The sequence below is a fragment of the Alnus glutinosa genome, chromosome 11, assembly GCF_958979055.1.
Source record: "Alnus glutinosa chromosome 11, dhAlnGlut1.1, whole genome shotgun sequence".
NCBI lineage: Eukaryota > Viridiplantae > Streptophyta > Magnoliopsida > Fagales > Betulaceae > Alnus > Alnus glutinosa.
Window position 1 is genome coordinate 3,022,242 of NC_084896.1, and position 72,089 is coordinate 3,094,330.

The 72,089-nt window shown below is 34.6% G+C and overlaps 2 protein-coding genes across 2 annotated transcripts; both read left to right on the forward strand.

Moving 5' to 3' along the window:
* The first annotated feature begins 10,904 nt into the window (after positions 1-10,904).
* Positions 10,905-15,999, forward strand: LOC133880964 (subtilisin-like protease SBT3.9). The gene is made up of 11 exons (XM_062319934.1): positions 10,905-11,223; positions 11,327-11,418; positions 12,097-12,194; positions 12,299-12,454; positions 12,530-12,641; positions 13,072-13,615; positions 14,375-14,472; positions 14,574-14,813; positions 14,951-15,065; positions 15,137-15,332; positions 15,414-15,999. The coding sequence occupies exons 1-11, from the start codon at positions 11,137-11,139 to the stop codon at positions 15,980-15,982; spliced, it is 2,307 nt and encodes a 768-aa protein (XP_062175918.1). The 5' UTR covers positions 10,905-11,136; the 3' UTR covers positions 15,983-15,999.
* Positions 16,000-22,937: 6,938 nt separating this feature from the next.
* Positions 22,938-24,489, forward strand: LOC133882344 (GATA transcription factor 5-like). Its single transcript, XM_062321488.1, has 3 exons — positions 22,938-23,106; positions 23,237-23,574; positions 23,705-24,489. The coding sequence occupies exons 2-3, from the start codon at positions 23,239-23,241 to the stop codon at positions 24,374-24,376; spliced, it is 1,008 nt and encodes a 335-aa protein (XP_062177472.1). The 5' UTR covers positions 22,938-23,106; positions 23,237-23,238; the 3' UTR covers positions 24,377-24,489.
* The last annotated feature ends 47,600 nt before the right edge of the window (positions 24,490-72,089 follow it).

A 72,089-nucleotide genomic window follows, 5' to 3' on the forward strand; every position in this document is an offset into this window, starting at 1 on the left:
TGCAATAGCTTCAGCTACCTTGGACTCCACTTCAATCTGTTGGGTGAAGCTGCGTGCTCCCAAAAAATAGTCTACACTGTCCCGAATAATAATTCCAATACCAGTGTAGTCTTTCTTTTTGTTGTAAACCAATTATAGGGTTAGCATCACTCATGAAATTAACTTTCTCTGAGGCATCATCCCTATTAAAAACAAAAATCACCATAAGAGTTACATTTCATAATTAACAATATTACAACTAGATTATTGAAAATCAGGGGCGGAGCCGCCCCAACCCCAAGTTGGGGGGTCAAATTGAAAAAAAAAAGTTTTAGAGGGGTCAAAATTAGAAAAAATAACAAAATTGTGATAAAATTTTAATTTGTTTGGAAGAACTTTGGGGATTGGGGGGGGGCTCTTAGTGGCTCCGCCACTGTTGAAAATGTTTTTTGAGGTGGCACATATCCAAATTTACAATTTTATTGGCAATGCCATAACATTTTCTTTAAGCAACTCATTTATCATGCGGGCATTAACAAAAGTGCCACATAGGCTATTTGTCGAGATAATGTTATTCTTTAAGTTGGGTTAGAAAAAATTAATCTTATTTGGTTTATTTAATTAACATGTGTCTTAAAAGCATGATTTTCACACTCTCTAAGAACACATATAAGTTTAATAAGTTGAATTTAAATAATTTTTCAAACCCAATTTTATCTTAAAACACAAAACTTTGTCCCTTTTAAAGTACAGGCTATCGCCACAACATCTACTCTTGAATTTTTAGATATTTTAAAAGTTTTCTAGTGGATGATCACTATTCGTTTCTACAAGTTGACACCTTTCTTTTTTATATTCCACAAAATGATTTGTTGTACTTTTTCATCCAAGAATATTGAACCTTTTGTCTTCCTAAAATGGTATAAAATTTTAGGGTAATTACTTTTTCCCCATCAACTACCAACCATTGTTAACATGCCCACATGAACTGACACCTCGACAAAAAGAGAGTATCCAACTACCAACTTTACATATTTTACCCCATTCCATCAGTCTAATTCGTGAAAAGACTTAAATACTCTAACTCAAAATAAAAAATGACATAAATGCCCTCAACTTTTTTAAATATATTAATTTTAATATTTTTTATTAAATATTGTTGGAGGGTATTTTGGTCTTTAAACCAAAATTAACGCCCAAAAATTGAATATTCCGTCAAAGTTAACGGAATTCCCTGACGGAATGGGGCAAAGTATGTAAAGTTGGTAGTTGGATACTCTCTTTTGGTCGAGGTGTCAGTTCATGGAGCCATGTTAACAATGACTGTTAGTTGATGGGGGGAAAATGTAATTACCCCAAAATTTTAAATACTCCAAATTGAGCTCTCTTTACAAGCTTTTTTATTTCTAAATTTAATTGGCACAAGTTGGTTATGTAACACCCTCACATTTGGTGATATATATGTCTAATTGCAATCCAAATGTCAAATTTAATATCAAAATTTAAAGGAGACCATAGGAGCTAATGAATTTCATAATTACATGGTCTAATTTATTACATAATTTAAACCCTAATGATACATCTAATTTAATGGTTTAGTTCAAATTAAAAAAAAAAAAAAATAGCGTAGTTCATGACACATGACACATAGGGCAATATGATTTAAAATCTTAATGAAGTGATTTACATATCCTTAACCCTAATTAACTAAGTCAAACCTTAGTAATTATTTAGGAATCACAAACCTTTTGATGCTATGAACCACCTAGTGTTTTGAGAGAAGTTTCTTTATATTGAAAAGCCTAAACAATAGGAGATGAGCCATACGACCTCCTCATCTCTTATATCCCATTTCCCTCATTTATCTCCTATTCTCCCAACTCCTCTCAAGCTCCCTCACACCTCCCTTCAAACACCAACTCTTTAGAGGCCCAAAATACCTTCTAACCATCACTAACCATAGAAACACCACAAAATTTGACAAGGGAAAAGCTCATGAAGTCTTCTTCTTATTCATAACCACGCCATTGTAAGTAGTCTATCCTTCCCAATTTCAAAGTTATCGTTTGTGTTATACTTGAACCTATGCGTGATAGTTTTACTTCAATATTGAAAAACATATTATTTTATGCTTAAACCTATATGTGATAGTTTTGCTTAAGCATTGAAAAATCTGTTTAAGCCATGCATGGAAATGTGACTATATATGTACGTTGCTTTATAATGGCCAAGTTCATATAGCGTTAAATCTTTTCATATCCATAAGAACACGTACATGCATGTCAAGCAATTTCATAAAAAACATTTATAATATATAGTCAAACCTATGTATCTTGTGCATCATCTTCTTAAATCATTTTTTTAGTTTATCTTATATGATCATATGTTTTGTAAATAGCCAAGTGAATGAGTATATGAACATTACTATGTTTTAATGAAAACTTGTAACTTATATAGTAGCTAAAATGCATGATTTTATAATATGGTACTTCTATAACTTGGATATAATTTAGATTAAAGTTTAATTACCAAGCATGTTTTCGTAAAAAGATTTGTATTTTAAAAAGAATAACATCATTGTGGTCCATTTTTAGTGGTGGTCTTTAGTCAATACTTTTTAAATGATGCAAAAAAAAAAGTTTTTGAAATTAGTCATGAACATGAAGTTTGGGTCAAAAAAAAATTTATAGCCAAAAGTAACATGTTAAGAGGTTCTTTTGACCGTAAAAGCAATTTTAAATAATAACCCTTTTGTATGATAAAACTATTTCAAGAGATGAAGTGATTTTTGATAGATTGCATCAAGAACAAGTTCTAATTAGATTTGGAAACTTTTACTTACAAAAAAAAAAAAAAAAAATTTGGAAAGTTTTTGTCCAGAACTTGTTCAGGAGGTTATTTGGTCCAAATTTTATTAAGGGTTTGTTTCAGTTTGTGATTTTAAAATAGTGATTTTAAAATGTGCAATTTGAAAATGTGATTTTTAAAAATATAGTTAAGTGTCTGGTAAAATTGCAGTCTGTCCTTTAAAATCGCAGTTTATTTTTTAAAATTGTGTTTTTTTTTTAAAAAAAAAAAAATCCCCTTACCTGCAATTTGAAAAGACAAATTTTTTGCGTTTTCAAATTGTAATTTTTTAATAACTCAATTCCCAAAGATTGAGCCAAGTGGGCCTTGTGCGGTAGGCTAGTTTAGGGACTTTAAGCCCATTAAATGAGTTAAGGGCCTTAGATGGTTAACCTAATTAAAAGAAGGTCCAAATTGACCATTTATGACCCAAGTTTTCATAAAATAAATTTTTGGAATAAAAACTCAACACATAAAAATGTTTAGAATGTTTTATTATCAAGAGATATGAAATTACATATATATATATAGTACGTTGCATTTTTTTTTTTTTTTTTTGAACACTGAATAAACTTCATTAACTGAAAGAACCATTACAACTTAGAGACCAAGAAGTCTCTAAGAGAAGCAGACGAGATGAACAAAGGCAGAACCTCAATCCAACAATAGGAAAAACACATAGAGGCAGCCTTTCTAGCTAACAAATGGGCACCTACATTGGCTTCTCTACAACAGTGAGACCAATTACAAACAGAGAAACAAGAAGCTCTTTGTTTAATTTCCAGCAGAAAATGCCCAATGCGATCTTGCTGCCCATCTCCATTGCAAATCCCTTTAATGACCTGCAGAGAGTCCCCTTCACAAACAATATTAGCAAGGCCCAACTCAAGGCAAAAATCAAGAGCAAAGAGAGCAGCCATGACCTCTGCTAATAAAGAGTCTGCCAGAATTTTCTGAACACAACATTTAGCCCCCATTACAAGACCTTCCTCATTCCTTATCACACAACCCAGGCCAATCACCCCCTCCTTTACATTTACTGAAGCATCCCAATTCACCTTCCAAAAACCCATATCAGGAAGTTTCCAAACTTTTCCTCCAGTTAAGTCTTGACCAACAGGGGTCCTTAACACAGATTCCTTCCTGTTAAAAGTGCTAAAATCATCAATCAACCTAAAGGCTTCCTTAAACACCACCATAGGAGCAGAAAACTGCTCCTCAAAGATAAGCCGGTTTCTTCTCAGCCAAATTTTATGAAACACAGCCACTGCAAGGCTCAACAAGTCATCATTAAGTTTATCAAATAAATATGAAACAAGTTCAAACATATCAGAAAAAACAGAAGGGCATTTCTGAAATAAAATAGGGCCACAACTCCATACATCTTGAGCCCCAGGACAGTTCCATAAAGCATGGACAATAGACTCTTCTACTAAATTACAGCAAGGGCAAAGAGAGTTATCAACCACACTTTTTTTCAATAAATTCTGCCTGGAAGGTAAACAATTTTGACAAGCTCTCCACATAAAAATTTTCAAAGAATTAGGAGCTTTAATAGCCCAAAGACTCTTTCAGAAGACACTTCTATTAGAACTGGATGAGCATTCCCCTTTTTTACTTTGCAACAGATCCCAACCCAAGTGATAAGCACTCCTAACTGAAAACACACCATTTGAAGTACCATCCCAAATAATTTTATCTGGAGGCAAAGAAGGGCACAAAGGGATATTCTTAATCATATTAGCAATATAAGCAGGAAAAGAACTGTCAATAAGAGAACACTTCCACCCCTTACTAGAAACATCAATAAGATCCGACACCTTAGCATCAGGAGATAAAACAGAGCCAAAAGAATAACACATCGGACCCATTTTTGGCAACCATCTATCCCCCCATATTTTAATAGAATTACCATCTCCAATTCTCCAAGTAATACCATGGGAAAGAAGGTCTCTTGCAGCTAAAAAACTTCTCCATATAAAAGAAGGTCTTTTTCCAAGAATACCATGTGTACATGGAGCAAAGAAGCAAACCCCATAAAGAGAATGAAATAGTTTTAGCGTAGATACGTGAGTTTTGTTGCTACATGCAAGATCTAGTGGTTTCATTTGTCCATTTCTTTAGAAAAATGATAAAGAAATATAGTTTTCTTCTTTCTTTCTTTTTTATGTTTTTTTTTTTTTTTTTTTTTTTTTTTTTTTTTTTTTCTGACTCAATCTATTAATTTGAAATTTGTCATTAAAGCACGTAATTCTCATATACATGTTCTAATTATAAATATTAGTTTATATTAAAAATATATATGTAAAAATCACACATTCTAAAACCATATGTCAATTTAATATATTGAGTTAAATGAATTTTCTCCAGCCTAATTGAAAGGAGAAAATTTTTGTCAATTTACAAATATAAAAAATAGTTACGTATATAAATAGGTAGATAGGCAAATAGAGGACTACACAAGTACACATATTTATGCTGTTTTTTTAACAATTGCCTTTTGGTATTAAGTCTCATTTGATGACAAAAAAAAAAAAAAATTAAAGGGAAATTTTATTTGTTGACATATGATTCAATACTTCTCGACTCCAAAGGAACACTTCTTTATCAGTATATAGTGATATACAACTAGTTGCAATTATTTATTTTCTCATAACCGTAACTGCAACTGGTCTCATAACCGCAATTGCAATCAGGGTGCCTGCTGGTTATTCGCTTATTAAAAAACATTATTAACCGAGTAACTGATTTTCGTACATTGTTAATTTTATTTCTTTTTGAAATTCATTAAAATAATAATAATAATCTATCTATATGGTGAAAAGATATCTGGAGTGGACTCACGGAGTCTATATTATGGACGTCTGCTGGACTAGTGCACCAACGTCCCATTCAATATTCAATGCAATTTGGAAGGGTATATATATATAACCAAAATAACCACTCTCTCTCTGTTCACCCATGTGTGAGAGGGACAAGTTTTGAGCCTACGCCCACACAAGATGCCTATAATCTGCCAAAAAAAATATAGAAGAAAAAAAGAACTCAGTTCTCTTCTGCTGGAACAGCTGGCTCCTTGGTTCCTGAGAAAAGAATATATATATATATATAATGGACATCATATGTTGGAACTGTTACTGGTTCCAACAATGTCTTAAATGACATCTGTGGTGCTTTAATAATAACAGATCAATAATGTTTTTATGAACTCTTGATATTAAGTTGTTGTTTCACGAGCCATTGCCTTATTTGCATAAGATCGATCTGTATTTGGGATTTCACGGGGCAGTTGATTGTCACAGAAAAAAAATATATAAAAGAAACGAGTATGAACTCTAAATGGTTCTACCTTATCTTGTACGTGCAGGATTACATAGACATCTTGAAGTCTAGTACAAGTTCATTTATTTTTTAGTACCAAGAAACCACCAAAAATTTGTGGAGAGCAATTGGTGGCTAGCACAGGAGTACGTATGTTCATCATTGTATGTAATATCACGAAATTATTTATATTTTTAATTTATTTTATATAGACATATATATTATAATATAATAAACCGGTTACCCGATTATTAACTGAATTTTTAAATCTTTAGAACCGGTAACTGTAACCGGCTTAGGCGGTTGTCCGGTTATCCAGTTGCGGTTATATATATGCGATTAGCGGTCGTTGACTCGTTAGTGATTAAAAACCATCCCGCTTGTACACCTCTAATCAATAACACGACATATATGTTAGTGAAATCGTTTCGCTTCTTTATCTTTTTCTTCTTCTTTTTTAATCAAGAGAAGCTCTCAACTTTCTTTTTAAAAAATCCTCCTTTCCGTGAGGCTTTTTCCCCGCTTTCAATTTGTGCAATGGCCGGGGATGAGGGATGCGCTTTGTCTCTTCATATCTTCCCTCCTTCCAACCCTCGGTATTTCTTTCTCGTCTTTTTCCTTTGCTTTTCACAGTTTTTTTTTCTACTATTTTTTTTTGGATAACTTAACAAAAAGGCATCGAATTATACATTAACGTCTCAAATTGGAATATTCATATTTTCAAATGTCTCATTTAAGGATATTCCGTCAGAATTTACTGTTAAATCCTAACGGAGTACCCAAAATACCCCTTTTTTTTTTAGGAAAAAATAAATTTGCTAAAATTTAGATGTTACTCAGAATTTAACGGAATTTGCAAAAATACTCATGCCTGAATTTTTGAATTTTTTTTTGAATTTTATTATTTTTTTTTTTTAAAAAAAAACAAGGTATTTTAGAAATTTTGGCAGGATTTAACAACAAATCTTAACGGAGTACCCTTAAATGAGACGTTTGGAAACGTGGATACCCCAATTTGATATAAGGATAACTAACAAACGTCTCAAAACAGCGTATAATTCATACCCTTTTACGAAGTTATCTTTTTTCTCTTTCTTTTTTTTTTTTATTATTTTTTTGGGTCTTCCTACCTAAACTACAGCTCAACCTCCTCCACCACAACAAGCTTGGTTTGTATCCACCCTTTTCGGCCTCCTGTCCATTTTCCTCTTGGTGTAAGACCCACGCACCATCCATGGAAAACATATTTGGATTTTTTTCAACCTAGATCTATCTTCCACCGTTAGTCTCAACTTCTAACGTGTTGCCCTCTCACCATCTCCGACCTTCTTGTACGTTGCACCGCTCGCCCCTCTCTCCCTGTGTATGAATCTCACACTGCACGTCTCCTCTCTCCAACAGAGCTGCAATTTTTTTTTTTGGTTTTGTTGCTGGTTTAGTGGTTTTGCTTTGCTAGTTTTGTTCGTTTTGTTACGTGGGTTGTAGTATTTCTATATCTATATGCATTTCTCTTGATGTGGAGACATTTTTAACCATATATCATATATGATATATCCTCATCAATGGCTCTAGATTGTCAACAGTGCTTCTCCTCATTAAGTGGTCTCTAGTTGCTTGCCATTCAGTTCAGTGGCAGACCTACATGGGGGCCCTGGCCCAACCCCAAAATTTTCTCCCAAATTTTTTTTTTTTTTTTTTAGTTTTGCCCCTCTAATATATATATATATATTATTTTTTTCAATTTGGGCCCCCATATTCACAAGGCTGAGTCCGCCACTGTTGCCATTGCATACAATTTCAAGCAGGCCTGCCTTTTGGCCTGCTTTAGAAACCACCCTGTGTGGCCCAATTATTGGCTGTTAACCCAAGATACAAAGGACCGTACTATTTTTTGCTAATTCTTAATTGTACTTATTTCAAATATTGTATTTATGTTTGGACCGGTTGTTGCGGAGCCCACATCTTTTTAGTTTTTGCTTCTTCCTTGTAACCATTGTTGCTCATATATATTGGATATATATTTCAATTCAGAATATTTTACATCATTGTGCAGACAATCCTGGATTGAGCGGACATATAGTGGACCATTATGGTCTATTTCTGCTTAATCCTGGCTCGAGCCAATGTCGAACAGATCATCAAATTTGCAGATTTGACGTAGGGAAATTTTCCAAAGCAATATATATATATATATGGCTGGATTGATATTCTCTACAATTGGCTGAACATCAAATTACAGGATCCTTATCCCACAATGTTTTTAGTGCAATCATGTCATTAACGACACAACGATATATGTCCTTTTGTGTAAGCTTAGCCAAAGGCCCCTTGAATCAATTAACATCTAAATCTTGCACTTTACGTCTATTTCCATGTTGCTTAATGGAAATTGGAGGGTCGGCAAGACATAATGCATCTTACTTTTTCTGCTTTTCGTATTTTGGATTGATAGGGATAGGCAGAGTTATTAACATAGGCCATAAAAACACAGATAAATACGTAATGTTGTTTTAGACTCACCATTAAATTCCGCTTAGCCTCTAGCCTTGTTGCTAAACATATATATCCCTTTGTATATGAACACAAAATCTGATCTTCATCGACCGCCTCATCAAGTACAATGAACCCTTTTTTCAGATTGCATTATATACCGTCATCCATAGTATCTACTGTCTACGTACATTTTAGAAATAATTGGTTAATTATATATAAAGAGAAGATTTCATATGCTTTTGGTAACAATTGCCATAGTGTTAATTACTTAATAGGTTCGATCATGGTGCGCATATAACTTGTTCTAAGCTTAACATAATTCCTTTGTGCGACCCCAGTGTCATTTCTCAGCTACCCGCCAGCACTTGCCAACCTACCTTCTATCTGAAACAAGTCAAACAACCCCCCTCTCTCTCTCTCTCTCTCTCTCTCTCTCTCTCTCTCTCTCTCTCTCTCTCTGTGTGTGTGTGTGCCTAGAGAAAGGGAAAGATATATGCCAGCTTTAAATGCACTGATGATTCCACAGTATCTGTACACCATTGTCCTCGCAAAAAAACTAATTATAATAATATAAACTTCAACATCACAAAGTCCACTATATATGCAATCTTGGGAGCTTCTTTTTTTTTTTTTTTGAGAGGATTGGGATCAGTTTTGAGCGATTCAACTTAAACGGGGAAGATATCCTTTTCTTTTTATAACTAAAAGTTTTTGAAAAATATGAGTGTTTAATGAATAATTATTTATTAAAGGCTTTCAATTACTGCAGTTTAAGATTCACGTTCTGAGGTTTTAGATTGAACTTTTTTTCTTTCTTAATGGTTTCCCGCGGATGATTGGGCTCGTTTGATAATTTTTTTTTTTAAAGAGTGCTTTTCATTTTTTAGTTGTAATATGACATAAAGTTAAAAGTATCGTGTATTTAAAATTATTTGTTAATACTTTTTATTTTATTTTATTTTGCTAAAAAACAAAATACAGTCCTAAAAAGTGTTGCCGAGCCCATGTAATGGGTTGAAAGTTCATGTCTGCATCACCATCCTTCACTACTCTTAATAGTGAGATCCACTTATGACTTATGGATTCCAATGGTTTTTTTTTTTTTTAATCGATATTGTGAAAGGAGAAAGGCACCCAAGGTTTACTAATACTAATAACAATAATAAAAGAGAGATCATAAGTATAATTTTTTTAAATATTTATTAATTGATTGAGAGGCTCAAGATTTCTCGAATTACCTTACAATGAAGTCTATAATTTCTCGAATTATCTTACTATCTTAATTTTTTTTTTTTTTTTTAATTTTCTTATTTCATTGTTATGCTTTTAAAGAAAGGAATGATTTTTATGGACCAACGTGAATGTGAAAGAAATATCAGCTACTTTTTTCTTTTCTTTTTTTGAAAAATGGCATTAAATGCCTTTAATTTCATTATATAATCAAGAACTCTGAGCAAATTTGCTCAAACAAAATCACATCTTGCTTCCGACCAAACCTGATTTATGATGGACTTAAACTTGAGAAGTTGTCAACGTGAGGATGAAAAAAAGAAACAATTCCTTCTTTTTTTAAAAAAATTTTTTGTAATAAAATGATGTGGCAAGAATTGGGGTATAACCATGACGTGTTTATTCCATCATCATATATAGGAATGCGTAGCTTCTAAATTAAAACAATATTAATACTACATTAACGTATTAACGTATGTAAATTAATCGTAGACAAGTTACACGTACAACGAGGTGCGGACTAGGCGTAAGGGTGGGGGCTCCCGCTCTCCCCAAAGATTCTCAAATACCGCTTAAATTTTTTTTTTTTTTTAATCGATTGAACCCCTCAAAATTAATTTTTTGCTCCCCCAAAGTTTTGCTTTTTGTTTTTTTTTTTTAAATTTTTTGGCCCCCCCATATCACATATTCTTGTTCCCGCCCCTGCCTACAAGTTTTTTTCTTTGAAGATTGTGGGATTTTATAATTGCAAACACTTCACTTTTATAGATTTTACCAAAGGATTAATTATATTTTTATAAATTGCGTTATTATGCTATTTGGACAAAATAGTGTAAAAATTAAGTGGTATCTATATGTACTGGACGGAGATTATGAGCAGCCGCACGTGATGAAAACCAGTTCATGAATCCGACATTTCTTTTTTTATTTTAGGAAATTACAGTCAACCCCTCGGGTATGCTCCCAACGACAGGACACCCAATCAGGCAAACGATCCTCTTACACACACACTCTCTCTCCCACTCAATAATCCACTACCTCTACATTTCAGTTTCACCAAACAGTAAACAGAGAGTACAAAAGCTAAATATATAACTATCATCTGTGGCGCAACGATCCATTACTGGTGTAAATGGTAGAAGGCTAGTAGCAGTAGTGGAGCAAAGTAAATCACTGGGGTCCCCACCCACAAAGGTAGGAAGAATCAACAATATAAGGGTGACAATCCAACAGTCTTTTTCAGTTCAGGTAGAGCTCTCATGAGACATGGCTTCTTCTTGGATTTATGGTATCTTTTTTCTTCTTCTTGCCAAGCAACAGTCTTTGTTCCTTCTAGCACTTGCTTCAAGCAATGTGAGTATGGGTTTTCTTATGTGGGTAATGTGTTCTGTTCTGTTCTGTTTCTTCCTCGACTTGAATTGTTTGGTGGGTTTGTGTTTTTCTTTGGTCTTGGCAGGTTCACATTGTGTATATGGGAGAGAGGCAGCATGAAGAGCCTGAACTCGTTCAAGACTCGCACCATGAGATCCTATCAAATATACTTGGAAGGTTTCAGTTCTAACTTCTTTTTGTCAGTGTTCTTATTTGTTCTATTTGTTTATGTTTCCAAACGTTCTTATGTGAAAGGAGAGAAGATTTGATTGCTGTAGTCCATGAAGCATACCATTGTCGTTACTAGTTTCGTTTAGATGCGTTTTAAGTCAAGTTTCCTACTTCTTGCTCTGGAAAGATTGCACCCGTCCGTTAATTAAATGATTAAAATTAACTATGAGCTTAAACTTTTTGGATAAGTGGTGATATAACATTGGATCAGAGTTAAGGTTCTGAATTCAAACCGTCTTTGTCATTTACTTCTCATTTCAGTTAAATATTCAACGTGTTGGACCTCACTTATTAAGAGAGAATAACATATTTGGTGATGTCCTTGGTGGTGATGGTGGTAGAGGTTGTAATTGAATTTGAGAAACATGGGTGACCATGGCGGTGGTGTTGCTAAAATGGTAGTGGTGGTGACAAAGGCAGAGGTTTTGTGGCATACCCCTAAATAGCAAAAACAAACCGTGTGAGGACATGTGAATTATGTTAGCCCTCTTTTTAATTGCTGTTTCCTACAAATTTGTGTGCATCAAATGCATTTTCACCATCTTGTTGCTTGTAAAGTTATGTGACTGGAACCTAATTATGATCATAACAACGAAGTAAGAGCTTGTTATATCAATTTGACAGCAAGGAAGCAGCCAAGGAGTCGATTTTGTACAGCTACAAGCATGGCTTTTCGGGGTTTGCTGCAGCCTTAACTGAGTCTCAAGCCGAACTTATTGCAGGTGCTACAATGTTGGTGAACTGTAAATTCTGTATTCGTATCAGACTTGTGCTTTGCTTACAAGTAATTGTAGTTGGTATTCTCCTTTCTCGTACTACAATGCAGATTTCCCAGGAGTTGTTCGTGTAGTTCCAAACCGAATTCTTAGTCTGCAGACGACTAGAAGTTGGGATTTCCTCCAAGTAAAGCCTCAAATTGTACAGGGAATTCTTTCAAGGGGTCATTCCGGACTTGGGACTATTATTGGTGTCATGGACACTGGTTGGTGTGGAAATGCCTTATATGGTTGTATATTATACGGGATCAGGCTTTAATTGTGCTCACTTTGTTGAACAGGAATCTGGCCCGAGTCTGAAAGCTTCAAAGATGAGGGAATGGGAGAGATTCCATCTCGGTGGAAAGGCATATGTCAAGAAGGAGAGAAGTTCAATAGCTCCCACTGTAATAGGTTAATTTGCTTTATTTTCCCCGTTTCATTTTTAATTATCTTTCCTGATCAAATTGTTATCATATTACCAGAATCAATATATCGTTTTAACACTACTGTTTGATAAGAAAACTCAAAATTGGCTACTTAACTGTAAGATTATTCCAATCAAGGAGAATGGATAATGCAGTTTGGAGCAATGACTTTGTATATTTTAGTTGAAGAAAATGTGCCACAACTTTCTCAGCATCCAATTAAATTGTGTACTTTGAATTCCAGACTTAAGGTAGTTTTTACCATGAAATTCCCATGTTTGAGTCCAAGAATCTGCCTTGCTACAAAGAAGTACTAATCTGTTTCCATACTTCCTTTCCTATATTCTTGTAAGATTGAGGCGTGTTAAATTTGATTATAGCCTCAAACACTTACTGTTATGATATACTTTGGGCAGAAAAATTATTGGCGCGCGTTGGTATGTCAAAGGATATGAAGCTGAATTCGGAAAGTTAAATACAAGTGATGGCGTTGAGTACTTATCTCCCCGAGATGCTGCAGGCCATGGCACTCACACATCATCTACTGCAGCTGGTCTTCCCATAGAAAATGCGAATTTTATGGGATTAGCTCAAGGAGTTGCGAGAGGGGGTGCTCCATCAGCTTGGTTAGCTGTCTACAAAGTTTGCTGGGCTACTGGCGGCTGCAGCGCAGCTGACCTTCTTGCCGCGTTTGATGACGCAATATTTGATGGCGTGGATTTGCTTTCAGTGTCCCTTGGCTCACCACCACCACTTGATACTTATGTGGATGATGTTTTGTCCATTGGTTCCTTACACGCTGTAACTAAAGGAATTTCTGTAGTATGCTCTGCCGGGAATTCTGGTCCTTATCCTCAGACTGTCATAAATACAGCTCCATGGCTTATAACCGTTGCCGCAAGTACCATAGATAGAGCTTTCCCCACTTTGATTACCTTGGGAAACAATCAAACTCTTGTGGTAACTTCTTAACTTCCTATCCAGCCAAGAAAGAATGTGTTTATTTCTGTTGGGATGGGGATATACAGTTTGCATAATGAAATGTAACTGAAAAATTATAACTATCAGTAACCAATCATACAAAGAATCCACATGTAAAAGATTTATATGGTTCAGCAATATGCCTGTGTCCCTGAAAGAAATGTGGAGAATTTGTAATTTTTGACAGGATTACAACATTAACATTCTTTTAAAAGCCAGCCCATTCAGAAAAAAAAAAAAGAAAAAAAAAAGAAAAAAAAAAAAAAGAAAAAAGAAAAAAGAAAAACACTCCGAAACTACCTTACATCTACTACAATATGTACATGAGGCTTTTGCATGGAAGTATGAGTTTTTTGGCTGATTCTGTGAGTGATAAGTGAGTCTCAGCTCTTTGTCATTTTAAATTTCTGCTTTCACAGTCATTGAAGTATTCTATTCATCTTTGCTTATGTAATTTCTTTTCGTGGTTTATGTTCCTGTTTTCTGTAAAATGCACTATAATTTGGCTATTACAACATGAGATTTCTGTTTAGTATTTTTGAATGATATTGATTATGGTGTCAGATGGAGAATCTAAACATGACCCTGGAACTGTTCAGTTTTGTTTGTTTTGGATGAACCATGCATAAAAAAGCCTTGTTCAAACTTGACGTTCATAATGAACTACTATCTAGTTATAAAATTGATATCTGATTCTTTGTTTTGTAGACCTAGAAGTGATTTTATTTTCTCAAGCAGGGTCAGGCTTTCTATACACGGAAGGATATGAACAAATTTCACCCTATTGTGCAAGGAGAAGACATAGCAGTTGTTGATGCAGATGAAGACAGTGCTAGGTATAATGCGTTGTTATTTGCTTCTTGTTTGCATGAACTCTATTTGAACCTTCTACTCTTTATTAGAGAATTCATATTTTAATAATGGTTACTTTTAACAGGAGCTGTGATTCAGGAACCTTAAATGCCACTTTAGCAAGAGGAAAAGTAGTTCTTTGTTTCCAATCTCGTTCACAGAGGTCAGCTACTGTTGCTGCAACAACTGTACTGGATGCTCAGGGTAATGGTATCATCTTTGCCCAATTTCCCACAAAGGATGTTACTTCATCCTTTGATATCCCTTGTGTCCAAGTGGACTTTGCAATCGGGACATCTCTGCTCATGTACATGGAGATGAACAGGTAATTTTGTGAGAGCAACTTATTCATGTTGAATTTACTATGTGGAAGTGAAAATAATAAATCAGTGTTATGTCATGACTATGCTTGTTTTCTTTAAGTGACCTCCTTCATTTCCTACTGAAATGTTTATTCGACAGAAATCCTGTGGTCAAGTTTAGCCCAACAAAAACCGATGTGGGACGACAGATTTCCCCAGAAGTTGCATTCTTCTCCTCTCGAGGACCGAGTTCCTTATCTCCATCTGTATTGAAGGTACTGGCTACTTTACAAAATAATTAGTTCTTTGATTTTTGAAGTTGATATGTATTTGAATGTGGTTGCAGCCTGATATTACTGCTCCTGGTGTTAATATTTTGGCATCCTGGTCCCCTGGTTCTTCCCTCTCTCAACCCATTAACTTCAGCATTGATTCGGGAACTTCCATGGCTTGTCCCCATGTATCTGGCATTGTAGCTCTTCTTAAAGCTATCCATCCAACATGGAGCCCTGCTGCAATCAAGTCTGCACTGGTTACTACAGGTTGACAAAAGAAATTTACTGGCATTTTTTTCCCTCATAAAATTAGTGTACACAACTGATTCTGTGTCTCTTCTTGTATAGCTTCTTTGAAAGATGAATATGGTCTATGGACAGTGGCTGAGGGAGCTCCCCACAAGCAGGCTGACCCATTTGACTTTGGAGGTGGTCATGTTGAACCTAACAAAGCCATGGCTCCTGGTCTCATATATGACATGGGGTTCTCAGATTACATCAACTTTATTTGTTCCATGGGCTACAACAATTCTGCCATTAGTTCGATGATTAGGTCACATGCACGTTGCCGTAAGTCGGCCAAATTCCTTGCAAATCTTAATCTGCCTTCTATTACCATTCCTGAGCTGAAGGAGAGCTTAACTGTGTCAAGAACCGTTACAAATGTCGGTCCAGTTAATTCTTTTTACACTGCTTTTGTTCAAGCCCCGGCTGGAACTAAAGTGATAGTTGAGCCACCAAATTTGTTGTTTAATTCTACAATAAGGAAGCTGAAATTCAAGGTTACTTTCCAATCCCAGCTAAGGGTTCAAGGAAGATACTCATTTGGTAATCTGTTTTGGGAAGATGGTGTCCATGTAGTGAGAATACCATTGATAGTTCGGACTGTCATTGATTACTTTTATGCAGAAACATAATTCTGTTGCCACCAACAGTATCCCTTTGTTTGAATCAATAAACTTCTTCTATTATTAATCATCTGTTGATAGTCCAGTTGGTTGAATTCACTTAAAGAAACATAGCCGTCTGTGAATCATTAAGAGAAAGAAATCTAGAGAAGTGACTAAAAAGATTTGTTGATGCATCTAATACAACTCTAATCCCAACCCAACTAATACCTCCAAATCATAAGAGATAAGAGTCTTAAACCATATATTTATTGAAAGTCCTAAATGCTAGTCATATTATTAGTTAAGGATAACTTTACTTAAGGGTACCGAACTATCTCCATTTTTGACTTAAGAGTATTAAACTTCAAAACGTCTTAAACTAGGGTATTTAATTTTTAGAACGTCTCAATAACAGGTACTCCGTTAGAAATTGCTGTTAGATCCTGCCAAAATTTTTCAAAATACCCGTGTTTATTTTTATTTTTTTAAAAAAATTATAAAATTTTTCAAAGATTCAGGCATGGGTATTTTTGCAAATTCTATTAAATTCTTACCAACACCTAAATTTTAGTAATTTTTTTCTTTTTTTTTTTTTTTCCTAAAAAAAAGAAGAAGAGGTATTTTAGAAATTTTGGCAGGATTTAACAGCAAATTCTAATAGTGTACCTGTTATTGAGACGTTTTGAAAATTAAATCTCCTAGTTTGAGACGTTTTGAAGTTCAGTACCCTTAAGTAAAAAATGGTGATAGTTCGGTACTATTAAGTGAAGTTATTCCAATTTATTAAGAGTCCTAAATGCTAATCTTCAACTCTTTCCGCCCGTTAGTTGACTCTTTCGTGGTTACGATTTCTAACAATTAAGCTCCGGTACTATATTAAACTTTCGTTTATAAATTTAAGGTAACAGAAAACGATGAATTCAATCGATTAATTAACACTATAACATTGAGCCAAATGAGATTATTCATAATTAATCCCAATTATAAACGAAATCTTAAGCAGATCTATGTACTTTCCAGCATCGAGATTATCAACATAACCCTTTCTTGCTGGTTTTGTAAGAATCTTACTTGGTGTTAAAGACAAATCATTCATGTTTTCTTCTGTTTTTTTAATTGAAGTGTGACTTGAATGTTAAGTCAAACTGGAGTACCTAACACCTCAGTGGTTGGGATTTAATAGATAAAATGAGTGCAGGGTGATATTTCAAAATAATATTATTATTGCTAGGATTGTACCAACTTGGTGTGTGCTTGAGTCTTCTCTGAGCTTTATGCTCATCTCAATAATCTATTTGTCTAATTAGGTTTCGTGCGTTGATGGGAGTCATCATAATTTGAATCTTAAATCTTATTTATGAAGCAATGTACATGAGACACAAACGGAAATCTATACCTTGCTATCAAAGCAATATGGAAAATGTAAGAGTTCCTTCCAATATCTTTTTGAAGTCTTTTTGACATGACATTATGTTTTTAATAATAAAAAGACAGGAGAGATAAATTAAGCTGTAGTTTTTTTTTAGTAAAAACAGAGTGTCATGTCAGCATAGAAGGACACCAGAAAGACACTGGAAAGAATTTTAGCATTTCTTAAGTAACATATGGCAAAGTTTGGAAAATCTATAGCTAACTTCAGCATGTCCATGTGCAATTAAGTTGCATTGACTCATGTGCATAGATTATGTTAGGGAGAGTAAGAATCTCATCTGGAGTGCAATAAGAGCATATTAATATAAGAGTTTTAAGTTAATAGGTTTGTGTCCACTTACGTATATATTATTGCCCACTTTGTTGTTTATCTTTCCTCTTTCCTCAACGTGAATGTTACAAACTTGAATATCAAGTCCGTAACGAGATAATTTAGACCGAGTAGGTTTTTAGAGGGAATCTTGACCTCCTTCAAGCACATGGTTTGAAAAATAAACTTCTCTGCTTCATTTTATCTTTATTCAAATCACAGTTTCAATACTCCAAATACAAAATCAACTTTCAATCAAAGACTCCAACTTGTAACTTACATCTCGGAAGATGACATTTATTTGAAAACTATTAAACTCTATTAAAATGAAATACTTAAGACCCACTAAAATAACTACTCAGAAAACGACATAGATATAGTCTTCAATGGAACTCGACACCCACACCTACACTTATAACAAATTTTCTCCACATGCGAGTCGTCTTTTCTACATTGACTTAACTTCTCTTTGCATATGAGTTGTTTATAAATACGATAATGTCACGGGTACCAGAGTTACAATAATTACAAGCCACCAAACGCAATTTTACTCAAAGAACCATCTACGCTCTAACACCAAAACACTCATTTAAGCCGGAAGTGAACCGCTGTTCTAAGAAAAATAATTTTTACATAACCAAAAGTATATTATTTTTACGTAATCAAAACACATTAGTAGGACCTACGTCCATAGAATAGTAGAATACCAATATGTAAAATTTGACCATGAAGGTGAAACCCAGTGAGTCCCAAATTCGATACGCGTGGCACTTTACTTTTCTAAACTTTGGACAAGAAAGGCATTCCCATATAGAGAATAAAACATATTATAATATCTGAAATGCCAAGCATAAATAAAAATATAGTCAAAAACAAAAGCCATGGATGAGTAGATCGAATTAAGGCATGTGAGAGCCACCCACGAGAAAGTTAAGGCTTTTCTCTCAACGCCATGTGTTGATTTGTGGACTGTTTGCTAGTCATCCTTTCGTCAACGGTCGGCTGTACTTTAGTCCATCTTTTGCGCACCAGACGGTGGTTAGAGCGACCAAGAGCAAACTGAGATTTTTTTTTGTTTTTTTTTTTAAAAAAATTAAATTAAATTAAATTAATTATTATTATTATTTATAAATACGTAAAAAGTAACTATAAACTAAAGCTAAAGCTAAGTTTTAAGCTTTAAAAAAAATGAAATTTCAATAAACTAAAGTTGTGCAATCCACTAATGAACTCCTAAGAAAGCAAGTACGCGAAGACAACATATCGAATAAATGACGCGAGTCTATTAGCTCTTGGCACGGATGTGAAGAGCCCAAGCCACCAGTAAAGATATGTAAAGAGTTCAGATGACCCAAAATACCTGTTTGATAACTGTTACAAGAAAATCAGAGAAGAATACTAAAAAGAAAGATAAAACAAAAAGCCCAAAAATACAAAAACAAAACAAATTTAAGGAACAACAATCTGAAATCTGGGGGACGCTCATAACTCGATCACAAAAATATTTATATAAATAATATATACATCAACTCTTTAAACTTTAAGAAACTTTAAGGGTTAATTAAATATCCCACCCTATGACCCACCCGTGGGGTGGAGTACTAGTCCCCCCCCCCCTCCCCAACCAATCCCCAGCGACCGGCCACCTATACAACTACCCATGTTTTATTATCTTTGAAGTGATATACTGATGTAGCAAGAATGAGTACTTTAAAAATTGCTTGAATTTGATTTTAATTCATGGTAGAAGAACTTAAAATCCCTTGCAAAAGATTGTATTAGGGAGCTTTCCATTATAGATTGATTTGTTATAAATAAATAAAAAATTAAATAAAATTATGTTATAATATATTGGATTATAAATTTAGTTTAAATCCAAACAAGTAGTTATAAATATTATTCACAAGGACATTTAATTGATTAATTAAAATTTCTCTTCTTTATATTCTTTTTAATTACCAATAACTTTTTTTCAGAATTCAAATTATATATATAAAATTTTCACCACTAAATTGAATTATGAGAAAACTGATCGGGATCCATTAAACATATAATTACAAATAAAATAAAATAAAAAAGATTTTTTGTTTTTGTTTTTGGGTAAATAACAAAAAGGAAAGAGCATGAACATGGAACCAGAGTATTGCGCCAAAGAAACAACGCTGAATCAGACGGGTCACCACCAATGGGCCCCCGCTGTTTACTCAATAATGGAGCCCAAACTCCATCCCAATCCCTCCGTGAGGTGGGTGGACCTACTTATGAGCTGATATTTGTTGATGTAACAAAAACTGTAGGCTTAAGTGATATAGTTATCTAATACTAATCTTGTTAAATTAAATTATTTTTATTAATTAAATTCTTATTAGACTCCTATTTTTTTTTTAAACACAGAACCATCTTCTTCATTATCATTTCAGAGAATACATTCCCAAAGGGGTAGATAACCAGGAACATCGCCCAAAGGTGAGAAATCAAAGGCCGAAGGCCAGTTGCAGTGAACAGAGATAATGAATCTCTGCCCACAAAATCAGGAACACCTGATTTGAAGCAGCTACCAAACATAACGGTAGACTGTGAGAACAAAGATGGAATATACATAAAAACACAAACAACAAACTCAAAATGCCAACACCGGCAAGAAACGGCTGCCGGAGACGGCGCGTGTAAAACACGCACCATCTCCGGGAACCTCCCTTGCAACAGACGACCTTCACAAGCAGAGATCGGCACCTTCCGAGACCGGAGAAAGCAGTTGTGGCCCACACACGCTAAGAACAGAACTGAAAACGCCGGTGCGTGCAGGTCACGCCGACCGGAGACGAACAGCACGGCCTCAAAAGATAACCAAATCTGACCAGGAGAGGCCAACCACCGCACTCGGCAAGTTCCTGTTGGAGAAAGACCAGTCGAGGCTGACAGATCTAGCGTTAAACAAAACTCCACCGGAACCCTCCAACACCCGCTGTTCTTCACGGGCCGACACCTGAAAATCACTGCTTACAACAAGAAAAACAACAGAAAAAAGAAAAAACCCCAACAAACCTCCACCGATTCAAGCACCGGGAGGAACTAAACTCCAACAGCCACATGGCTTGGAGACAAAAAACCCTCGACCCAACGGCTAGGGGAAACACTAGCACCCGGAGGGGGAGACACGGAGCCTCCCCCCGCCCCCCCCCCCCCCCCCCCCCCGGCGAACGAGCTCACATGATTCTCTCTCTAACCTATAAATTTACACATTTTTCATCAGTTTTGTGTAATTCGTCAAGCGAGATAAACCATTTTATAAAGTCTACCTACAAATTCTTTCAAATAGAGGTATGGATCCTGGTATGTTCTTTTTATTTGCGTATTATTAATTGACTTTGAAAATCATAATAGTTAAGATATTGGGGTTTAATAATTTTTTTTGTAGATGTGTTTTAGACTGTTTGAATTCAGGCAGTTTAAGAGAAAATGAAAGTTCGTTCAAGACAGATGAATCCCGTAGCACTCTTCTTTTAAATTGCCTGAATTTAAATTTGGAGACAAATGAATCCCGTAGCGCTCTTCTTTTAAATTGCCTGAATTTAAATTTGGAGAACTTAATTAGGAGATTCAAATATTTTGCATGTATTATAGAAAATAGTAATACCAGAATTGCAATTGATTGCTATTCCAGTATTACTATTTCCTATAAGATAGGTACTAAAATTGGAGTAAATTTAAACATATTGTGGATGTAATCAAATTTGAATTGAATCAGTTAAGATCATGGAGAATCAAACAAGAATGAGAATACAGTCGCTCATATTATCGCTTAATAGGCTATTTTGTAGGTGATAAATAGAGTTTGAGTTGAATAAATTTTAAATTATATCTTTGTTAAATTTTATTAAATAAAGATTACTTTTTTTTTTACAAAATTAATAAAAAAAAAAAAAAGAAAGAAAAAAAAAAAGAGGAAAAAAGTAATACTGGAATTGCTACTTGATTCTTGAACATGACAGACACATTTTTCTAGATCCTGGCCAGCTACGACTCCATAATGCAACGCGCTTATACGATGCTTGATGACGTGGAATGCTCTAGCTTTGAAAACTCAAAAGCAAGGCCACCTGGACACAGCCTTTCAAAGCGAGTGAATAATCATCCCGGAAACGGACCGTCCGATGTAGACCCACTGGGCATGTTGACCGTTAGATTCCACACGCGCTAGACTTTATCGTGTGGCCATCAGTTTTCCGAAACTAGAAAAACAACGAGCGGGAACGTTCTGCAGAATTAAGCCGAAAAGGAGGCGCGATTAACGCGGCAAAGCAAACCCATTCCCGTAAATAACCACAAAATGGGACCCAAAGTTTCGAAGAAAAAAAAGGCACAAACGCACAAAATCATGGCGGTTTCCTTGCTCGTTCGTTACAGTTCTCGTTTTGAACAATCCTTAGCGCCTTAACCCACTGTAACGGTTTCAATGTCACGACTCACGCCGGGTTATATTGTCCTAATTTTAAATTAAAATTTTAATTTATATAAATTAGATCAATCTTTAAAAAAAAAATTCTTAAGTTATTCCATCAATAAATTTTTTCATTTCCAATTATTTTTAAATTTAATAATCCCTATTTTCTTATATCAGTAGTTATTACTTTTAATATCTAAATTAAAAAAAAAATATGTTAGATTTTAAGCAAGCTTGCGTGATATAATATTCTAGAAATTTAGAGGATCTTCATCTATTCAAATTTTATCAGCTTATTTTACATGTAAGAAAACAAATTTAATGGTTGATAATAAAAAAAAGTAGTTAAAATTGTACAAAAATTATGTAAGAATTATACAAAAAAACATCATTCATTATTTTAAACATGTCGAGAATTTTTAGATCTTCTTTGATTTACTACATCTTATCAAGTTGTATGTTGAAATAAAAAAAATCTGAATTATTTTAATTAAAATTTAAGAGGAAAAAAAAAGTAAGAAACTAATAAGTCATGTTAATTAAAGTATTATAAAGTAATATTAAGAAATGTGAGAGAATATAATAATAAGAATGATTAGTTCAAAAATGGGTAGCAAAAATGTGACTTCAGCATGCAATATGTTTTGTTTTTTACGTTGTTGGAAGTTCGGCGTGGACCAGAGCATGATGGCCAAGAAATAAAAGTCATCGTGGAAATGTGGGTTCGGTCCTGGCAGGCGAAAGCTCATCACGATACAGAATAGTCAGCTCTCCCATGTCTGTCTAACGTGACCCATTGGGAAAACAAAAATATATATTCAAATCATAAATAGCAGGAAGGAGAGAGAGAGATAAAGATAAACCAATAACTCAGCACCAGTTTCGCACACGAACCAGCCTTCTTTTCAGTCTGCCAACGAACCCACCAACTCTTTACCCATCTTCCTTCCTCTTCATCTTTATCAGGTAAATTTGGTGGTTTACATGAATCAAATGAAAATATTTTAAGACAAACAATAAAAGAGAAGGGGATTTTTGGGTTTTTTTTTTTTGGTTTTTGACGAGGTTAATTTGGTGGTTTATTTATTTTATATAGAAATGGAGTACGGCGTGGAAGCGAGAGCGTTAAGACCAAGTTTAGTAGTAGGAGAATATGCCATGAAGCCGACACAGCAAGCGTTTTTAGAAGACCATTTGTGTGCTACCGGCGTTCCCAGCGAAGATTTCTCAGTTGACTACTTTCTTAACCTGTCTAATGCGGAATTAGAAGATGGATACGTTGAGGAAGAAGAGGAGGAGGAAGGAGAGGCGGAAAAAGACTCTATTTCAGGTTCGTCCTCGCCGGACCAAGCAGACGATTATAATTCCAACTCAACCAATTGCTCCGGCACGGCTGAGTCCGAGTCTCATCTCGCCAGCGAACTTGCCGTTCCGGTAAATTTCTAATAAGAAAACGAATTTTGCTTCCTTTGTTTTTATGGTTTTTTTTTTTAAAAAAAATAAAATAAAATTATTTCTATTAAATTTAGAAAAATAATCCCTTTTTTTTCTTGGGTTTTCACAGGACGATGATCTTGCAGACCTTGAATGGCTTTCTCACTTCGTGCACGATGATTTGCCAGAGGTTTCTCTTTCATTCCCCGCCGGAGAGCAGAAAATCGAAAGTCGTTCAACGAACCGGTCCGAACCGGAGTGGAGACCGAGACCTCCATTTTTCCCTTTATTAAGGGTTCCATCCAAAGCCAGAAGCAAAAGGTCCAGAGCCGGTAAACGAGTTTGGAGACTTGGGTCACCGCTCAACGAATCGTCACCGCCGTCTTCTTCAGCATCGTCTCCTGGGTTTTCTTCGACGCCTTGTCTTATCTTTAGCAATACGGTTCAAACCATGGAGTTGTTCGATTTTGCTGAACCGCCGACGAAGAAGCTGAAGAAACCGGCTGTTCAAACCGGTGGGGCACCAGGTGGTTCCCAGTTTCAGCGTCGGTGCAGCCACTGCCAGGTGCAGAAGACCCCGCAGTGGAGAACCGGTCCAATGGGCGCCAAAACGCTTTGCAACGCTTGTGGGGTTCGGTTCAAGTCCGGCCGGCTATTCCCAGAGTATAGACCGGCCTGTAGTCCGACTTTTTCCGGCGATGTTCATTCGAATAGTCACCGCAAAGTGTTGGAGATGAGGAAGAGAAAGGAGATTATGACTGAACCAGAATCCATGTTGACCCAGATGGTTCCAAGTTTTTGATAGTCTAACATAGAAAATAGTTACATGTGAACCGGTCTGAGCCGCTTTAGGTTTTTTTATTTATTTTTTGTTATTAGGAAGGATCTTAATTATAACTCTAGTTTTTCTTCTTTGTTCTTTGGATACTGTTTGTGATAGTGTTTAGTATATTATTTCCAGGTTTTAATGAAGAGGGAAAGAGGTTTTAGACTATAGAAAAAGAGGTTTATTATCTTTCCATTTCTTATTGGAAAATGTTTGGATATATTCTTTTAAAAAATAATTTAAAATACAAAATATTCACGCAACACTTAAAAAAAGTTAAAAAATAAAAATCCAAAGCACTAACAAACATATCTTACTTCATACGTGATAGATATAAATGTCACATCAACTACACTTGCCACATTGAATTGCAGAGGTAATAAGCGCCTTTGAAATGCCACCTAACGATTACATTTTAAAGACCAAGAATGAATTATCATGTCAATTTATTATATGAATAATGCTATATATTACATTAGATATTTGTAGAATATTAGTGTGGTATATAGCATTTATCTTATGAGTTATGTTATTTACACACACCTATTTTGTACACACATTCACAATGGATATGAGATATATATATATATATATATATGGGATCCATGTATGTGTGTACAAATATCATTTTTCTTATCTTATTAAAAATTCATAATAAAAATTAAAAAAAATGTTAGATATTATAATTCTATCCAATATATATATATGGGACTGTTCAAAGATCCCTTTCAATATATATAAAAGGAATAATGATTCACTGCCACCTAAAGATCCCTTTCAAGGTGGTCCTCCACTACTTTTTGAATTTTTTTTATTTTTTAAAAATAAATTAAGGTGAGGGACCACCTTGCCATATAGACAAGATGGTGAAAAGTTGTATATTTAGGTGGTAGTGAATCATTACTCATATAAAAGAGACCAAACGGTCTAATGTACAGGGTTACGACTTTTTAAAAAACTAAGTTAGAGTCAGGCGATTGAGTTTCCCTCGTTCATGGAAAGTCAGACTCAGACCATAACAAACCACCGCTGCTAAAAGATAATTTGAACAGAAGATACCTCTACGTTACATAAAAACCTATAAGAATCTAGGAGATAGCACACATTCTGAGCTATAAATAGCTTTTACAGAACATGTTGAAACTAAAACCGATCTGAAAATGGATGGACAAAAACTCGTAGTTATAGTGAATAACGGTGGGATATATTTATGGTGGTGTATACAGTATATAACTATATATATATATATATATATATATATATATATATATATATAATATAGAGATGGAAACGTTCAAAGCGGTTCAGCGGCTTTGAAGGTCGTTGAAAAGGCAAATTGTATTAAGGAGAGAGAGAGAGAGGGAGAGATTGTGGTGGGGTTGATGGGTTAGCCAGATTTGGGACAAGTGAAGTGAAATTGGGTGGTGGTTGAATCTTTTAAGATTTATAGACCGCCAAAGCTGTGTGGTTTTGCCATATTGCATGGCCCAGTGGTCCAGTGGCCTGAATATGAAATATCTGCAGCGGTGCAACCCCACAAGTGCCCCTCATTTACTTTCACTTGAGCAGTCAAGGGACATGACTCATGAGTCAAGACTCCAGACCAAACTCTTTTGGGGAAAATATTTTTAAATGTTCAAATTTTCCTATTTTAAAATGTTTTTTTCTATACAAGATAAACTATGATACTGCTATCAGAGTATTTTTTCTGCTTAATTTGCAGTTTTTAAAGGCTCTACTGGTTCTATAATCAAGTGTACCTTTATTATTAGCTCACCTTGCTATGCTCTTTATAGTGAGACTACTACTGCCATTCTGGCTACTCGTTTGACAGCTTCGTTAGGAGTATCATCTTTTATCTTAGAAGGTGATTCTCTCAATGTCACAATGACGCTTCAACAACCAGCAATTACTACTGACTTGCGAATTGCTTTCATCATCTCCATCATTCACTCTACCATCCCACAAACAGCTAATTGAAAAGCTAGTCATGTAAATTGAAGTGCAAACTTCTTTGCTCATCATGTGACAAATTGGGCCGCAATCAGAATTCATTATGGCTGCATTCTCATCCTTTCCCCTCTATTCATCTCTTTTCGTCCATGTTTTTGAAAAGACTCTCCCTCGGCCTTCTTTATTCCATAAGTTTTTGTTTCTATTTTTTGGTTTCTTTACAATGTACTCACCAAAAAAAAAGTTTTTCTATTCAAACTATTAAAAAAAATATATATGTTTTAAGTACATCATTAATTTAATAAAATATATATATTTTATTAATTCAATTTACAGAAAAACTAACTTTATCCTTAAACCCAAAGGATTTTTGTCAAAAAAAATTTGAGCTTTATCCGTTAATTTTGGCATGCATAAACATAATGATGTAGTGGGCATAATTAATGGTCAATTTTTTTAACTTTAAAATCAAATCGAATAAAAAGGTAATTAAGGTTATCATGAGGCCCCACGAGCCTGATTGATACGATTTCTAAACCACTTCAATATGATCCGATTTATAAACATATTTGATCTTTTTTGCAGCTCGATAAACATATTTAATCAATGATTAAGATAATATTCTACTAGCTCCAAAAGAAAAAAAATAAAATAAAATTATATATATATATATAGCAGGTTAGTTTGCCAGTGGGATTTGTACAGGTGTTTTCCTTCAATCAATTAGATAAGAATAATCCAGAAAGAAGAAAAAATAGTTTTCACCTAGAAAGTAAAAAGAAAATGGCAGTATATAAAGAGATAAAAAAAAAAAAAAAAAAATGTACGTGGTATTACCGCCTTTATTATATCTCTGGAGCATTCTTAATAGTCTCACCAAATTTTACTCACCAAAATAACTAAAAATTACTTTTTTCTATTCTGGTGAGCCACTTTATTAAAATTCCTCCAACAGCCTCACCATTTTAACTAGTCAATATTCACTATTCCATTTAAATAATAATTTTTTCATATTTATTTATTTATTTCTCTTTATAATCTTTTTACAAAATATCATTCATATCCATGAAATAAGGACATTATCGTGTGAGAGATGGGAGATGGGAGAAGAAAATGAGAGAAAAAAGGAAAAAAGTGTGCTAATCATGTGAGAGAGAAATGTGAAACAAAATTTGGTGAGTGGGTTGTTAAGTGAAAATACCTCATCTAATTTGGTTAATAATTTCAGTCGTCAAATTTTTTTGGTTAAAATGGTAAGGCTGCTGAGAGTGGTTTTTCAGGATTTTCATCAAATTGGCTCACCAAAATAGCTAAAAAACTATTTTGATAAGGCTACTAGGAATGCACTTATAATTCGACGTGTTAGTCTACATTTTATAGAGGCTGTTGAGTGCTAAGTCCATATTTATTAGTAGTATTCAAATATGAAACTTAATAAATGATGTAGTATTCAAAGATAAAACTTATGCTAGGTTACTTTCGGCGTAAAGTGGTTTTCGTCGTAAAATGGTTTTAAGGAGGTTATTTTTTAAGAAAAAATTTTTTACCAAAAATATTTTTCGGTGTTTGACGCGTATTGAAAATTATAAATATTTTTTATATTTTCATTTAATCATATTAATTTATAAATATAAATTTTTACTCATAGCATGAAAATATTAATGTAAAATAATATAAAATTTACCGGTGACGAGTTTCTGGATAAAGGTCAGAATCCGAACAGTTTCGTTGAAATCTGAGTTGGTCAGATTCTAACAAAAGTGGCTGGATTCCGGCCAAGGTGGTCGGAATTCGGCAACAGTGACAGAATGTTGTAGGATTCCGGCACTAGCCAGATTCCGGTGGTGGTCGACTGCTTGAACATGAAGATCGAATGCGTCTGCCGTTTGGAGAAAATGATTTACGCTTTTAAAAAGCGTAAATCATTTTCCGAAATTTACTAAATAGTTTTGGTCAAATAGAAATTATTTTTCGGTTTTCTATTATTTTTTTCTCCCCATCAAATATAAAAAAAAATGTTAAAATTATTTTATGTCGAAACAAACGAAGCATTAATAAAAATGAGGCTACAAATTCAAGTTACCAGAGAAAATAAGAAGTATTATAATAAGATGAAGCATAAGTTGGATAAAGTGAGCATTAAATAATAGATACATTTAAGTCATAAACTATTTATTAATATTTGTGCATTGTTTAGACAACTATTTATTAATGAAGATACATTTAAGTCATAAACTATTTATTAATGTAGTGGTGGAGCTTAAGGGTTGTTCATGTAATATTTGTGTATTGTTTAGACAACTGCTTTGTCAGATTTGTGTCTGACTTTGAATGTTGGAGTGTCTTGTACCTCTCATTCTATCTCTGTAATGCCTCTGGACTTTTAGAAATGAAAAGAGCACATGCTTCTTTGTTCAAAAAAAAAAAAAAAAAAAAAAAAAAAAACTATTTATTAATAAAAGCTCGCCGTTTACGGCAGGCAACTCAAAAGTAAAACAACTAGAGTCTGATTTTTGTAGAAGCTTCTGAGCTTACTTTCACTAAGACATTAAAAACGAAATGATTTTTTTTTCTTCTTTCTGTCGTTCTTTCAACCTCGAAGCCCTTCAATTTTTTTTTTTTAAAAAATCTCCCAATAATATATATGTGTGTGTTTTTTTATGAGATTTTCCCTCAAAAATTAATTTCCCCGTCACCTATTTTTATTATTATTATTATTTTTTCCAAATTTTTCCTCTCCCACACAGCCACACTACAATTTCTAGTTGGGCCCTGCTCCAGCCCAAAAGGTTTGCATACAATCGGCAACAATTGATGATGGGTCAATTGCAATTGACCCACCACAGGCTAGCCCATCTCGGAAGCTAAGCAACAGAGTGGACTCATCTATCTCTAAAGCTATTATTGCCATGTTTGTTATTAAACTCCCCTCTAACATGTCACTACATCCTGCTTGGTTGCCTAGAAAACTGCAATAGAAAATCCCAAAACTAAAATCCTTTCTTTGGAGCTCAACAACTTACTACATATGCCCAATTTTTGAAAACAAGTTATTATTGATTTATAATGAATTATGACTCCTTGTACCATAAAGTCCTTGGATTCGGCTTAAGTCTAGTTTTAATTAGAACTGAGCTTATTTCTCCCTAAAGACACCACACAAGGCGGAGAGAAGCCTTCCCAGGAGGTGGATTTCAAAAACTATGGAGCTTCTCTCTCTCAAGATAGAGTGAGAAGCGTGGCTGTAACGAGTAACGCTCGCGTTGATTGTTATGAATAGGAGATGAGCAAGTTCATTTGCTAAGTCCAAACAAACATGGAAACAAAGCTCAAGGAATTTCTCTAAATGTAGTCTCCACCAAAAAAATACCTTTAACCAACAAACAATTTCAACAATAAATTTTACTCTTATGTTGGATCAAAACACTTTTTCATACAAAAAAAAACACATTAAAAAACGTCATTTTCTTATAAAAATATATTAAAAGGTTAGTATTAATTATTAGAAATAATGCCTTGAACCAAAGTCTTTGATATCACCACATTACAAACAGGTGAAATTACCTTTGTGTACGAGGCCTTGCCCCGGGGCAGGATCGTACCATTTTATACATGGCTACAAAAATTGTATAAGTTTCTAAATATTCTACGTGTATTATCCACTAATAATAAATAGTGATTTGAAAACATGTTTTTTAAAAACATGGGAGCAATCAGGTCATCGATCTGTCTTTCATATGTAGATAGATGCATAGAAGCATATTATGGTCCATTTGAATTTGTGATTTAAAAAATAATGATTTGAAAACGTGTTTTTTAAAAATATGGTTAAGCATTTTGGTAAAATTGTAGTTTATTCTCTAAAATCTCAAAATCTTTTAAATTGTTTGTTTACAGAAAAACACCAATTTGATTGCGATTTGAAAAATATATTTTATACATTTTCAAATCATAATTTTTAAAAAATATAATTTCAAATGATTCATTTTTTGCAATTTGGTTTAAAATCAAACTTTTTATTTACGAAATCACAATGCAAAATGCACCCTTAGTAAATACTCACACCTAATACTCAATATTACCATGTAGTAGTTGCCCACTTTTGGCTTTGCCTAGAAGAAAAATGAGAAAAACACATATACTTCTCTCAAACTACTATTCAACTGTTAATTTTCTCTCAAACTAGCAGTTGTGTCATCGAGTAATGCTACATATCACCCTTGTGTCCCTCCAAAATTGATGTGACTCTTAAAATTACGATTGAATCAAAATCTAATAATGGTTTATTATAAATTCAATGGTAATTTTAAGAGCCACATCAATTTTAGGAGGACACAAGGGTAATATGTAGCATTACTCATGTCAATTTCCCTCCTAAATTACCAAAACAATGTCAATGTCCTCTCAATGACAAAAATGCCCTTCATAAAATTAAAACAATTCTTCAAATTATAACAAAAAAACTAAAAAGAAAAAAATAACAAAAAAATAACCCCAAAAAAAGGAGAAAAACCAAGACAATTAATATATATATATTTTTGGTTTCAAAAACTAAAAAAATAACATTTTTTTAAAAAAATAAATAAAAAAAAAACGAAAAAAAAAAAACCAAAGCTATCATTTTATTTTATTTTTTGTTTTTTTATTATTTTTTTTTTTTTTGGAGTTTATAAAGATATTTTTGTCTTGTTGAAAATGTTTTAAGGTCATTTTTGTCTTTTTATTAATCATGGGGGATATTGAGATTGTTTTGGCAGTTTAGGAGGGCAATTGACATAATTGATAGTTTAAGAGAAATATTAACAATAAAGTGATAGTTTGAGTGGGATATAAGTACTTTTCAAAAAAAAAAAAAAAAAATTCAAAGAAATTTACTTTCAAGTTTTCTCTCAACAAAAGACGATTAGTTGGCATAATAGAGTTATCTAAATCAAGGAATATGTATGGTTTCTTCCCTCATAACAATTAATGCACTATTTTTATTTTCCTTTTATGGGAAACTAAAAATACACAGTTACCAACCTTTTACTATGGGTGTGCGTGGATGGCCATTAAAGCCTGCAACATGATTTTGCATAGCTGTTTGTAAAAGAGATCATGCAATGTTCGCAAAATTACTTATTGTTTCTATATTTGTTGTTTGACCAACCTTTTATTAGTTTTATTTTTCTTCCTTTACATGGTAGGCCGGTTTTATTATCATATGGCTTGTACTGCCCTGAATTAAGATTTAAGCTAATAGTTCTAATTGTGAATTTGGCAAGTTTACAATTTGAAAAGGTGTTAAGGAGTTCTCTAGAAATAATTAAGAGAAATAAAATGAACTGGTGGAGCAAAATCTATTGAAGTGATTGACTGGTGCTAAATATTATTTGATTCTTGAAATCACTTTCTTTTCTCTCCACGTAGCGAAGACTGAAGTTAGAGTTGGTTGATCGATTGTGGTGACTCTACACCATGTGATTTAATTAGAGGCAGCAAACCTGAAAAAGGAAAAACAAAAAAGAAACAAATGGGAAATAACGTCAACATGCACATGACAAAACTGTCAGCAAATACAATCTTCGTCAAACCAATTTGACCCTCTCTCACACAAGAACTTGACTGCTAATTAAGAGAAAATGGTCACGCTTTTAGTATGTTGGAGGTTATTGTGAGAACTAAATTTTTAAAAGTTTTTTTTTTTTTTTTTTTTTTTTTTTTTTTTTTTTAATTTTATTGACAGGAAGAGCATAATCCTTTATTTATGGAGCTGATTGCTGTCCATGATGATTTACTGTACCAGCGTCTACTAATGGACTCCACTTGGAATAATAAAGGTTTAAGATGAAAATTGAGGAATTATGGTATCCTATTAATGGGTATATTCTCTACATCTTGGTGAAAGCAAGGAATGTACGATATTCAAATGTTGTATATTAAGTATTAACCTATTATTTTTATCTTGTGTAGATAGAAGAATCATTCAAGTGAGGCCAAATGATTCTTGATCATCAACAAGGTGTCTAAATAGATTAAAGCAAAATGCTTATTAATTATTATTATTATTTTTTTTTAAAAAAAGGAATCAAAAGGCTTGGAGCTCAATGTTGATGGAGGCCACCAGTAGTTATGGATGTCAAAGTTATTGCCATTTCCAGGTCGACATTGTCAACATCAATCGTTGTGATACGAAGACCTTTTTACCATATTTGGTGGAGTTCTCATCTCAAACACTTAACACATTTCTTTCTTTGGTTTTGTGTATTTGCTTCACACTGCACCAGGAAACCTCTCTCAATTGGTTTTTCTCATGATTTCTTTCTTATTCTTCATCACTTTCTCTTCAAGTTCGTGGCTTCCTGGTTCGTGCTTGTTTTTGTGGACCATCGGTTTCAGGTAAGGTGAGCTACACATACATAATTACATATGTAAAGAAACATTTTTTGCTGATAGTTGGAGTACATCCGATGAAATTTGAAAAAATTTGTCGATTTTTTTTTTCATTTCCCTTATATCTATCTAATCCGTCCGACTCTTATATGATCTATCTGATCCAAATACCCTGGCCTACCCTTTACGAACGAATTGACCACCGTGTTATCCTAGCACATTTTTGACAACCCGAAATCCAAAACCTTGGCCGCCCATTTCTCGTCTGACAGAATATTGTTGGTCTTTATCTTCCTTTGGTACTCTGTTTCTCACTTCCTTTGAATGTTGTTTTTATACTTCTTCTTCTTTTTTCTTTTTGCATGTTTTCATTTTTGTTGCTAATTAGAGCACTCCCATCAGCCTCCTTAAAATGGTTCCCTTCCCTATGTTTAGGGAAAATATCATAAAAAAACACCAAAAACCAACCTCCAACAGATACCCTAAAATTAGGTTTTTTGGTTGGGAAGCATTGTTGCTTCCCAACCCATTATTTTAATAAATAGAAAAAAAAACCGACTCTCTCCTCTTTGTCCTCTCTCCTTCCCCCTCCCGCGTCCATGGGTCCGCCGGAAACAATTTTACACTACTGCCAGATTACTGAGAAACAACTTGTTGATTTTCCTTCACTTTCTCACCAAACAAACAAATAACACCTTAATCACACACACAAAATCCACAAAATCAAACTGCCAGAACAATCGGAAACAAAAAAATAAAAAAATAAAACCCAAATCCATGTCTCCCAAACAAAGCAATCAGAGTACAAATTCAATGGAGGAGAACTACCAGATCTTGTAGTCTTGTCGGAAAAACAGCTCTGTTCAATCGGAAATCGCGTCTCTTCCGTCAACCCACCAGAAATTTGGCCCCTGTTTCCGGAAAGTAAACAAAAAAGAAAAAAAGAAAGAATGTGGAGAAGACGAGAGAGAGAGAGAGAGAGAGAGAGAGAGAGAGAGAGAGAGAGAGAATATGGAAAAGAGAGAGGTTGAGAGGAGAAGAAGACAATACACAGAGAAAAATCAGAGAAAGAAGAGAAGGAGAAGATGATGCTTCCGGAAAGTAAACAAAAAAGAAAAAAAAAAAAAAAAAAAAAAAAAAAAAAAAAAAAAAAAAAAAAAAGGGAAGCAAAAAGCAAATCAGAGAGACGATAGAGATGACAAGAGATGAGAGAAGAAAAAAATAAAAGTAGGAAAGAGAAAAGATAATAAAATAAGAGTAAAAAATAGTATTTAATTGATATATGGAAAATTTAGGGAATCTATTGTTGTGTGTTTTTTTTGTAGGAAAGCAAAAAGTAGTTTTGTTTCCTAAATATAGGGAAAATGGTTGGGAAACTGCTGGGAATGCTCTTAGGAGGTATAATCTTCTCGGGTTCACGAACTGCCACTTCGCCCACTTATTTATTTGAGATTTTGTATGTATTGACTTGATGATCCACTCACTGTTATAAAAGAAATTTATTGTCTTCTCTCTCTCCTTTTGTTTTTGTTTTTTTTTTTAGAAAAAAGTGTCCACGAATCACGATGAAAAAATCTAATCTAATGATCTGAAGAAACCACAAGTATAAGTGTAACCAAAGTTTACAACCTCTATGACTCTGTCGGTCTCAGAGTCTTGTCTGAATAGAATGATAGAAAATTGCTTCTTAATTGCCATGAAAAGATAATTTATTTATCTATATCCAAGAAGTTGACAAAACGTGAGAAGAGAAAATGTTTTTGCTTTGAACCAAAGTTGTAATGAGTTATTAGAAAATAGTAAATTTAATTACTTTTGTTTTTATTACAGTGAAACTTGATATATAACGATCATGTGCAGTAGGCATGGTGAAGCCAAGCCAAGGCCGTTAGTTGCCACCGTTAGGATCTGAGTTGGGCTTGCCCTCTTGCTCCCGGCTCTACACGGGTTCAGACTCCCACTCCCATACCTACACAGGCTTAAACTCCAGCAACCAGCCTTACATGGGTTCAAACTCTCGCTCCCGCCCCTACACGGGGTTCAACTCCCGCTCCTAGCCCTACACGGGTTAAGACCCCCACTCCCAGCCCTACATGGACTCAAACCCCCGCTCTCAGCCCTACACGGGCTCAGACTCCCGCTCTCGGCCCTACGTGAGCTCAGCTCCCGCTCCAAGCCCTATACAAGCTCAGACTCCCACCCCTGGCCCTACACGGGCAAAGACTCCCGCTTCCAACCCTACACTGGCTCAGACTCCTGTTCCAAGCCCTACAAGGGTTTAGACTCCCGCTCCCAGCCCTACACGGGTTCAAACTCCTGCTTCTGGTCCTACACGGGTTCGGACTCCCGCTTCCAGCCCTACACAAGCTCAAACTCCCGCTCTCGTTCCTACACAGGCTCAGACTCCCGCTTCTAGCAATACACGGGCTAAGACTCCCACTCCCAGCCCTACACACGATCAGACTTGATACCTGATAGAAATGGAGATGGAAACAACTACGCAAACTCACATTCAAAATAAAAGATAAAAGTTCACCACCCAAAGGTAATCAACATGGGATAAAGAACTTTAGAAACTCACCACTCTTAGGATCATACAAAAGAAATACAGAGATACAAGGAGAAAACACTCCTTTCACAAGCCAAAGGCTGATGTCTAAAACAAAACTCTAATCTACCCTACACTTGCATACACAAGTATTATATAAGCTTAGAACAACTCTCTAAGCATAGGATACGCACCTAATGTAGTTAAATAAGTAATAATGATAGAAAACAATCATCAAGGGTTTTTAGAATTAGACCTATGCATGTCTTGGAAATGATGGATAATGGGATGGCCACAAGGGTTTTTATAACTCTCTAAACTGCATAAGGATTTCTTCAATTTGGGCCTTTACATTCTGTTGAGCCTATAGACTTAATTGGGCTGAAGCATGGGCCATTGTTAAATCATCCTCGTTGGGTATACCCATGTCAGTTGGCCCGCATCAAGACTCCCACTCATCGCCCTACACGAGCTCCAGCTCTCGACTGGGGACCTTCGCCCCGTTTTCTTCTCGATTGCGAGCTTTAGTTCTTACACCCTAAGCAACGCTCCTTTGAGGAAGAGGTCAATTAGCTTTTACAACTTTAGGATTTGATCTGCCAGGGCTTTAATTTTTTAATGTACTATATTTTAATCCATTTACTTATTTATTTATGCTTTCTCTACAGCCCAACGGGGTTTAATTTGTAGAAGTTTTCGGTGTTCTTTTTTTTTTTTTTTTTTTCTTTTCTTTTTTCTTTCTTTCTTTCTTTCTTTTTCTTGTTTTGGATTGATGAGCCTTGAAGCAAAAAAGTGGTGATGTAGGGTAGTATTTTTTTTTAAGGTTATTTTCTTTATTTTTGTAATTAATGTGAGGGAAGGGTAACAAAGTTAAAGAGGTGAGTAGTTGATTACTTTAAATGGAGAGTCTAAATTTCAACTTTAAAAAGGTTTTGCCTGTGAATGGATATTGTTTTGATGTAATTAACTAGCAACACACACGGACATCAATTTATATTTAAAACATGTTTTTATGATTGTTTCTCTATTTTTTTTTCCCCTTTTAATGTTATTTTGTTGTGCTTCCAGAATGATCCTCACATTCCTGCTGAGGTAGCTAGAAGAGGTGACTCTCCGCAGCCACATCCTCCATCCTCAAGGTGAAATTACTTTTGAATTTCATATTATGATTAAACTTATAATAATAAAAAAGAATTTGATTTAGTATATGCTTCTCAGATTAGACTAAGATGAATTGGATAGCAGTCGTGTTCACTTTTGATGTCTGGAATTGTATTCTTTTAGGCATTATTGTTGTCGATGTCACGTCATGGTTCGAAACTTGTTTCCTATTTGAAGGTCATTTTTTGTTTCCCTGGGAGAAGTAATTTGAAGCCTGTTCTATGTTTACAAAGCACGGTTTCAAAAGGATATGCATTTGTGAAGTTCAAGATTAGTACAGACGTTTTTATTACACAATCTTGCATAAATATTGTAGGTTTTAGTTCAATAATGGAGTATAGTTAGTAAATGTATGGAAACATGTTGTGTCAGGAAATTGATGCTATTAATTTGGCATGATGCAAATTGAATTTGAAGAGAATCTAATTAAAATAGATTTTCAAACATCTTCTCCACAAGTGAAGGTGTCATCACCCCTAAAAGCCATTACCAATGCGTCGAAGAGAGATGTTGCTGATGGTGAGAAGGATGAACTCAAGCGGAAGAGGGAAGGTATGCCACTTACACTAGGTTCATAGAGTGGTACATTGTACATATTTTTGTTGTGTTTTCTAATATTCTTTACTTTTGATGAATTAGATTTTCCCTGTCGAAATCTTATTGCCTCACCAAGGAGATCTCCTGTTGCATAAAGGGATAGATCTTCTGGACGACATGCTGATTCTTCTCTATGTTGTTGAATAGAATCTCCTTATCAACGTGGTGATACACTTCCAAGGAGGACGCCCATGTCTTCAGCCAGAGGTCCATCTCCACTAAGGTGCGGTACATCCCCTGCAAGGTTCGCTACAAATTACTGTTGTGCTAGTTGATCTTCTATTCACCGCTCACGTTCACCATCAGTGTCCTCGTAGAGGTAATTTTACGATATCTAGACCTTATTCAAATTCTAAATAATGTCAAATCTCTTTTCTTTGTTTATTTGCTTCTATTTATATGTCATATTCATTATGGTAGGGTGGAGATAAGGTTTATAATTGTATTTTATTTTATTAATTTATTTATTGTTATGGGCTTAATTCTAAGTTGTGGTGCTCTAATGGATGTTATAGGAATTATTCATTTGAGGTTGTTCCACCGTGTTTCTTTTGATCATTGTACATGAGGAAGTGGTGGGGATTTCTTTCTGTACATCTGCATTATACCTAGATAGGTTGTGGATTTATTAGCTTGAAAAGGCATACTGGTAGACATAGTGGTGGTAGTGCAATATGGATGTAGTTCCTCTTTTATGTGGTGCATTTCAAAAGAAAGAAATGCTAGAATTTTATCTTGTTATCATTACCCCAGCTTAAAATGCACATTTTAACTAAACTGTGCATTATTAGCCACGTGGCAGACAGACTCTGGCAGACATAGTGGTTTGGGTTCAGTTGACTTATCCACCTCCCAAGACTGTAGCCATATTTTTGAGGTTATAAATTGGAGTGTTTTATAGGCTGACCTTCCTCACTTTCTATACTTTCTTTACTTGGCTTTCGTTTGAAGGAAGGTATGTTGTGTTGGCAAGAATTTCAGGGAGATTTTCCAACCCATATTCTTCTTTGAGCATTTCTGAAAAACATGAACCAAAAACCACTCGACTCCTCTCTTTCTCTCCTTCAAATGATATTTGGAAAAATGCTAAAATTTCCATCTCAAGATTGCGAGATTTTGGGGAAAAAAAATGCACAGGTATATATTTTTCTTTCTAGAAGTATAACTTATTTTCGTTTCATTTGTTTAATTTTAGATACCTTTCCATTTTAGTTATTTTTTTTTTCATATCTTCCTTGTGCACATATATGCTTTTAGGTTAAAGAAACATTCCGTTGATTAAATAAGCTTTTTCTCTTACTTTGTTTCTCTTTATTTGGTTGTGTGATGAGCAAGGTGTTTGTTCACCAGATTGTCCATTTTTGTTAAGATTAGTCATTCTATTTGGGAGTTTGTTTTGTTGAGTCATTGTTGATGAGAATGATGGCAATGGTATTGTCATCCTACCAGAATATAATCATTGTGATGATGTTGCCATCTACACTGACTACGAGTTGTGGATTACTCGAATAGTTATATAAGTTGAGGAAAAAGGGGAAGAAAGGAGAGAGAGACTCGGTTTTATCAAGCTCTCCTTTTGTTAGATTCATAGCTTTGATATCATGTTAGAATATAGGCAATTACTAAAGACGTTTAGTGAAAAATTACACATAGCCCTCAAAATCTATTTCTATTTATTGCATCAATCAATTATATCATTCTGGAATAAGAACACTTGCCCTTTTTATTTCTTACAAAGCTATATAATTAAGTTGTGCTTAGGACTCGTGTTAGCAGCTTTAAATGTTTAACTCTTTTATAGATTTGTTTGTTTTGATGCGAAGTTTCTAATGTGCATGCTAATGTGTAGGCCTTTGAGAGGAAAAGACAGTAGCAACGAGAGCCAAGTGGAGCGCATGAAGGAGTCGTAGCCGCAGTAGTTTATCACTACCACCTCACCCTCTCAAAACCAAATACAAACAGAAAATTCCCCTTCCATCACCAATATACGTAATATGGTTTGGTCTTTTGACCACAAAAACAAGATATTATGCCTAGCTTGTAATGTGCTACTATCTACAACTATTACCATTTGGGGTTATATCAGTTCATTAATGCTATTTAGTACAACTGGCATACAATTGTGTTAAAAATCAGTCATTTGATCAACACTTATTAAAAAAACTAAGAGAGTTGACCCTAAGGCTGATTTATGACAGTCATCTTCTAAATAGCATTTATATTTATATACCAGTTATTTTGGAGACTATATTTTGACATAGTATGGTCTTTTGTTATATATTTCATTTTAATATATAATTTATTGAGATCTTAATATTTCTCCAATACTTACATATTTATTGATATCTCATTATTTTCATGTAACTGTTCATCTTCAGGGGTACTTGAAAATAATGAGATCTCAATAAATTATATAATTATTGAGAGTAACCCCCTGAAGATGAACATGAACCTGAAAATAATGAGATCTAAAAAAATTTATATAAGTACAGGAGAAATATTGTGATCTCAATAAATTATATATTTAAAATGAAATATATAACAAAAGATCATACTACTGTCTTTTACTTTTCATAAATTCATTACAATACAAAATTTTTTTACTTTTCTATACAAATTCTTTTTACTTTATATCACATCTATCACTTTTTACTAACTTTAAAATTAACAACTCACTATCTTGTTCTCCACACTACTTTGCCAAATAGGCCTCAGTTTTCTTTGGCTTTTGTCGCATCACGTCGTTGTAGCTAAGGGTGTTTAGACAAAAAGAACTCTAGAAGCATTCATATTCGATTATGTATATCTCAATCTAAAATAACTAATCGAAACTCGCTTTATCTAGTTTAGCTCATGAGTTTTAAAATACATCTTCCATCTAATTATCTAAACTTTCTTCTATTTTATTAAAATAAGCATTTTTATAATTAAATATTCTTTTAATTGTAAAAAAAAAAAAGGATAAAAGGTGAAAGAAAAACAATAGAATAATTTTAGATATGTGAATAGTACAACTCCACATGTGGAGTTGCACTATTCACAAATGGATGAGAAATCTATTCTAGCTTTTATTTAGATAATCTAATGGAGTAAGTTTTTGAAATTTTTATTATTTATTATAGCTTAAAGGTAAAAATAGATAATAGGATGAAAAAGCGGGGACAGGTGCGGCAGGAGGACGCAGCCTTCCAAAAGAGAAAGCCATCCGAATTTAAAAAATCATATGCTCTCATCTCTCTTGGCTAACGTGTGCCTGAGCCATCCGAATTAAAAAAAATCAACGGTGTGAAATTAGAAGCCAAAAAGAACTCAAATTGAAGGAGCATCGAGTATGCAGCCTTGCAAATCTAAGCATCCGGATTAAACAAACTGAAATAAATCCAACGGTGTGAACTTCTTGAACTTCAAGTCCTCTCGTATTGCAGCCGCACTAGGGTTTAAAGGAGAGTACAGACAAGCTATTCTGGGCATTATAGGTTAGTTGGTCTAGCTCCAAAGGAAGAGATTCACGGGTAGCTTATGAATAGGGCTTCTGTACCGTTCTTCTTTTCTTTACACTAACACCAGTCACGCCATTACGTGTAAGGATCAGATATTTTTTATTGAGATATGATTTTTTTGTCGTCCTAGACACATATATTAACCGCCTTATTCATGTGGTAATGTAATCCTCTAGCAAGTTTAAGGATTTTTTTTTATTTAAAAAAATAAAAATAAAAGTACAAGTTTTCATGTGAACAAAGATGGTCAAGAGTTTTATCTTGGGATGACAATATCTTTTCTAATTTCACTTGGTGAGCGAGCAACCTCACTCGCCTCCCTACAATTTTAAAAAGATTTGAAATTCTTAAATTATATGAATTCAAGTCGTTTTTTAGATTGAATGACGTGAAGAATGCTACATATTAAAGATATGACATGTTATCGAGACAAAAAAAAAAAAAAAAAAAATCATTTCAAAGTGTTTTTTCTTCACTTTAGAATAAAAACTTATTCTTTACTAAACCAAAAGATAATTTTTTGCTTAAAACTTTTATACGACAAAAAGTATAAGAACCTAAAAAAATATATTCAATTCTCATTATTAATATGTCACATTTTTAATAAGTAACATTTTTCATACCATCCGATGCATGAAACGACCTAAATTTAAGTAATTTGATATTTTAAAATTTGTTTGGAATTGTAAAGTATCTTACCTATTCACATGTCATGCATATGAGGAACAATAGACATCTAAACACTTCTTTTCAGAATTTGATTCTAACATAATGTTTTACAATTCCATAAGATCTATTATTTTGAAATGTGTGCCACAATCTTATAAGATTCATGACACATCAAATTGAAATCAAATTCTGAAAAAAAAAAATGTTGGAAAGTCTAACATTTCTCCATGAATATTAATTCTAGGCAGGACAGTAGACTGGGGGCAGCTCCCGGAGGGTCTGACAGGAAGAGAGGCATAGAAAGGACTTACTGTAAAGTACATGCATGTGATTTTTCCATTTTTTTTTTTTTTTGAATTCAAATGGCTGGGCAATGCCACGGAATCTATTCCCACACGCCTGATTGTAAAGTTGAGTAACTAAACTGTGCATTATTAGCCACGTGGCAGACGTAGTGGTTTGGGTTCAGTTGAGTAATCCACCGCCCAAGACTGTTGCCATATTTTTGAGGTTTTAAATAGGTGCGTTTTATAGGCTGACCTTTCTCACTTTCTATACTTTCTTTACTTGGTTTTCGTTTGAAGGAATGTATAATGTGTTGGCAAGAATTTCAGGGAGATTTTCCATCCCATATTCTTCTTTGAGCATTTTTGAAAAGCATGAACCAAAAACCACTCGACTCCTCTCTTTCTCTCCTCCAAATGATATTTGAAAAAATGCTATAATTTTCATCTCAAGATTGGGAGATTTTCGGAAAAAAATGTACAGGTATATATTTTTCTTTCTAGAATTATAATGTATTTTCTTTTCATCTTTGTAATTTTAGATACCTTTCCATTTTAGTTATTTTTGTTTTCATATCTTCCTTGTGCACATATATGCTTTTAGGTTAAAGAAACTTTTCGTTGATTAAATAAGCTTTTTCTCTTACATTGTTTCTCTTTGATTGGTTGTGTGATGATCATAGTGTTTGTTCACCAGATTGTCCATTTTTGTTAAGATTAGTCGTCCTATTTGGGAGTTTGTTTTGTTGAGTCATTGTTGAGGATGTTCCCATTTATTGCTTCGATTGCAAACAAAAGGATGCGTCTAATCTACTTTCTCTCTGCACCTTTGAGCTTTTTTCAGATCTATCTTCCATGCTTTCATGTCTGTCGATCTTTTAAACTCGGTAAGAGTGTCGGCACAAGTGTCGTAGTTCCCTCAACTCGCAAAATTCTGTAAAGTTTTAACATTTTTTCTATTTTGTATCTCTTTTATTCGTTGGTATTGAGTTCTATTAGCATGTCAAGATCCTCTAATAATACACTATTAATTCATGCCCTGCCTTATTGATCTGATTGGTTTTAATTACCCTGCTCGGTGCTTCTAATGTTATTTTGGTTTAATCTCAGTAACGGTAACGGTAATGTTACAAAAGGAGAGTACAGACAAGCTATTCTGGACATTATAGGCTAGCTGGTCTAGCTCCAGAGGAAGAAATTCACGGGTAGCTTGTGAATAGGGCTTCTGTACCGCTCTTCTTTTCTCTACACTGACACCAGTTACACATATCTTAACCGCCTTATTCATGTGGCAATGTAATCCTCTAGCATGTTTTAAGATTATTTTTTTTCAAAAAAATAAAAGTAAAAGTTTTCATGTGAACAAAGATGGTCAAGAGTTTTATCTTGGGATGACAATATCTTTCTGATTTCACTTGGTGAGCGAGTAACCTCACTCGCCTCCCAACAATTTTAAAAAAATTTGAAATTCTCAAATTATATGAATTCAAGTTATTTTTTACATTGAATTACGTGAAAAATGATACATATTAAAGATATGACATGTTATCGAGACAAAAAAAAAAAAAAAAAAAAAAAAAAAAAAATCATTTCAAAATGTTTTTTCTTCACTTTAGGATAAACACTTATTATTTACTAAACCAAAAAACAGTTTTTTGCTTAAAACTTTTATACGACATAATGTATAAGAACCTGAAAAAATATATTCAATTCTTATTATTAATAAGTCTCATTTTTAATAAGTAACATTTTTCATGTCATTCTATGCATAAAACGACATAAATTTAAGTAATTTGATATTTTAAAATTTGTTTGAAATTGTAAAGTATCTTACATGTTCACATGTCGTGCATATGAGGAACAGTAGACATCGATCTAAACACTTCTTTTCAGAATTTGATTTTAATCTGATGTTTCACAATTCCATAAAATCTATTATTTTGAAAAGTGTGCCACAATCTTATAGGATTTATGACACATTAAATTGCAATCAAATTCTGAAAAAAAAAAAAAAAAAAAATGTTGAAAAGTCTAGCATTTCTCCCTAAATATTAATTCAAGGCAGGACGGTAGACTGGGAGCAGCTCCCGGAGGGTCTGACAGGAAGAGAGGCATAGACGAAATTTACTGTAAAGTACATGCATGTGATTTTTTTTCCTTTTTTTGAATTCAAACGGCTGGAGGATGCAACGGAATCTATTCCCACATGTCTGATTGTAAAGTTGAGTAACTAAACTGTGCATTATTAGTCACGTGGCAGACGTAGTGGTTCGGGTTCAGTTGAGTAATCCACCTCCCAAGACTGTAGCCATATTTTTGAGGTTATAAATTGGAGCCTTTTTTAGGCTGACCTTCCTCACTTTCTACACTTTCTTTACTTGGCTTTCATTTGAAGGAAAGTATGTTGTGTTGGCAAGAATTTCAGGGAGATTTTCCATCCCATATTCTTCTTTGAGCATTTCTGAAAAACATGAACCAAAAACCACTCGACTCCTCTCTTTCTCTGCTCCAAATGATATTCGGAAAAATTCTAAAATTTCCATCTCAAGATTGGGAGATTTTGGGAAAAAAAAAATGCACAGGTATATATTTTTCTTTCTAGAAGTATAACTTATTTTCGTTTCATCTGTTTAATTTTAGATACCTTTCCATTTTAGTTATTTTTGTTTTCTTATCTTCCTTGTGCACATATATGCTTTTAGGTTAAAGAAACTTTTTGTTGATTAAATAAGCTTTTTCTCTTACTTTGTTTCTCTTTGTTTGGTTGTGTGATGAGCATGGTGTTTATTCAACAGATTGTCCATTTTTGTTAAGATTAGTCATTCTATTTGGGAGTTTGTTTTGTTGAGTCATAGTTGATGAGAATGATGGCAATGGTATTGTCATCCTACCAGAATATAATCATTGTGGTGATGTTGCCATCTATACTGACCACGAGTTGTGGATTACTCGAATAGTTATATAAGTTGAGGGAAAAGGGGAATAAAAGAAGAGAGAGGCTCGGTTTTATCAAGCTCTCCTTTTGTTAGATCCATAGCTTTGATATCATGTTAGAATATAGGCAATTACTAGAGACGTTTAGTGAAAAATTACACATAGCCCTCAAAATCCATTTCTATTTATTGCATCAATCGATTATATCATTCTGGAATAAGAACACTTGCCCTTTTTATTTCTTACAAAGCTCTATAATTAAGTTGTGCTTAGGACTCGTGTTAGCAGCTTTAAATGTTTAACTCTTTTATGGATTTGTTTGTTTTGATGAGAAGTTTCTAATGTGCATGCTAATGTGTAGGCCTTTGAGAGGAAAAGACAGTAGCAACGAGAGCCAAGTGGAGCGCATGAAGGAGTCGCAGCCGCAATAGTTCATCACTGCCGCCTCACCCTCTCGAAACCAAGCACAAACAGAAAATCCCCCTTCCATCACCAATATACGTAATATGGTTTGGTCTTTTGACCACAAAAACAAGATATTATGCCTAGCCTGTAATGTGCTACTATCTGCAAGTATTACTATTTGGGGTTATATCAGTTCATTAATGCTATTTAGTACAATTGGCATACAACTGTGTTAAAAATCAGTCATTTGATCAACACTTATTAAAAAAACTAAGAGAGTTGACCCTAAAGGAAGTGATAAACTGAGGGAAATTTTATTCGATAATTTCCAAGTAACCAATTACATCAATATATACTAGTCTGTATAGAAACAGAGAAAGGAAAACTATAATTCTAATTTACAGTCAAATCAGAATTGATACGTGTAATTAATTATAATGAAATTATCTCCTCCAGCTTTCTTTCCTTGTGAGTGCAACGGCTATACTTTTGTATACTTGAAGAGCACGGCAGACAGTGTGTCAAATGTATCCATGGCGAGTTTCCTTTGATATCATGACTTTGTGATCTGTCATTGTGATCTGATTGCATCAATGTTAAATGCATTTGATTGCACATATCTCGGTTCCCTTTCTTCCCTTTTGTGGTGTGTGTCGCAGCATGATATGCTGCATAATTGGTGGCTGTGATGTCTGCAGCATTGGCAGCTGTGTTTGCAGTATCGACATTTGGCTGATTGTCTCCATGCAAGTCTTGAGACTTTCCTTTGCTGGCAGTAGCCGTTAGTGCCATGTGTGTTGTTACTTTGTTGGCAGTTGCCTTTGATGCCATGTGTGCTACCTCAGTGGTAGTGGCTTGGGCTGTTTCTATGACAGCTGCATCCATAGGTTTAACAGACCTTAAGGCTGATTTATGATAGTTATCTTCTAAATAGCATTTATATGTATATACCAGTTATTTTGGAGGCTATATTTTGACATAGTATGGTATTTTGTTATATATTTCATTTAAATATATAATTTATTGAGATCTTAATATTTCTCCAGTACTTACATATTTATTGATATCTCATTATTTTCATGTAACTGTTCATCTTCAGGGGTACTTGAAAATAATGAGATCTCAATAAATTATGTAAGTACGGGAAAAATATCGAGATCTCAATAAATTATATTATTATTGAGAGTTACCCCTGAAGATGAACATGTACCTGAAAATAATGAGATCTAGATAAATTATGTAAGTACAGGAAAAATATTGAGATCTCAATAAATTATATATTTAAAATAAAATATATAACAAAAGATCATACTACTGTCTTTTACTTTTCATAAATTATGTTCATAAATTCATTACAATACAATTTTTTTTTACTTTTTTATACAAATTCTTTATACTTTATATCACATCTATCACTTTTTATTTTAAAAATTTTAAATAATTGAAAAAGATAAATTTAATAATTTAATAAACACTTTAATAGCATTGTAATTCTCCTTCCTTAAGAGAGTCGTCCAAGTTATGATATGAAGGGTCCTATCGATTAAGTTTCACATGCTGTAATACAGTAGTAGTCTCGGCATGGTCAAGCGAACTTTCAGCATTAAGCCTATTTATGAGAGGAAAAGACATTTCTTTAGCAAAGTGTCATCTCGTCCTTCTTGTTTGATGTTTTAGCCCCCGAAGACAAAGACAAAAAGGCCAGCTAACATTTTTCGCTTTTTACAGATTTGCCCATTCTTCTCTTTTGTTTTTTAAACATCCCACGCGAAGGCAAGAGCAGCAGCATGCAGTTTGCTGAAGCTGGCAGTGGCAGTGGCAGTGGCGGTGGCAGAGAAGAGTCAATTCTTCTGAGTAGGTTCAAGTTCAGGGTTCAAAGAAAATTAAATGCTTATCAGAGTGGTAGCATTAAATTGGTCAAAAGTGAAACTTGAGCAGAGTGAATAGAAATTTTGAAAGCTGAGGGAGGGAAAGAGGGGATGATACCTAATATTTATGGGATGTGTTAAAAAACACTTAAATTTACACATTTTTTATACTCCCCCTTCACAAGGGCTGTGTGTAAATTTGAGTGTTTTTTTTAAAAAAAATTTTTTTAGCATTACTCAAATGTTGTTTATATTCTTCAAAAACATTAGAGCATTAAAAGCAAATAAATGCAAAGGTAATTGAGGCGGGTGAGAATAATGAGGATACAGACAACGTTTGATGATAAATACATAAATAAATTTCACCTTCTCCCTTTCCGTTGGGCAAAATCCTGAGGTGAGGTGGGTGAAAAAATTAGAATAATCATTCACTACCGCCTAAATATGAAACTTTCTACCACCTTAATTTATTTAAAAAAAATAAAAAACTCAAAAAGTAGTGGAGGACTACCTTGCCACATAGGCAAGGTGGTGAAAAGTTGTATCTTTGGGTGGCATTGAATCATTACTTAAAAAATTAAGAGTAACGTTTTTTGCACAACTCTCACACAACTTTTGTACACCTGTAACTACTTTTTTTATAATCAACCATTGAATTTGTTTTCTTAAATGTTGGCCCTAAATATTCAATGGTTGATCTTAAAAAAAAAGTTGATAGAGTTGTATAAAAGTTGTGTAAGCGTTGTGCAAGAAACATTACTCAAAAATTAAATGCCTAACAAAGCTACGTAATTTAAAAAGATCGAGGACGTGTATATATATGTTGATATTTGTTTCTACCATGCAATGTTTTCCACTTATACACGCATTTATTTATCCCTTTCTTTTCTTTTTTTTCTTTTCATTTTTAAATACTTTGAAAAGAAATTACATCTACTAAAACTTTACAACCCAATTAAAATACAAATAAAGATTAGGAAATACAAGTAAAAGACTAGAAAAATAAGTACAGGGACAATGCTTCTAAATATATATGTCCATTAATTCTGAGCACGGATGCAAAAAATTGAAGCCACCGGTAAAGATGGTAAATGATGTATAAAGAATTCAAAGAACCCAAACATCATGAGTAACCAATAAAGTGAAATACAAAGAGAATATGTACAACAAAAACACAGAAAATGCCAAAAATACAAACAGATAAATAAAATCAACAGAGATATATATAAAGTGTGAATTGAGTTTAAACAATGATTTTTATTTGATAGTGTCAATTTATGGTTATACCATTTCTCTTTGCTCTTCATTTTTAAATTAGGCAGGGTTATTTTGGTCTTCCAATATTTCTTTAGATTTTGAAATTACTATTTTGACCCTATTTACCCTTCGGTTGGTTAAAGAATCTGCTGGACACTTTTGTATTTTAGATTGAAATTACTGTTTTGGGCTGTTGGAGATGGGGTTACATTGTTGGTTTGTACGGGTATTTTTGTTTCACTAATGACTACTATTCTGGATACATCATGGTACGGGATTATTTGGACTACAAAATCAAACCAGATTATAGAGCAAGATTTGATAAGTAACAATCAACAAATTGTCTTTTTTTATTGTGCATTAGTTTTACGTTTTTGCACTTCTAAATCCTTTGACTTCAAAAAAATAAGATGGGGTTTTTTGGCCTTTTTATTTGAAATTACTTTTTAGTACTCTTTTGGTTGTTAAAGACTCGGAGTACTTTTTTTAGGGGGCTTTTTTGTCTTTTAAATTTTTGGGTATCTAGCGAAATTGACAGGCACTAGGGTTTAAAGGAGAGTACACAAGCTATTATGGATAAGGACGTAAATAAGCCAGTCCGTTTGACAGCTTGCTCGATACCCGCTCGGTTTAGCCCGATCCGAACTCGAGCTCGATACTGTAGAAACTCGATCATTACTGTTGAAACCCGCTCGATTAGTAAGTGATACATACCCGACTCGCTCGACAAAACTCGATAGGGACTCGCGAGCTCAACTCGTTTAAAGCTCGACCAGATTGCTCGCCCGACTCGTTAGTTCGACTCGTTAGCTCGTTCATATCTTACATATATATTAGTAAATAGTAAACATAGTATAATATATATAGTATTACATATTAATTATAATACTTTGATAACAATATTTAGTATGTTAAATTAACATATTAAGTTATTAATAGTTAGTATATAACAATATAACAATATTAAATAGTTAGCATATATATATAAACACATATATCACATCACATATGGTTAACAATAGTTATATATTATACTTATATTATAGTTACTTAGTTATATAGAATATATTAGACTTACTATTTGTTCACATTAAACATATACCATTGTTTATACTCTGTAGTTATATATAATAACATATTATTAATTTGTTACTTATAAACTATAGTTATGTAATATATTTTATAATATGCCTTATATACTTACATATTATATTTTTATGTTATTAATAAATGCATAGAGGTTGTTCATAAACTTGGGCTTGAATTCTGCTTTGATCACTCATTGAAAAATTTAATAGTTTATATCGAGCTCTAGTTGAGCCGAGCTTGTCCAGTAACCCGGCTCGGCTCGAATGTCATTTTCAACGAACTCGAGCTTGAGCTCGAGCTCGCCCGAGTTTTAAACGAGCCGAGCTTCAACATGTAATTTATAGCTCGGCTCGAATTCGAGCTCGACTCTTAAATGAGCCAGTCTTGAAATCTTCGAACTCGACTCGGCTCGGCTCGATTACATCCCTAATTATGGACATTATAGGCTAACTGGCCTTGCTCAAGAGGAGGAGATTCACGTGTAGCTTGTGAATAGGGCTTCTATACCGCTTTTTTTTTCTCTACACTTGTGAATAGGGCTTCTATACCGCTCTTTTTTTTTCTCTACACTGAAAGCATTACATGTAGGGAGGAGATATTTCTGATTGCACAAATCTTGACCATCTTATTCCCGTGACAAGTGGTACCCTATCTAGTTTTAAGACTATTTTTTAAATTGATTGAAAAAGAAAAATTTAATCATTTAAGAACATTCTAAGTAGACTCACCAAACTAGTTGTTTGGTTATTTTGGTGAGCTAATTTGTTGAAAACACTAAAAACCCACTCCTAAGAGTATTCTTAGTAGCCTTATCAAAGTAGCTTTTTAGCTATTTTGGTGAGCCAATTTGATGAAAACATTAAAAAACCACTCCAGCAGCCTCACCACTTTAACCAAAAAATTTTGATGAGTGGAATTACTCACCAATTTAGATAAGGCATTTTCACTCATCAACTCACTTACCAATTTTACTTCTTCTTTCTCTCTCACATGATCAGTACATTTTTTTTTCTCTCATTTTCTTCTCCCATCTCCCATCTCTCTCACACGATAATGTCCTTATTTTATGGAATAGTGATAGTGAATAGTTAAAATTGTGAGGCTGCTGAGAAAATTTTAAAAAAGTGACTCACCAGAATAGAAAAAAGTGATTTTTAGTTACTTTGGTGAGTAAAATTTAATGAGACTACTAAGAATGCTCTAACATCTTCTTTACTTTAACCAAAAAATTTGATAAGTGAATCGTACTCATCAATTTTTTTTTTTTGAGTGAAAGTAAAAAGTGATTGATGTAATATAAAGTAGAAATAATTTATATGGAACAGAGAAAAAAATTTGTGCTGTAGTGGGTTTTTTTTATTTAAATAATAAAAAAAAATTGTTAATATGATATAAAAAATAAAAAAAAATTAAGAATGTTTTAAAGTTGATGTTTTTTAGGAGAGGTAAAAATAAGGGAAAGGAGAGGGAGTTATTAAATGGGACCTTAATGCCTAACAGAGCTATATAATTTAAAAAGATCGAGGATGTATATATATATATATATATATATATATATATATATATATATATGTTGATCGAGCTAGCTAGCTAGGTTGATATTTGTATCTGAGACATGTTACAAGCATGTTATTCAATTTGTTTGTACATCTTTTGTACACTATTTTTCTAAATTAATTATTAGATTTATAGAACTTACATGTCAATTTTTATGGGTCCTACAAATTCAATGGTTGATTTAAAAAAATAATGTACAAAAGATGTACAAGTTATGTGTACAAATCTTTTCTCTGTGTGTCTACCATGCAATGTTTGCGCACATTAATTTGTACCTACATGTATTAATAGAGGAGAAATGATCCCTACACTCATTTCTCACAACAGCCCCACAACAAGCTGATGTGGCTGGTAATATTTTATTATTTTTTTACAAAAAAAAAATAATAAAATATTACAAGCCACATCAGCTTGTTGTGGAACTGTTGTGAGAAATGAGTGTAGGAATCATTTCTCTTAAGGCTCACATATAGGAAAACAAATCCAATGATTAATCATAGAAAAAAGTTGTTAAAATTGTATGAAAATTTTACAACAATCATTTTTCATATTAATATGCAAAGTAGTGTTTACTGCACAATATTTCTACACACTTTGTAAAATAAAGCTGACGTAGAAATTGCTGCACAATATTACACACTTTCTAAAAAAACTAAAAACAATTTACCCGTCAATTTGATTATACAAAATGTATACAAATGTTGTGGAGCAAATAATACTTTAATATGCATGGCATATGGTCTGATGATGTGGACCACTCTGTTTCATGTCCGTGAGATTTTTTTTTATTTTTCTAGTGATTCATTGAACTTTAAATTTGGTTTTTTTTTTTAAAAAAAAAGTAAAAATACTAGGTTTGATGAACTTTCTCATAAAACAACAAGGCAGGTCGGTAGGGATTTGATGGCCACATTCTGGAAACTATTGACCGACTGCTTTTTACTGTATTATTGACATTTTTTTCACACTTTTTTTACATTTTTTATAAATAATAAACATCAAAATATATATATATATATATATATATATATATATATATATATATATATATATATATATATATATATATATATATATATATATATATATTTTGATATCACATCAATAAATTTTTATTACTATTCAAATAAAAAAAATTCATTACAATACAAAATTTTTTTACTTTTCTATACAAATTCTTTTTACTTTGTATAACATCTATCACTTTTTACTAACTTTAAAATTAATAACTCACTATCTTGTTCTCCCCACTACTTTACCAAACAAGCCTCAGTTTTCTTTGGCTTTTGTCACATCACGTCGTTGTAGCTAAGGGTGTTTAGACAAAAAGAACTCTAAGAGAATTCCTATCCGATTATGTAGATCTCAATAAAAAATAGCTAATCAAAACTCACTTTTTTTAGTTTAGCTCATGAGTTTTAAAATACATCTTCCATCTGATTATCTAAATTTTCTTCTATTTTATTAAAATAAGTATTTTTATAATTAAATATTCTTTTAATTGTAAAACAAGACAAAAAGTAAAAGAAAAACAATAAAATAATTTTAGATACGTGAATAGTACAACTCCACATGTAGAGTTGCACTATTCACAAATGGATGAGAAATCTATTTTAACTTTTATTTAGATAATTCAATGGAGAAAGTTTTTGAGATTTTTATTATTTATTCTAACTTAAAGATAAAAATAAATAATCGGATAAAAATGCTCTAAGGCTGGACAGGTGCGGCAGTAGTATGCAGCCTTGCCAAAAGAGAAAGCCATCCGAGTTTAAAAAATCATCTGCTCTCCTCTCTCTCGGCTAACGTGGGCCTGAGCCATCCGGATTAAAAAAATTCAACGGTGTGAAATTAGAAGCCAAAAAGAACTCGAATTGCAGGAGTATCGAGTATGCAGCCTTGCAGATCTAAGCATCCGGATTAAACCAACTGAAATCCAACGGTGTGAACTTCTTGAACTTCAAGTCCTCTCGTATTGCAGTCGCACTAGGGTTTAAAGGTGTAACGAGTCCCTCTATATGCTCATCTACTCATAGGAAAATGTTAGATTTACAACAATTGTACAACAATCTCTCACATGAGGGTGGGTCCCACATACTGGGGTCCACCCTCATGTAAGGGGTTGTTGTACAGTTGTTGTATTAGTGTTGTACAAGAATCAAATCCCCTACTCATAACACTTGGATGGACACGTGGCGAGAAGGAGGCGACGTGGCAGGAATCAGTCTGCATGGCTGTAATAATGGCTAGGCTAAAACGCTACCGTTTAGTCTTTGTATTTGAATTTCTGTTTCATTTCGGTTAGTATGACGCGCGTCTTGTATTTGAATTCCTGTTGGGTGGGATTTGTGCGCTAAGGCTTGTATAAAAGGGGAAGGAAGGCTAGATAGAGCTCATTCAATTTGGTTGTGAACTAGAATTGGATCTGGAGGGATTTGGCTCCTCGAATCGCCATTGTGCTCTGTAAACCCTAGTTTGATCAATTCCAATTTCTTCTTCATTCCTCCATCATTTCTCCTTCAATTCTTCTTCTTTCTCATTTCTCTCTCAATATCTCTGTTGAATATCAGTAGCGGTAACGGTACCGTTACAAGTGGTATCAGAGCCTAGATTCCACTGCAAACTCTATTTTTGTTTGATTACAATGTTACTGACTCCATCGGAGTATGAGAGAGTCCAGGGAGATCTTCGCCATATGGAGGCGGAGATGCGTCGATCAACGGAGGAATATTTCCAACAGATTCAGGTGGAGACACGTAGATTTTATGAAGAGCATTTCAAGAAGATGGAGTTGATATTCAACTCTAGGCTCCAGATTATCCTGTTGAAATTAAGGATGGATCGAGTGGAAATGCGGATCATAGTTTACAAACTAATTCCTCCACCGAATCATCTCACAATCAGCCTAAAAATCTCAATTTCCTGAGGATTAATGAAGACATTCCGGAATTAAGTTCTCCAATTCCTATGAAGGTAGAGAGCTTCGGAAACTTCAAGATAGTAGAAGCAGAGATAAAGCTGGTTGAAGACGAAGAAACTAATCCAAACAAAGAGATAAAGCTGGTTGAAGCCACATACCAGCTGTTCGATGAAAGTTTTCACACACATTTTTCAGATTCTGTAGTGGTGAAGCACATACAAGATAGGTCTGGAATCTGTGCAGGACCTCGTGAGATTACATTACAGGCACCAAATCCCACTTTGAATTCTGTTGTATCTCAGTATTCGAACGAGGTTGGGGTGGATTTTATAATCCTGAAGCACAGATGGCGAAGGAAACAAATAACTGAAGAAGAGGTCGCGGAGGCTGAGAAGGAAGTGCAGCAAGTGCCGCAAGTTGATGCGGAGAATTCACCGAAGCTAGGTACAGAGGTGCTTCCTTTTATAGCTTTTGGACGGCCAGCGTTGGAGGCGCACGTGGAGACTGCCTTCGGAGCAAAACTTAGCAAAAAGGCCGAGCCACCGAGGTACGACGTTGTTGGTGAAGAAGTGATTCTCTTTCGCCATCCTTGCTCCAGATCAGCAGATTTTTCGCGTCCAGTGTCTTGGCGGCGCAAAGGCAACCATAGGAGGCAAAATCTTGACCAAATTGAAGCTGATGGAGCCGAAATGAGAAGCAAATCAGGTGTCCGACCGGCCGAGCTGACGGCAGGTATTTCGGACCGAATCTGGAATTTTCTTCTTGTTATAGCTGTAGCGTGGTCCGTGGACGTGAACACGGAAGAGGCAGAGAAGCACTTAGATGCTTCAGGTGTGCAGCTAGGGTGTTACGTGGCTGTTGAAGAACTCATGAACATAGCTGAAGCAGAGCTCCACGTAGAAGCTGTGCAATTAGCTAATCAGCTACGTGCCAGTGGGAGAATGAATGTTGAAGATGAGTTATATACAGCTGGAGGCCACTTGAACGTGCATGCGTTTTGTCTAATAAATAATGTCGTTTTGAGTGGACAATCTGTTGAGTTACACGCACGGTGCTATTTTGAGGTGAATATAGACAACTTGTCCATCTGCCACAAGACTTTGACTTTCCGGTTTTTCTCTCCCTTCCTCAACCGCGGGTTTGAAGGCTTCCAATTGATGAGATGGATCGGGTGCAAGAGTTATCCCTACCATGACACTCTTGAGCTTCACATGCCTGGTTGGTGGAATCGGGAGCTGGCATTTTTGTTAAGAAATATTGGTGCTAAGCTTGGTGAAATAACAGTCCAGAAGTCTGCTGGAATAGAGGAGGCTATATCCAGTTTGGAAAATAAGATGTGGGATCGGGGAAGAATCAAAGTCTTCTCTGCCACGAGTCAGGAAGCTATAGCTTGCGAAGCTGGTTTGAGGTTTCCAATCAAGGCGCAGCAATTGTTCGATGAAATTCCTTTTGGAACCCTACAACCAGATACTGGATTACAGAGGATGAATGGTATTGAGGGCGTTTTTAAGCCATACCACAAGGAGGTTGGGAGAAATTTTGTGCCCCAAACACAAACGGTGGTGATGTTGATGAAAATCTTCTGAAAAAATTGAGAAATTGGTTTGGGTTTGACCTCTTTTGTGGAAAAAGGATCTTGTCCTCATGGCTATGCGTTGGATCCCTTGGTGATAGAACTGTGCTCTTTCAAATGGGTGCAAGAAGCATTTGATGGCTCCAAACAATTGGCCTTAGTTCATGGTGTGAATGTACTAGAAATTTCAATTTCCTCAATTCCTGGTGTGAACTTGCTGAAGTACTCAATTTCCACCTTGAGTCCATTCATGTCGCCATACTTGCGAGAGAGCGCTGTGAATTTTGTTGCCGTTAAGCATAGGTGGCGATGGAAATGCGCAGCCGAAGAAGAAATGAGAGTGGCAGAAAAGAAGGCAGCTGCTCTGTTACACTCTCAAGGCTTCAAACATTCACCTAAAAACAGTTCAAAGGCTAGAAGCTGGGCTTGGCTGCTGCGTAAAGAAAAGATCCTAGAAGATACAGGGTGTAGAATCAACCTAACACGTGGCAACAGGAGGATAATTTGTGTCAGATTGTGCGGTGGGAGCCTACCTGAGCCGATCCTGTGTACAGCTGGAATTGAAGCTTCCGGGTGTTGATGACAACTTCCAGGTATTAATGACAGAAAGTAGGGGTGTGCAAAACCCGCAGTACCCGCCCCACCCCGCAGCACCCGCCCCACCCCGCCCCGCAGAAGATCGGATTTTCGAAATTTGTTGCGGGTTAGAATCCTAATTTGAGAAATTTATGCGGAGCGGGGCGGGTTTAGACTTTTAAAAAACGCGGGTCCCCGCCCCGCCCCGCCCCGCACAAAGAAGGAGAAAAAAAAAAAAAAAAAGGGAAAGAAAGAAAACCTAATCGTCTATTCATTCACTCCGAATCACTCATTCCTTCTTTTCCCTCAGCCCTCTCATTTTCCCTCAGCCCTCTCCTTTTCTCACGCCGTCACAGTCTCACAGAGTCGCAGGTCTCACCGTCGTAGCCCTCGCCCAGTCGCCCCTTAGCCCTCACTGCACTGCACGGCTAACAGTGCACGCCTCACCACCCTTCGTCTTAGACCCTTAATTTTATGGGATGTTAAAGTGTACATATTTTTATTGTATTGTTATTTGAAATAATCGTTTCATTACTTCTGGAAAAGACAAGAAAATTGATGATATGGAATAGTGAAATATTATAGCTTTTTATTCTTGTCATTTATTCATTATGCTTTGTTGATGGGAGAAAATAGAAATCATGTTTCTTAGAATTTTATCTTATAATTAATAGGACTTTTAGTTTAAAAGGCTAATCCATGGAAAATGTTCTTGAATGGAAATATGAATTTAATTTTTTATTTAAAAAACTAGTATTTTTTTTGAATTTTTTATTTTTTACAAAATAAAATCATAATTACATAAATGCCACTCAAAATATCCGCCCCGCCCCGCAATCCCCGCCCCACACAAACCCGCCCCGCAGTGAACCGCACCGCACGGTTATTCTCTATAAAGTGTGGTTTGCGGGTTGGAAATTTCCAACCCGCAAAGGTGCGGGGCGGGGCCAAAAAATGCCGAAACCCGCCCCACCCCGCCCCATGCCCACCCCTACCCTCAGCCTCGGTTATAGGACTGGACTGACTAATACTTGTCAGTATTAAATATAGCTCGTGTAGCCCATATATATCAACTATACAACCATGCATATAAACTGTACTTCCACGTAGCCCTAATAAAAAAGCAAATGAAAACACCTTTTGCATATTGCGTTTTCATTCAGAAAGTCCAGCTTAAAACTACTCTTTAGAAACAAACTAACAACCCGTACAAAATATAGCCTCCAAAATCTTTGGTGAGGTAGTAGGACTTGCTAATTCATCAAAAGTAAATAACATTAGAAAACAAAACAAAAATATATTCAATGAACCACTCTATGAACCTAGTGTAAGGGGGGCATACCTTCCCTCTTCCGCTTGAGTTCATCCTTCGCACCATCATCAACTTCTCTCTTTGATGCAGACGACTCTAGCTATTCGACGACGTGGAGAAGAATTAGCCAGTCGTCCAGAAGATCCAACCCTTTGTGCAACGAGGGATTTCTTTGGTGAGGCAGTAGGATTCGCTAATTCATCAAAAGTAAATAACATTAGAAAACAAAACAAAAATATGTTCAATGTACCACTCTATGAACCTAGTGTAAGGGGCATACCTTCCCTCTTCCGCTTGCGTTCATCTTTCTGTCGTGGAGATGACGTCTGGAAATCTACTTTCATTTGATTCCCTTCAAATGTTATCTGCATCATGCCAAATTAATACAATCAATTTCCTGACACATGTTTTCATGCATTTACGAATTCTACTCCAACATTGCACTAAAACCCACATTGTTCATGCACAATTGAGTAATTCGAGCATCTGTATTGTTCTTGAACGTTACAAATGCAACTCCTTCAAAAATTATGCCGCCCTGCAAACATAGAACAGGCTTCAAATGACTTTTAAGCAGGAAACAAGTTTCAAACCATGACATGACATCCACAACAAACTTACATTGTCATCCATTGGCAGTGCCACATCAATAATTTTGCCATAGACACCTAAGGAGTGCAAATACATGGGGGTAAGAACACAAAAAATCACCAATTGAAATATCAAAATATAAAACATCAGCTACTAAAATCTCTTATGATCAATAAATAAAAGAGATTCCTTCAATGAACTACTGATTCATGCACAGTTGAATAAAACTCATTAATTTACGAATTTAATACTCTAAAAATTTAAAAATAATTGATTAACTTACTGAATAATTCTCGTATACGAGCTTTAGTAATACTTTTGGAGAGGTTCTCAATACGAAGAACACGACCCTCTTGATAAGAAGAGGCTTCCCTGAAATCAATGTATTTTTTTTTATAAGTAATCAAAATAACATTAAAAGCACGGAGGAGGATAAGTAAATGCAATCATATCAGTAAGGGCAGGGCATGAATTAATAGTTAGATTTATTATTAGAAGATCTTGACATGCTAATAGAACTCCATACCAACTAATAAAAAGAGAAGTTTTAATTGTAAGTTCTTCGACCCAAATATAAAAAATTCTAGTAGACGCATTATAAACTGTTAATGTAAGACATTACATGCAAGTAACAAGTGACCAGCTCACAAAGTAAGTCTCTAATTGGTATGTCCACAAGCAACCTCCTATGTATTTGACCCCATTATTAAGGAATTAGGGAATCACGGTATTGGCTGCTCAATAGTTGAATAAAGAGTGTAAGAAAAGAACTAAAGTTCAACCACATAGCTCTCTCTTAGTCGGATCAAGTACATGCCTAAAACAGAAATATATCCTTTAAAACAAGCAGAATAATTCCCTAATATTCTAAACTAAAAAGCTGACTTCCAGCAATGAAAGCTACATGGTGACTGAAACCGTGTAGCTGAAGGCATGGAGAAACAATTGAGGTAGACAATCTTGAATAATTTTAATTGTACTTTTTACCCTATATTAAGTGTTCATAAAAAAATAAAGAAATTTTCAAAATTATTATTGCGCATATGATTAATCAAATGGTGATTTTTATCAAATAGTAATTTTAAAAGTTACTTTATATTTTTATGAACACTTAATATACTATTAAAATAACCGGACAATCTTAAAAATCCTAATTGTGAACAAGAATATTCCCATCTATGATAGGAGAGTACATAGCTCTCACTTACATCTTTAGATATTTCATTAAAAAAAAAGGAAAGAAAAAAACACTCATTTCATAAATGGGGAGCGATCATTCTTGTATAACTCCTTTTGTACAACTTCCACCAACCGTAGGTTCACCGATGTGTATTGGTTGGGTGAAAATTATTAAAAAAAAATGTTGTGAAAGAATCATTTTTCTTCATAAATAGTCAAAAAAAAAAAAAAAAAAAAAAAAAAAAAAAAAACCAATTGTTAGATGCAAAAGCAGGTCACATTATCCATCAAGCGAGCCCAAAGTTGTAAATATAAATTGAAAATAATCATGAAGATGGAAAATGTGGATTGAAACGATGAAGAGGTCAAACATTTGCCACCTAAAGTCTGGCTAACCTGTCAAAGTAGTTCAAATGAATAAAGGTTAGGCTACGGGAAGTCTAAAAAAGAAGTCGGAGGATTAGAAGAATCCATTTGCTAAACTCACCCTATCCGTTAAGGATCTGTCAAATCTTCTCATGCGAACTAGGAGTGAAATTTAACAGCTCAACATATATTCCTCCATTTCAGAATAAATTTTGCACGTTACAAACCCCTCGAACCCTAAAAATTGCCCCTAGACCTCAATGAAAGCCATGATCTCACCTGGGAACATTCATCCCAAACTAAAAATTAAATGATTACATCTATCCATTCGCATGCAAAACTTTTTTAAAGTTGAAATGACACTCCGTTTAAATAATCAACTACTTACCTCTTTCACTTTGTTACACTTTCCTAATACTAATTACAAAAATAAACAAAAGTTGGCGGAGCCACAATTCTTGTTCAGAGGGGTCAAGATTAAACTATAAAGTTGGACAAAAATTGATTACAAATATTAAATAATATGATTAACAAAATAAATAAATAATTCAACAAAATTCAATTATTGTTTAAAACAGATAAATGTAATTTAATTATTCCTTCAGTTGCCATCGACGAGTCTTCCTATTTTAAAATTGCTGCATGATTTTTTCATTGCTTAGTTTTTGCTTTGTTTTAGGTGAATTTTTCACTGCATACCTCTAAAAAATAAAGCACTTTATTTTAATTGTTGAACTGAAGAGAAATTTGACTGACTTGAAAAACTAAGAGCACTCACAATGGCATTTTCATAATTTTTCCAAATCTAACTCAAAAAATCTATTTTTATTAATTTAGCAAGTCAATTTTTAAAACTCTTAAAAAAAAAAAAAACCTATCTAAATGTTTCTCTACTTTAAATAAATACTCTTTTATAATCATAAAAATAACTATCATTAATAAATTTGTGGGGCCAAGAGGAAAAAGATTAACACGGTTTGCAAAAAGTAGTATTAAGAAAATTATAACATTGTCTTTTTTTTCTTTTTCTTTTTTTTTTCTTTTTTTTTTTTCTCTTTAAATCTAAAGTTAACATTTGCTAAAGAGTTTGTTATTCAAGCATTTTTGTGATTTTTGTTAAAAATGTTTAGAAAAGTTAAATATAAAGAGACCATAATGAGTGCTCTAATGGGTGTTAATTAAACTTGTAAGGGTAAGTAGATTCAGAGGCCTGAGTAGTCAAAGAAGAAGGAATTAAGGTATTCCAAATGATCTATAGTAAAAGATGGTTGCAGATATTCACCCAACCTATTTTATTATTATTATTATTATTATTATTATTATTATTATTATTATTAATCTAATCTAATCTAAGCTAATTCATAATAATCTAATCTAATCTAATTCAACACCATTATCTTGATAGCCCACAAGGATTTGACTCTCACGGAATTCATGGCAAAGAGCCACATCAATTTAAGAGCCACATCAATTTTGGGAGGACAAAAGGAGGACAAAGGGATGATGTGTAGCATTACTCTATATGAGTAAAAAAGCCCGTTTTACAGGCCCAAAAAAAAAAGCATGTTCTAACTCAACCAGCCCAGCCCAAAAATAACAGAAACAACAAACAAACAACTATCGCTTCTCTGAGTGAGGCCCAACGAAATATATGCATTAAGACTAAAAAAAAAGAGTAAAAAAGCCCGTTTTACACGCCCAAAAAAAAAAAAAAAAAAAGCATGTTCTAACTCAACCAGCCCAGCCCAAAAATAACAGAAACAACAAACAAACAACCGTCGCTTCTCAGAGTGAGGCCCAACAAATCAAACAACCGTCTAACAACAAATCAACAAATCAAACAGCCCAAAACGGTGTGTTTTGTGAATATATCTAAACACTGATACGTAATGTTTTGTATCTTCTTCTTCAAACCTAAACTCTGAAACAACAGTCTAAAATAGTAATAAAAGAAGCAAACATAAAAACAGCAAAGATTTCCCATAGCATCTGCAGTCCAGAGAACAAGAACAGGCCTTCATAACCTACGTCTTTTAAGTTTTTTGACCCACATAAGTCTCCCAATATCAGTGCAATTATAAAATAATAATAAATTTAAAATAAAAAATAGCACTGTCATGTTAATCGAGTAATGATATATATATATCTGAGATCTCGGAATATTGCCGCACCATAATAGGGTTGTGGAAGGTCCGAGATGTTGTTATACAGAGATGATTTGTCCGAGGTTTTACCACTCCGAGGCAATCATCTATACCGGGTCGTAAGTCAAGCTTCCTGTATCGTCTTATAGTTACTGTCTAATCTCCGAGGCATAAATATCCGAGATATGTTCGCTCCGAATTACTTGGAGATCTCGGTATATTCATTGCCGTAACTGGGTTCTATAAAACCGAGGCAATCTTTTCTACTGTTCATAATAAATCTCCGAGACGTAACACCGAGATGTTTCAAGATCAAAATCCACGTGTCTTATGGTTTAGTTTTATCCCCAACATATTCTATATATATATATATATATATATATATATATATATATATATATATATATATATATATATATATATCTGAGATCTCGGAATATTGCCGCACCATAATAGGGTTGTGGAAGGTCCGAGATGTTGTTATACCGAGATGATTTGTCCGAGGTTTTACCACTTCGAGGCAATCATCTATACCGGGTCGTAAGTCAAGCTTCCTGTATCGTCTTATAGTTACTGTCTAATCTCCGAGGCAGAAATATCCGAGATATGTTCGCTCCGAATTACTTGGAGATCTCGGTATATTCATTGCCGTAACTGGGTTCTATAAAACCGAGGCAATCTTTTCTACTGTTCATAATAAATCTCCGAGACGTAACACCGAGATGTTTCAAGATCAAAATCCACGTGTCTTATGGTTTAGTTTTATCCCCAACATATTCTATTTGATTCCTGATGAGGATTTTAGTTCATTGACAAAATGTAATAAGAAATTTAAATAAAGAAGAAAATAAAGATCAGTTTTTTATTTTTATCTAAATTTTTTTTTAAAAAAATAAAAATAAAAATAGTTAAATGTACCAATTAATCTTGCCATCTTCCATCTTCAACATGTGGATGGAAGTAATTATAACATATATATATATATATATATATATATATATATATATATATATATATATATATATATATATATATATATATATATATATATATATATATATATATATATATATATATATATATATATATATTCAAAAGAATTCTATTCCAATAAGAGTAATGTTATATTCTTTAAATCTATTTATTACACATCATATCGGTTAATATAACATGTTCTTAAGTGACTTTTAATTTCTTTTAAGTGTTGACCGAGGGAGGTTTTCCATCGTTTAATGAATTCTATGTCTGTTTCAAAAAAAAAAAAAAGTGGTTAAGTGTGAAAAAGTAGCATTCCTCACTTCTCGAGTAGGAGATGAAGAAAAAAACTCCAATCAAATTCCTAAATCCTTGTGAACAACTGGGAAAGACACCATAAGAGAGCCTGAACTCGCAAATGTCTTTTTCAGATTTTTTAGGGACCCCCTCCCTCTGCGTTTTTAGATCGAAAATAACCTAAAAAATAAGAAAATACTCGTGAAAAAGCGGACTGACCTCGGCAACCAAGAGGAAGACGAGGAGAAGATCCCCAAGAGAGAACTGGAGCCCGTGTAGGGCCGGGAACAGGAGCCTGAAGGCTGGAGGAGGGAGGCTGAGTCCGTGGAGGACCTGGGGCGGGAGCCTGAGTCCGTGGAGGTCCATGGCCTGGGGCGGGAGCCTGAGTCCGTGGAGGCCCTGGGGCGGGAGCCTGAGTAGGTGGAGGCCTTGGGGCTGGAGCCTGAGCCCGGGGCAAGAGCCTGAACCGGTGGAGTGCCCGGGGCCAGAGCCTGAGCCCGAGTAGCGCCCGGAGCCGGGGCCGGAGCCTAGGCCCGTGGAGCGCCCGGGGCGGAAACCTGAGCCCAGCCGGAGGCGGGAGTCTAACGGTGGCTGACGGTCTCGGTTCGGCTTCATTGCCTACGGCGAACAATATCAAGTTTCACTGGATTGAGAGAGAGAGATTTCGGTGGAGTATTATGAAGCAAATGGATATACACAGAGAAATGCGAAAGAAATGTATAAATTATGAAGTGTGTGAAATGACCAAATATGGTAAAAAGGAAGGTCCCCGTATCAGACGGTGTCGACCCTGGAAATGGCAATATATAACGACTGCATTGAGCTTTTTTTTTTCTTTTTCTTTTTTTTTTTTTTTTTTTTTTTTTTTTTTTTTTTTTTTTTTTTTTCAGGTTTTGCTACCTCTGAATTCTAATTTAACCCTGCGTGGAGACCACGCATAAACTAATTCCACACCAGGATTTGAAAAATAAAAAAATTCAGCAAAAAAAGCAACGCATCAACACATGCAGTTCTTATTTGCTCCATTTCTATTTTCTAAGACCCAGATATATATATATATATATATATATATATATATATATATATATATATATATATATATATATATATATATATATATATATATATATATATATATATAAGTCTCTGTTTTGTTGTTGTAAATTAAAGGCACTACCAAATAGCATCCACCTATGATAAGTAGAAAAAACTTCAATCCAGAGAGAGAGTACGTACCATTTCCATTAACTTAAGTTTAACCAAAGAAAACCCATATACGTGCATAATTACATATACAGAAAAAGAAGTACGTTCATCATCCGGAAGACAATCTACTTGTTGTGCTTTGACTATGATTGCTCACATGGACATTATTGGTACAGTTTCCGGTATGGTGACATGTTGCTTAGTGATTCGCTGCCGAGTTTTGATCTGCAACCTCAATTCCTGCAAAAGAACAAACAACTCGTCGGGGGTGCCGACTACGCCCACTTCAATGCCTAAGTCAGTTCAAATCAATTTTCCGAAGAGTGTTTATAACTTCACGAGTTCAAAAGAATGTGTGTGTTCATACCTGGTGCGATGGTCTTATTTATAGGCCGGTAGTTGCAGTCTTACTAGAATCTTGACGCCCAGTTGAATTAGAAGTTTGAGTCCTAGCTTGGTTGAGCTTTAACCTTATCTTCATGGAATTCGAATGAGATTGCATAGTTCTAAGTGAATTGCATTCGTACCTCTTCAATCTTAATTCCGTTTCATTAACTACCTTATCCCTTTAATTATGGAATTGAGACTTATCCATGATCTTCTGGGATACTAGCCTTATTACATTCTAAGACAATTGCAGCATACTTCGTCCAACCCCCGAGGTGATAATATCTGAGATCTCGGAATATTGCCGCACCATAACAGGGTTGTGGAAGGTCCGAGATGTTGTTATACCGAGATGATTTGTCCGAGGTGTTACCACTCCGAGGCAATCATCTATACCGGGTCGTAAGTCAAGCTTCCTGTATCGTCTTATAGTACCTGTCTAATCTCCGAGGCATAAATATCCGAGATATGTTCGCTCCGAATTACTTTTCGGTGGAGTATTATGAAGCAAATGGATATACACAGAGAAATGCGAAAGAAATGTATAAATTATGAAGTGTGTGAATTGACCAAATATGGTAAAAAGGAAGGTCCCCGTATCAGACGGTGTCGACCCTGGAAATGGCAATATATAACGACGAAATTGAGCTTTTTTTTTTCTTTTTTTTCTTTTTTTTTTTTTTTTTTTTTTTTTTTTTCAGGTTTTGCTACCTCTGAATTCTTATTTAACGCTGCGTGGAGACCACGCATAAACTAATTCCACACCAGGATTTGAAAAATAAAAAAATCCAGCAAAAAAAGCAACGCATCAACACATGCAGTATATATATATATATATATATATATATATATATATATATATATATATATATATATATATATATATATATATATATATATATATATATATATATATATATATATATATATATATATATATAAGTCTCTGTTTTGTTGCTGTAAATTAAAGGCACTACCAAATGGCATCCACCTATGATAAGTAGAAAAAACTTCAATCCAGAGAGAGAGTACGTACCATTTCCTTTAACTTAAGTTTAACCAAAGAAAACCCATATACGTGCATAATTACATATACAGAAAAAGAAGTACGTTCATCATCCGGAAGACAATCTACTTGTATTGCTTTGACTATGATTGCTCACATGGACATTGTTGGTACAGTTTCCGGTATGGTGACATGTCGCCTAGTGATTCGCTGCCGAGTTTTGATCTGCAACCTCAATTCCTGCAAAAGAACAAACAACTCGTCGGGGGTGCCGACTACGCCCACTTCGATGCCTAAGTCAGTTCAAATCAATTTTCCGAAGAGTGTTTATAACTTCACGAGTTCAAAAGAATGTGTGTGTTCATACCTGGTGCGATGGTCTTATTTATAGGCCGGTAGTTGCAGTCTTACTAGAATCTTGACGCCCAGTTGAATTAGAAGTTTCAGTCCTAGCTTGGTTGAACTTTAACCTTATCTTCAGGGAATTCGAATGAGATTGCATAGTTCTAAGTGAATTGCATTCGTACCTCTTCAATCTTAATTCCGTTTCATTAACTACCTTATCCCTTTAATTATGGAATTGAGACTTATCCATGATCTTCTGAGATACTAGCCTTACCACAATCTAAGACAATTGCAGCATACTTCGTCCAACCCCCGAAGTGATAATATCTGAGATCTCGGAATATTGCCGCACCATAACAGGGTTGTGGAAGGTCCGAGATGTTGTTATACCGAGATGATTTGTCCGAGGTGTTACCACTCCGAGGCAATCATCTATACCGGGTCGTAAGTCAAGCTTCATGTATCGTCTTATAGTACCTGTCTAATCTCCAAGGCATAAATATCCGAGATATGTTCGCTCCGAAATACTTTTCGGTGGAGTATTATGAAGCAAATGGATATACACAGAGAAATGCGAAAGAAATGTATAAATTATGAAGTGTGTGAGATGACCAAATATGGTAAAAAGGAAGGTCCCAGTATCATACGGTGTCGACCCTGGAAATGGCAATATATAACGACTGCATTGAGCTTTTATTTTTCTTTTTGTTCTTTTTTTTTTTTTTTTCAGGTTTTGCTACCTCTGAATTCTAATTTAACGCTGCGTGGAGACCACGCATAAACTAATTCCACACTAGGATTTGAAAAATAAAAAAATCCAGCAAAAAAAGCAACGCATCAACACATGCAGTACTTATTTGCTCCATTTCTATTTTCTAAGACCCAGATATATATATATAAGTCTCTGTTTTGTTGCTGTAAATTAAAGGCACTACCAAATGACATCCACCTATGATAAGTAGAAAAAACTTCAATCCAGAGAGAGAGTACGTACCATTTCCATTAACTTAAGTTTAACCAAAGAAAACCCATATACGTGCATAATTACATATACAGAAAAAGGAGTACGTTCATCATCCGGAAGACAATCTACTTGTATTGCTTTGACTATGATTGCTCACATGGACATTGTTGGTACAGTTTCCGGTATGGTGACATGTCGCCTAGTGATTCGCTGCCGAGTTTTGATCTGCAACCTCAATTCCTGCAAAAGAACAAACAACTCGTCGGGGGTGCCGACTACGCCCACTTCGATGCCTAAGTCAGTTCAAATCAATTTTCCGAAGAGTGTTTATAACTTCACGAGTTCAAAAGAATGTGTGTGTTCATACCTGGTGCGATGGTCTTATTTATAGGCCGATAGTTGCAGTCTTACAAGAATCTTGACGCCCAGATGAATTAGAAGTTTCGATCCTAGCTTGGTTGAACTTTAACCTTATCTTCAGGGAAATCGAATGAGATTGCATAGTTCTAAGTGAATTGCATTCGTACCTCTTCAATCTTAATTCCGTTTCATTAACTACCTTATCCCTTTAATTATGGAATTGAGACTTATCCATGATCTTCTGGGATACTAGCCTTATCACATTCTAAGACAATTGCAGCATACTTCGTCCAACCCCCGAGGTGATAATATCTGAGATCTCGGAATATTGCCGCACCATAACAGGGTTGTGGAAGGTCCGAGATGTTGTTATACCGAGATGATTTGTCCGAGGTGTTACCACTCCGAGGCAATCATCTATACCGGGTCGTAAGTCATGCTTCCTGTATCGTCTTATAGTTACTGTCTAATCTCCGAGGCATAAATATTCGAGATATGTTCGCTCTGAATTACTTTTCGGTGGAGTATTATGAAGCAAATGGATATACACAGAGAAATGCGAAAGAAATGTATAAATTATGAAGTGTGTGAGATGACCAAATATGGTAAAAAGGAAGGTCCCCGTATCAGACGGTGTCGACCCTGGAAATGGCAATATATAACGACTGCATTGAGCTTTTTTTTTTCTTTTTTTTTTTTTTTTTTTTTTTTTTTTTTTTTCAGGTTTTGCTACCTCTGAATTCTAATTTAACGCTGCGTGGAGACCACGCATAAACTAATTCCACACCAGGATTTGAAAAATAAAAAAATCCAGCAAAAAAAGCAACGCATCAACACATGCAGTACTTATTTGCTCCATTTCTATTTTCTAAGACCCAGATATATATATATATATATATATATATAAGTCTCTGTTTTGTTGCTGTAAATTAAAGGCACTACCAAATGGCATCCACCTATGATAAGTAGAAAAAACTTTAATCCAGAGAGAGAGTACGTACCATTTCCATTAACTTAAGTTTAACCAAAGAAAACCCATATACGTGCATAATTACATATACAGAAAAAGAAGTACGTTCATCATCCGGAAGACAATCTACTTGTATTACTTTGACTATGATTGCTCACATGGACATTGTTGGTACAGTTTCCGGTATGGTGACATGTCGCTTAGTGATTCGCTGCCGAGTTTTGATCTGCAACCTCAATTCCTGCAAAAGAACAAACAACTCGTCGGGGGTGCCGACTACGCCCACTTCGATGCCTAAGTCAGTTCAAATCAATTTTCTGAAGAGTGTTTATAACTTTACGAGTTCAAAAGAATGTGTGTGTTCATACCTGGTGCGATGGTCTTATTTATAGGCTGGTAGTTGCAGTCTTACTAGAATCTTGACGCCCAGTTGAATTAGAAGTTTCAGTCCTAGCTTGGTTGAACTTTAACCTTATCTTCATGGAATTCGAATGAGATTGCATAGTTCTAAGTGAATTGCATTCGTACCTCTTCAATCTTAATTCCGTTTCATTAACTACCTTATCCCTTTAATTATGGAATTGAGACTTATCCATGATCTTCTGGGATACTAGCCTTATCACATTCTAAGACAATTGCAGCATACTTCGTCCAACCCCCGAGGTGATAATATCTGAGATCTCGGAATTTTGCCGCACCATAACAGGGTTGTGGAAGGTCCGAGATGTTGTTATACCGAGATGATTTGTCCGAGGTGTTACCACTCCGAGGCAATCATCTATACCGAGTCGTAAGTCAAGCTTCCTGTATCGTCTTATAGTTACTGTCTAATCTCCGAGGCATAAATATCCGAGATATGTTCGCTCCGAATTACTTTTCGGTGGAGTATTATGAAGCAAATGGATATACACAGAGAAATGCGAAAGAAATGTATAAATTATGAAGTGTGTGAGATGACCAAATATGGTAAAAAGGAAGGTCACCGTATCAGACGGTGTCGACCCTGGAAATGGCAATATATAACGACTGCATTGAGCTTTTTCTTTTCTTTTCTTTTCTTTTTCTTCTTTTTTTTTTTTTTTTTTTTTTTTTTTTTTTTTTTTTTAAGGTTTTGCTACCTCTGAATTCTAATTTAACGCTGCGTGGAGACCACGCATAAACTAATTCCACACCAGGATTTGAAAAATAAAAAAATCCAGCAAAAAAAGCAACGCATCAACACATGCAGTACTTATTTGCTCCATTTCTATTTTCTAAGACCCAGATACTATATATATATATATATATATATATATATATATATATATATATATATATATATATATATATAAGTCTCTGTTTTGTTGTTGTAAATTAAAGGCACTACCAAATGGCATCCACCTATGATAAGTAGAAAAAACTTTAATCCAGAGAGAGAGTACGTACCATTTCCATTAACTTAAGTTTAACCAAAGAAAACCCATATACGTGCATAATTACATATACAGAAAAAGAAGTACATTCATCATCCGGAAGACAATCTACTTGTATTGCTTTGACTATGATTGCTCACATGGACATTGTTGGTACAGTTTCCGGTATGGTGACATGTCGCCTAGTGATTCGCTGCCGAGTTTTGATCTGCAACCTCAATTCCTGCAAAAGAACAAACAACTCGTCGGGGGTGCCGATTACGCCCACTTCGATGCCTAAGTCAGTTCAAATCAATTTTCTGAAGAGTGTTTATAACTTCACGAGTTCAAAAGAATGTGTGTGTTCATACCTGGTGCGATGGTCTTATTTATAGGCCGGTAGTTGCAGTCTTACTAGAATCTTGACGCCCAGTTGAATTAGAAGTTTCGGTCCTAGCTTGGTTGAACTTTAACCTTATCTTCAGGGAATTCGAATGAGATTGCATAGTTCTAAGTGAATTGCATTCGTACCTCTTCAATCTTAATTCCGTTTCATTAACTACCTTATCCCTTTAATTATGGAATTGAGACTTATCCATGATCTTCTGGGATACTAGCCTTACCACATTCTAAGACAATAGCAGCATACTTCGTCCAACCCCCGAAGTGATAATATCTGAGATCTCGGAATATTGCCGCACCATAACAGGGTTGTGGAAGGTCCGAGATGTTGTTATACCGAGATGATTTGTCCGAGGTGTTACCACTCCGAGGCAATCATCTATACCGGGTCCTAAGTCAAGCTTCCTGTATCGTCTTATAGCTACTGTCTAATCTCCGAGGCATAAATATCCGAGATATGTTCGCTCCGAATTACTTTTCGGTGGAGTATTATGAAGCAAATGGATATACACAGAGAAATGCGAAAGAAATGTATAAATTATGAAGTGTGTGAGATGACCAAATATGGTAAAAAGGAAGGTCCCTGTATCAGACGGTGTCGACCCTGGAAATGGCAATATATAACGACTGCATTGAGCTTTTTTTTTTTTTTTTTTTTTTTTTTTTCATGTTTTGCTACCTCTGAATTCTAATTTAACGCTGCGTGGAGACCACGCATAAACTAATTCCACACCAGGATTTGAAAAATAAAAAAATCCAGCAAAAAAAGCAACGCATCAACACATGCAGTACTTATTTGGCAATGGAACATAACAGAATAGTGAGAAAAAAAAATTAATTAGTAAAAAGTGATAGATATGATATAAAGTAAAATGAATAGTAATAAAAAATTGTTGATATGATATAAAAAGTGGAAAAAGTGAAAATGTTTCGATGTTGATTGTTTTCTAAAAATGTGAAAATTTGAAAAAAAGAAAAAAGGTTAGAATGCACGATTCTGCATTGATGCGAGAGAATGCATATGCCCGTGAAGTGCCTTTGGCGAGGGAGAGGATATTTTGATAATTTTACATTGTGTAAAATTATCAAAATACTCTTACTTATAATAAACTGGCTCCTCTCCAGTTTAGTTTCAATTAGAGAGGATCCTATTGCCAATTTCGTCCATGTCGCTTGGCAATGCATTTCTCTTTTCTTTTCTTTTTTTTTCTTTTTTTTTTTTATTATAATTTTAATAACTTTTTGTTAGTATTGAAACAAAAATCATACAACAATACCATTTACCAAAAATAAATATGTCGATCGAGCTAGCTAGCTAGCTAGGTTGATAATTGTATCTACCATTCAATATTTGCCACGTATACACGCATTTATTTGTACTTAAATGTTCATATATCTTTAACTAGAGATATATATATAAAGTGTGAATGGAGTTTAAACAGTTATTTTTATTTGATAGTGTCAATTTATGGTTATACCCTTTCTCTTTGCTCATCATAGTTAAATTAGGCAGATTATTTTTGTCTTCTAATATTTCTTTAAGTTTCGAAATTACTATTTTGCGCCAATTTATGTTTCGGCTGGTTAAAGAATCTGCTGGGCACTTTTGTATTTTGCTTGTAAAGAGTTCAGAGTTTTTTTAAGGGATTTTTTTGTCTTCTTCTTTTTTTTTTTTTTTTTTATGAGTACAAAAGACAAAAACTAAAACAGACTTAAGAAACTAAAAAAGAACAAGAGGAAGCCTTTCCAAAACAGGGTGGAGAAGGTCCGACTAGAGAAGAAGAAAAGGGAATGCAGCCAGAGTAGAGTCTAGTTGCGGCCCAGGATGCCACATGATGGGCAAAGAAATTTGTACTTCGAATGATACGGCTATCCGACCTTCTTTTTCTGCGCAAGCTACAATTGTCAGAAGCTTCTCTGGATCAATTATTGGCTGTCGTTCTTTTATCAGTCCTCCATGTTCAGCTCTCTACGGGGAAGCTCGTGCAGCTCTTTTAGCAGCTCAGTTAGCTACTTTCTGAATATTTCTTATTTTATCTTAGAAGGGGACTGTCTCACTGTTTCTCTAGCACTCCAGAATCATGCAATTACACAAGATTAGTGTATGTCATCTCTCATTTCCCGCATCCATGACATTCTGGGCATTCTGAGAGTACAGACAAGCTATTATGGGCATTATTATAGGCTAGCTGGCCTAGCTCCAGAGGTGGAGATTCACGCGTGGCTTCTGTACGAATCCAAAACCACTCAACTTCTCTCCTTCTCTGCTCCACATGAAATTCGGAAAAATGCTATGATTTCCATCTCAAGAATGAAAGTATTTGGGAAAAAAAAAAAATCGATATATATTCTTCATTCTTTCTACAAGTATAACTTATTTTTCTTTCATCTGTTTAATTTTACATATCTTTCCTTTGGGGCCAACAAATTTAAGGAGATGACCGACTCAACAGAGAATTTGAAGGGATTTGATCCAAAAGACAATCCACTGACAATTCAAGGATTAATTCATGCAGGGTAACTTCATTCGG

Bases quoted from the DNA above. Each gene is read 5' to 3' on its own strand.
- LOC133880964 (XM_062319934.1), top strand. From the start codon at position 11,137: ATGGCTTCTTCTTGGATTTATGGTATCTTTTTTCTTCTTCTTGCCAAG. The intron at 12,195-12,298 runs GTGCTACAATGT...ACTACAATGCAG, and splicing joins TCAAGCCGAACTTATTGCAG to ATTTCCCAGGAGTTGTTCGT. The intron at 15,066-15,136 runs GTACTGGCTACT...ATGTGGTTGCAG, and splicing joins TATCTCCATCTGTATTGAAG to CCTGATATTACTGCTCCTGG.
- LOC133882344 (XM_062321488.1), top strand. From the start codon at position 23,239: ATGGAGTACGGCGTGGAAGCGAGAGCGTTAAGACCAAGTTTAGTAGTA. The intron at 23,575-23,704 runs GTAAATTTCTAA...GGGTTTTCACAG, and splicing joins CCAGCGAACTTGCCGTTCCG to GACGATGATCTTGCAGACCT.